Below are 71,841 nucleotides of genomic sequence, written 5' to 3'. Positions count from 1 at the left end.
AAATGTGGTACATATATACAATGGAGTTTACTCAGACATGAAAAACCACCACTGAAATGAAATTAGGCCAACGGTCCCCAAAGGACGGATCTTGGAGGAAAATACACTAAGTGAAGTCAAAAGCAGAGGAAGAAAATAGCAGATGGTATTCCTTGAGAGTGAAGTTGAAGAGAGATACAGAGGGAGTAATTTACAACATAAAAAGAGACTTTGAGATTCAAATACAAAGAATCTCCCCCACCAAAAAAAAAAAATAGGAAAGTGCCAGGAATGAATTAGGAGGTTGCTACTACCTTAAACACAGAAATCTATATCTGTAACAGATAATCCACATGGATTATCTCCTCCCTTCCACGTATGTACTGAAATGTGTATGTCTAACGTTGTTGCTGTATGTTCGCTAGGTTGTGTATAACGCTTTGCAAACCCCATGGACTGTAGCCCCCCAGGCTCCTCTGCCCATGGCATCTCCCAGGCAAGTATACTGGAGTGGGTTGCCATTTCCTTCTCCAGGATCTCTAACATAACCACAGAAACATGTATCTGTATTAGCTAATCCACAAGGATTATCTTCCACCTTCTGTCCTTCATTTCTTCCTTCCAATCATGTATCCAGAGAAATATTTATCTTTAACATATACAAAGATATCTATAGCTGTAATAGATAATCCACAAGAACTATCTCCTTCTTCGTTTCTTGCACATGTACAAAAAAAACTGTACCTCTAATAAATGTCCCACAGGGATCTGATGTTCAGCACAGAGAACTTTACTCAACCTTGGCAAAAGAATAAATAAAAATACTATGGCAAAAGAATAAATAAAAATACTAAAGCCTGTAATGCGTATGTCATAGCTGGATCAGTCCATTGTACACTGCAGACAAGGACAAAATTGAAAACCAACTAGACTTCAACATAGCATCGGCATGAAATTAAAGGAAAGAAAAGCAATGCCTAGTTTATTCCCTGTGACCTGCTTGACTTAGGATGCTATCCAAATCCTGGCACCTGAGTAGGCTTGGGTTCCAGGGCTGGACTGGGGTGGGGTCGAGACAGCTGAGCAGGGTGCCCATCTTAGATAACCCCCTTAAACCTGTACTGTCTGGTTTGCCCTGGCTGGGGCCACAATCCCGAGTGAACCCAAATCCTAATGGACTGATGCTCTGACTTGGAGGAACATGGAAAATCACCCAGACCCCAAGTCTCCTGGTGCTGGGGTCCCCAGCTTAAGACTCCTTCCTGAGAGAGCAGCCTCCTGGGCACCTCAACAGAGAGCAGTGCCCCAGGTTGGCATGAGGCTAGAGGGGAGGGGTGAAGCTTCAGAGAAAAGAAATAGTGAGATACGAGCTGTTGGGTGTTTGCTCAGGCATATTCCACCCTAATTCACAACCCAGGAAGCCAGCTTTCCCTAAGGCTCTGGTTGCAGGTGGAACCAGAGTTGGACATGAAAAAGTGCTGCTCCCTTGTGGACATTTCCTGTAACTACAACTTAAACACTGGCGCGTACTAGCCCTCCAGTTCACAGTATCTGTGGGCTGTTAATGACAGCTGCCCTCAGGAAAGGTCCTGAGATGGTTACTGCAGAAATAAATTCCAAACACAACCAACTTTCAAGAAGTCCATTGCAACAGGTAAACTTTCCTCACACCCTTTACAGAAAAGAAAAATCCCCAAACGGCCACAGGACAAGATGCTCAACATTCCTAATTATTCCAGGAGGAATGCCAATCTAAAAGACACCAAGAAATCAATCCTTCCCTGTCAGAATGGTCATCCTCACAAGTCTACAAACAATAAACAGGGGAGAGAGTCAGGTGGACAGGAAACCCCTCTACGCGGTCAGAATGGACACTGGAAACAGCCCCGAGAAAGGACAGTCTCCTCAGGGCAGAAACTAAACTTCAAAAGGGCTCAGCCCATGGCCTGACATACCCACACCTGGGCCAGTATCCTGAGAAAACTGCCAGCGAAAAAGACACAGGCACCCCATCATTCACTACAGAGCCAGGACACAGAACCAGCCAGATGTCACCCAATGGATCAAAGGTTAAAGAAGATGTGTACATACACACAATGGACTATTACTCAGTCATGAAAAGTGGCCACTGAAATTATGCCACTAATTGTCACAAGGATCGACCTTGGAGGATCATAGACTAAGCAAAATCAGTCAGATGGAGAAAGACAATAGCATATGATGTCCCTTGTAGGCAAAATACAAAAAGAGATACAAAGGAACAAATTTACAACACAAAAAGTGACTCTGAGAATTCGACACAATCAGAAGTTTCCAAGAAAAAGTGATGTCAGGACGTCAGGGCTAACATATACACGGTAATCTGTATCTGTAATATACAATCCAGAAGGATTATCTCTTTCCTTCCTTCCTTCTTGCCAAATATACACCGAAATCTGTATCTGTAATAGATACTCAGGAAGGACCTCATGGTCAGCACAGGGTACTTTGCTCAACCTTCTGCAATAACCTCTATGGCAATAGAATCCATAAAAGGTCAGGTAAGCTGTATGTATATATCATAAGCGAATCAGCTGAAGACAAGCACAAAACTGCAAATTGACTCTATTCCAAGACAGCACAGGCACGAGACTAAAGAAAAGGAATAGAAAAGCAGTGCCTAGTTTATTCCCCACGACCTCCCTGAGTTGGGCTGCTCTCCCATTGCTGGAGCCTGAGCAGGCTTGAGTCTCGTGTCTGGACTGGGCTGGAGTCGAGACAGCCAGGTTGAGACAACCAAAATTTTAATAGAGACACGTAACCCGCGATTTCGGCCCCACTAGGTACAACAGCCAAGACAGGAAAGCAAGCTAATTGTAGAAGCACAGACAAATGGATTCAGACAAGTCCATGTACACAGCGGAATATTTCTCAACCATAAAGAGGCAGGAAATAATGCCAAGTCCAGCCTCAGGAAAGACAGTGGAGATGATCATTCCAAGTGAAGTGAGGGAGACGAGGAAAGACAAGTATCTTGTGATAACACTTCTAGCTATAAACTAAAGATGGATACAGATTAACTTATTGCCTGGAGACACAGGCTTACAAACCTAGAAAAGAAACTTCCGGTCACCAAGATATAAAGATGTGGGCCATGGAGAAATGAGCTGCTTCAGACTAAGATATGCACACTACTATTGATAAAGTAAGTGACCAGGACTCACTGTGTAACACAAGGAAACTTACTCCACACTCTGTATTAACCTGTAAAGAAAAAACCCAACAAATCATATATACACCTATGTAAAAGTGAAACAATTTGGGGTAGAAAGAAAATGAAAAAACAATACACCCACGAGATTGTAAGTCACTGTATACTCCAGTTCAAATGATGAAATGAAAACAGAAAAATAAAAAAAAGAAATTCTGATTCTATTCTCCTTAGGACATACAGAGCTGGGCTGGTGTCGCATCCTTGGAGCCTGGCTGGTTTGGGACCCAAGGCTGGAGTGTCCTGGGGCTGAGGGAGCTGGGAGCATGTAGCAGGCAGTGTGTCTCCAAAATGGACCTGGAGTGCCTGTTGCCCCCTGGAGAGACCCCAACCTCCAGAGATAGGCAGGAGAAATTAAGAGATTGGAATTAACATATACATATTAATATATATCAAATAGATGATTAAAAGTACCTACTGAATAGCTTAGGCAATTATTGAAACTGTAATCATCTATATGCAAAAAAGAACCTTAAAGAGAATAGACAAACGTTTATGTATAACTGAATCGAGTTCCTGCACACCTAAAACAAACACGACATCAGAAATCCACTCTAAGCCCATAGAAAATAACAAGGAATTTAGAGGAGAAAAAAATGTGGCATGAGGTAGTGCTGCCGCCTTGTGGCCATTCTATGTAACAACACCACTAAGAGCTGTGTCCCGGGAATTTAACATTCACAAGGATCCAGGGGCTTTAAGTAAAAAACACCCGTACTCCAGGACTGTCCTTGGGTTGTCATCGAAAAAGAATCCAAAACAAGGCAGGTGTTAAAGAAGCCAATTTCAAGATGTAAGTTTAAGTCACACTCTAAAAGAATCACATGAAAAGATGTCGACATCACTAAACATTAGAGAAATGCAATTCTAAACTACAATGAGGTATCACACCACACCAGGAGGAATGGCCGTTGCCAGACACTCTGCAAACAGGCAGTGCTGGAGAAGATGTGCAGACAAGGGAGCCCTCCTCCACTGATGCTTGGGATGTACATGGGTAACAGCCACTCCGGAGGACACCGTGAGGATTCCCTCAACCGTGAAAATGAGAATGAAATTAGAAAACATCCCAACACCAAACACAAAATAAACGGCAGAGAGCATAAATATCTAAACGTAATGACGGATACTATGAAATTCTTGAGAAAAATATAAACAGGACACAATCTGACATAAAATGCAGCAAGTTCTTTATGGGTCCACCTCACAAATCAGAGAGTGGGACTGAATTAACCTTAAAAGCATTTGCATTCCTAAAGGAATCCCTCAAGGAAAGACAAGGACAATCCTCAGAATAGGAAAAAATATTTGGCAAAGGAGATACCCACAAGGGATTCATCTCCAAAACATACAAACAGCTTGTACAACTTCATATCAACAATACGTATAACCAAGAACAAAATCGGCCAAAGATTAAAACGGTTAATTCTCTCAGGAAGGTCTATAGATTGCACTTAGGCACATGAACATATGCTCAGAATCACTCATTATTAGGAAAACACAAATCCAAATCCAATGAGCTAGGCACTTACATTGGTCACAACGGTCATCTTAAAACATCTTAAAGAATAAATGCTAGGACTTCCCTGGTGGTGCAGTGTTAAGAATGTGCCTGCCAATGCAGGAGACACAGTTTGGAACCATGGTCTCAGAAGATTCCACATCAGTGGGGCCACTAAGCCCCCATGTGCCACAACTGCGGAGCCTGTGCTCTGCTGCTGCTGCTGCTGTTGCTGCTAAGTCGCTTCAGTTGTGTCCGATTCTGTGCGACCCCATAGACGGCAGCCCACGAGGCTCCCTGTCCCTGGGATTCTCCAGGCAAGAACACCGGAGTGGGTTGCCATTGCCTTCTCCGGAGCCTGTGCTCTAGACCCCTGAACTACAACTACTGAGGCCTCCCGCCGCGACTCCTGAAGCCTGGGGCTCTAGAGCCCGCGTTCTGCAGCCAGAAGCCTCCACAATGAGTAGCCTCATTCTACAGTGAAACTAGAGAGGAGCCCCACTCACTGCAGATAGAGAGAGCTGGATTTCTGCAACCGAGGCCCAGTGCAACCAAAGACAAATGAATAAGTAAAATTACTTCAGTTCAGTTCAGTCGCTCAGTCGTGTCTAACTCTGCGACCCCATGAATCGCAGCACACCAGGCCTCCCTGTCCATCATCAACTCCCGGAGTTCACTCAGACTCACGTCCATCGAGTCGGTGATGCCATCCAGCCATCTCATCCTCGGTTGTCCCCTTCTCCTCCTGCCCCCAATCCCTCCCAGCATCAGAATCTTTTCCAATGAGTCAACTCTTTGCATGAGGTGGCCAAAGTACTGGAGTTTCAGCTTTCGCATCATTCCGTCCAAAGAAATCCCAGGGCTGATCTCCTTCAGAATGGACTGGTTGGATCTCCTTAGAAAATAATAAATGCTGGAGAGGGTGTAGAGACAAGGAAACCCTCCTGCACTATTGATCGCAATGAACATAGGTTCATCCAGTAGGGAGAATAATATGGAGGTTCATTTGAAAAATAACACAGAAGTATTTTAGGACCCAGGAATCCCATGCATGGGCATAAATCCAGAGAAAATTAAAAAATGTAAAATACACTCCTGCAATCATGGCCAAAGACGCAAGAGCCAAGTCTGGGAAGCAAGTTAATTGCAGAAATTTCAGATGAATGGACACACGATGGGGTACATACACACAATGGACTATTTCTCAACCAGAAAGAAGTAGGGAACAATGCCAAGTCCAGTCACAGAGAAGAAAGTTGAGATGACCATTGGAAGTGAAGTAAGGGAGACAGGGACAGACAGCATCATATGATATCACTTCTGGATGTAATCTAAACCGGATGAAAATGAACTTCTTTCTTAAAGAGACACAGCCTCACAGACTTAGAAAAGAAACAACTGCTTTCCAACATAGAAGGCTACGGATGAGGGAGAACCGAGCTGCTTCACACTCGTATATGCGCACTACTATTTAAAAAGTCGCCAGGACCTACTGTGTAACTCAGGTAAACATATGCAACGCTGTGTGATTATCTACACATAAAAAAACCCGAAAAATAATGTATATACTCTATGTAGACGTGAATCAAGTTATCCTGGATTGAAAAGGAAGAAAAAAAATAATGACCCACATGATTGTAATTCATCTATATACTCCAGTTCAAATTACAGGTTAAAAACATCAAAAGAAAAAATAAAAAGAAACGCTGACTCTCTTCCCCTCAGGTCATAGTGACCCAAGCTGTGGTCAAATCCCCGGAGCCTGACTGGCTTGGGTCCCAAGGCTGGACCGTCCCAGGTCTGAGGGAGCTCCGAGCATGTGGCAGGCAGTGTGCCTCCACAATGGACCTGGAGTGCCTTTGCCTTCTGCAGCGCCCCCAGATACAGGTGTGAGAAACTAGGAGTTTAGAATTAATATATACACAGTAATATATATCAAAGAGTTGATCTCAAAAGGAACTACTGGAAAGCAGAGGGAAGTTTATTGAACACACTGTAATCACCTATATGCAAAAAGGAACCTGAAAGAGGATAGAGAAACGTCTATATATAACTAAATTGAATTCCTGGACACTGGAAACAAATACCACATCAGAAATCAACTCTATTCCAATATAAAATAGCAAGTAAATTACAGTAAAAAAAAAAAACAAAAAAAGAAAAAAAAAGACCCCCTAAAACCCGTGTGATGTAAGGAAGTGCTGCCACCTTGTGACCATGTTCTGTAATTACATGATGAAGAGTTGTGCCGCCGCTGCTGCTGCTGCTAAGTTGCTTCAGTCGTGTCCGACTCTGTGCAACCCCATAGGCGGCAGCCCACCAGGCTCCCCCGTCCCTGGGATTCTCCAGGCAAGAACACTGGAGTGGGTTGCCATTTCCTTCTCCAAAGTCACCTATACACCAATACAAAATACAAATTACCAAGAGTGAATGTCAACTCTGTTCCCCTCAGGCCTTGGTGTCACATCCCTGAAGCCTGGGGCAGACTTGGTTCCCAAGGATGGACTGTCACGGGGCTGACGGAGCTGGGGAGGGCGTGCCAGCCAATGAGCCCTGCCCCATGGACCTGGCGAGCCTCTTCCCCTCTGCATCAGCCCACAGCCTCAAGATGCAGGCACGTCCTCTTGCAGTGAAACTATGCCACTGCTTCCAAAGGATGTGTGACCTCTGGGCTGGAAGAGCTCTGAAAAGCCCTGTGGGCCCCATGTCTCCTGGTGTTGGAGTTTCCCCCTCCAGCCTCCTTCCTTAGGGTCGCCCCACCTATGGATGAAATCACCCTCCCCAGAGTGGTGTTGCAAGAATTGGGATTTGTCCAGGTGTCAGGGGTAGGGAAGGAAGAAGGAATGGGCCACAAGCTTTAAGTGGTTTTTCTGGCACATTCCACTCTAACTGACAGTCCAGGAACAGGATTTTCACAAGGCTCTGGTGGTTCCCCCAGTAACCAGAATTGGACATAAAGACATGCTGCCGCCTTGTGGCCATTTTTCATAACAACAACTTTGAAACCATTGCTCACGGGGACTTCACATTCACAAGGCCCAAGGGGCTGTAAGTAAAAATATACCTGCCCTCAAGAAACGTCCTAGGGGAGGTCATTGGAAAAATACTAAAGCAAGGAAATCATTCAAGAAGCCAGTTTGAGTAAGTTTAACTTACACTGTTTTAAAAAATCACATACAAAGATGCTAACATCACTAAATATGAGAGAAGTGCAAATCAAAACTTCAATAAGGTATCACCTCACACCAGTCACAATGGCCATAAGCAGAAACTCTGCTGCTACTGCTGCTGCTGCTAAGTTGCTTCAGTCGTGTCTGACTCTGTGCGACTCCATAGATGGCAGCCCACCAGGCTCCCCTGTCCCTGGGATTCTCCAGGCAAGAACACTGGAGTGGGTTGCTATTTCCTTCTCCAATGCATGAAAGTGAAAGTGAAGTCACTCAGTCGCGTCCGACTCTTAGCGACCCCATGGACTGCAGCCCACCAGGCTCCTCCATCCATGGGATTTTCCAGGCAAGAGTACTGGAGTGGGGAGGCATTGCCTTCTCTGGAGCAGAAACTCTAGAAGCAGTAAATCCTGGAGCGGGTGTAGAGCACAGGGAGCCCTCCTGCTCTGTGCTGGGGATGGAAACTGGGAGCAGCCACTGTGGAGGGAGGACGCCAGGCAGCTTCCTCAGCATGAGAAGGAGGGTGAGATCAGATGGTCTCCTAACACCACACACAAAAACAAACTGCAAGTCGATCAAAGGTCCAAACAGAAGGACAGATACAGGGGAACTCTTGAGGGAAAAAAGCAGGACACACTTTAACATAAAATGCAGGAAGATCTTCTGTGATCCACCTCTAGGAATCAGGACATAAAAAACACGAAAATAAACAAATGGGACATAATAGATGTTAAAAGCATTTGCACAACAAAGGAAACCATCAGTGAAAGAAAAAAAGACAACCAAGAATGGAAAAAATTCGTTTAAATGAAGATAGCCACAGGGAATTTCTCTCTACACATACAAACAACTTGTACAGCTCAATATCAAAAAACAAACAATCCAATAAAAAACTGGCCAAAGATCTAAATCCACATTTCTCCACAGAAGTCATGGAGATGGCCGTAGAGTACAAGACAAGATTCTAGCATCGCTCGCTCTTTGAGAAAGGCAGGGCAGTTGTCTAATGAGGTACCACTTCACATCGATCAGAATGATCATCTCAAAAAATCTACAACAATAAATCCTGCAGAAGGTGTGGAGAGAAGAAAACCCTACCACCATTAGTGGGAATACAAATGGGTACATCCACTACGGAGAACATTATGGAGGTTCTCCATAATAACATAACATAACAAAACAAAATACAACAATATAACATAACAAAACATAACATAACGTAACAAAACATAACATAATGTAACAAAACAAAACAATATGGAGGTTCTCCAACTAAACATAAAAACTAAACAGAGAAGTACCAAGTGACCCAGCAACTCCATACCTAGGCATAGATCCAGAGAAAACCAAAATTTTAAAAGACACCTGCACTCTAACGATCACAGCAGCACTAGGTACAATAGCAGAGACAGGGAAGCAACTTAAGTGTACAAGGACAGCTGAATGGATCCAGAAGGTGGGCTACATATACACAATGCAATAATACTCAGAAAGAAAGAGGGATGAGATAATGCCGTTTCCAGGTACAGGGAAGAAACTAGAGATGGTCATACTAAGTGAACTACGTGAGACAAGGAAAGACAGGTGTGGTGGAATCTGAAAATGGACACAAATGAACTTTCTACAGGAGAATCAGCCTCAGAGACTTAGAAAAGAAACTATGGTTACCAAAGAAGAAAGTTTCAGGGGGCAGAGAGCCATTAGCTGGTTCAGATTAATATATATACCATAAAAAATGTGCTGATGGGATCTTAATAGTCACAAGTCTGACAGGGCTGTAAATGACACCCGCCCTCAAGAAATGTCCTGGGGTAAATTGTCAGAAAAGAATTCCATACAGGGCCAACTTTCAGGAAAGCAGATTCAAGAAGTAAATTGTACTCACAAGGTGTACAATAACAAATAACAAAAGCACATAACAAAAAAATTACAAAAACACGTGAAAACATACTCCACATCAGTAATTATTAAGTCAATGCCAATCACAACTGCAGTGAAGCATCTCCTCACACGGGTCACAACGGCCATCGTGGAGAAGATCGACAAAGAATGAACGCTGCAGAGGACGTACAGAAAGGGGTCCTGGAGAGGGGGTCGTGCAGCCGTGGTGGGAATGTAGCTGGTGAAACCACTGTGGAGAACAGCAAGAGTTTCCTTGCACACTAAACATGCAGGTAGCATATGATCCTGAACCCCCACTCCCAGGTTTAGATCTGGAGAAATTCTCATTCAGAATGACACGTGCTCCCCAATTTTCAGGCCAGCACTATTTACAACAGCCAAGACATAGAATCCACCAAAAGGTCCACTGACAGAGAAATGAAGACTGCACGGCATGTCTATACGTCGGACTACTACTCAGCCATCAAAGAGAATGAAATGAAGATATTGGCAGCAGCATGGATGGACTGAGAAATTTTCAAACCAAGTGAGGAAAGTCAGAGAGAAACAGACAAACATCCTAAGATATCACACTCAGGTGAGATCTATAAATTCATACCAATGAACTAATGTACAAAACAGAAACAGACTCACAGATTGAGAAAAATAAATTCTGATTATCAAAACAAAATTAGAAGGGAGGGATAAATTAAGAATTTTCATTAATATATAAACACTAATATTTATCAAATTGATAATCAAATAGAACCTACTAAATAGTAGAACAGGGAACTCAACTGAAAAAACTGTAGTAACCTATATGAGGAAAAAAAACAGGAAAAGAATAGATATACTTCTATGTAAAAATCAAATCAAATTTCTGTACGCCGAAAACCAATGAAACAATGGAAATCAATTTCTACTTCACTATAAAATAAAGATTAAATTACAAATTAAATGACCTGAGCTTGGTCTTGGGGAAACCAGAGAGTGGTGACCCCATGAATTAGCATGTGATATACTCAGAGTTCGGGGTGTAAGTATTTTTAGCTTCCTGGACGCCACAGGGTCTCGAGCGACTCCTGAACTAGCTATATTGTCTTGACACAAAGTTATGCATAGATTTTCTGTAAATGAACAGATGTTCTGAAACATCTGCATGTTCCAGATAGCTTTATTTACAAAGAACCTCGGTGCTGGATGTGGGCCACGGGCCATGGCATCCTGACCACACAGCGGAAAGCTCAGGGTGGACTGCTCGGTCAGAGTGTGGCCTGGAGAGGTCACCAGACCCACTTCCCTGACTGGGGGGTGATGAGGCGCTGGCAGGCCCCACTGCACACCTGGGCGGGCTGGACGTGTGGCAGGTGTTGACACTGACCGTGCCGTGTGCCTGAAGCCTGCCATCTGTGTTCCAGTGTGTGCCCTGATTCCTGGGTCACGTGCTTTGACAGTGTCCCACCTGAAGAGGGTGATCACTGACAGCAGTCTTCCTGGAAGTGGGCTCACGAGTCGTTGGCAGGCTGCTGGCTCTGTGGTTCTGGTTGGGGGCTGGCCTCCTGTTTCTTCAAGCCCAGGCACCTCAGAAGGCCCCCTATGGCTGGGGTTCTTGGGAGACTTCCGGGGAGCCTGGTGTGGAAAGGGTTCAGGAACACCTGACTGGGGGGCCCTGGAGTTGCGATGCCCCCTGGAGATACCTCCCTCTGGGCCGGCTTCCACGTTGAGTGACTTTGTTTGCAACACCCACACTGAGCAGAAGTGCAGGCTGCCTCAGGGTCAGGCGGGGTCGTGGGGGCGCGTCCAGTGTGGCAATGCTGGTGGGTGTCTGATGTTTCACTTTTGCCCCTGTTCCAGTCAGCTGTCGGCCACGAGTATCAGTCAAAGCTCTCCAAGCACTGCTTGCAGGTTGATTCTGTCTGGGGGTTTGGAGGCAAGTTTGGTGTCCAGCGGGACAGAGTGGACCAGGTGAGTGAAGCGTTGCGAGCAGACAAGAATTGGGCTAGTGGTTTCCCCTTGGGGGTCAGGAAGGGGGCTACCTGGGTGCTGGCCACGTGCAAGTGAAGCTCCCACAAGATGGTTTTAAGACCTCAGGAGAGGGCAGTACTGGAACCCACCCCTGCTTCAAGCTACCTCGGCATTCTCGCCAACCACATAATCCCACCATGGAATTATCTGTGACATGGCTTCTGTCTACACGGGGTATCCTGTGTTGAGCTTGCCACCAAACCCTATAGGATAGATGTCAGGCAGCTTCTGGGGTCTTCTCCTGCAGAGGTCCGTAGAAAAGCCTTGGTCAGAGACCTGCTTCTCAGGAACAACACCAGTCTCAGAAACCCAAACTCACTCTTGATCAAGCAAAGAGTTGGCATACATTTTAAGGAGGGTATCCAGTAAACTAAGAGGTCTATGCTAGTGGGATCTTAGAGCGGAGACAACTGTGCCAGAACCTTAAGTCCATGAAAGAGAACAAGTTGACATGGATGAACTCACCACCCAGAGCCACCACAAGAAGTATATTAGTTAGCTTGCACTGTGTAACAAACAACCTCAGAACCTAGTGGCTTAAAATACTGTGTATTTATTATTTCAGGTTCTTTCGGTGGGGTCAGAAATTCAGAAATGGCTTAGCTGTGCGATTCTGGCTTGGGAGTCCCTCATGAGGTTATCGTCAAGATGTCATGTAGGGCTGCAGGTATCTGAAGGTGGTTCTGGGGCTGGAAGGTCAGCCTGCAAGATGGCACACTCACAGGGCTGTTGGTGGAGCCTCAGCTCCTCACCACATGGACCTCTGCTGCTTGAGCATCCTCACAACATGGAGGCTGGCTTCACCCAGGGCAGGAAGTCCAAGAAAGTGAGGAAGAGTCTGAAATGCCTCTGACGGCCCTCTTTTCAGTAGTTACATGCTGTCATTTCTACCTTATGCTATTCATTAGAAGTGAGTCACTAGGCTCGGTCCATACTTAAGGGGAGGGAGATTGGGTTCCTTTCTGAGCACAGGAATACCCCCAAACTTGAGGGCACCATTTAAAACCACCACAGCAAAACCCCAGGGACAGCAGTATTCTGGGAGCTTCTTTCAGCTTAGACTTTGCGACCAACTACGGGATGGTATCAACTGTCGCTAGCCCCCCTCCCACCTCCCCAGTCAGAAAGTGGCCTCAGCTGGCTGTGTCTACGGGGCCTAAGACCTCTGGGTGTCGGCCACCGTATCCTCACTCTGGAGATCACACTCATTCTCCTCTAAGCATCGCACACCCGGAACCCAGCATCCTGGGCAACCCAGGGACCACACCCCATCCTCTCCCACAAGTTGACTCCAGCACCAGTGTTTAAACACTTGTTTACTGGACCCTGCTGGGTCTTAGCTGCATCGTGCTGGATCTTTCAGTCACAGCACATGGGATCTTTAGTCGTGGCCCGTGGGATCTAATTCCCTGAGCAGGGGTCAAACCCAGGCCCTCTGCATTGGGCGCATGGGGTCTTAGCCACCAGAGCATCAGGGAAATCCCAGTAGCAGCATTTTTTGAAGCAATAAGACAAAATGAGCCTTCGATTTTATAAAGTCTCAGCCAATTCTGATAAAGAGTGCCTGGTCACATTCGCTGAGTTTTTGGCAACTCGGCAGCATGTCAAAAAATTGGGCCCAATCGCACATACAGGCTCATTCTATGATTTCCAGGACACAACAGTAAACATCAGTTCATGTTCAGCAGGCCAAAAGAGAACAGCCATTGTATGATTATCTACTGTTGCACAGTGAACCACCCAGAACTTAGTGGCTGCAAACAGCCACCCATTATCTCTCATCAGGCTGTGGGTCGGGGAGCTGACTGGGGCCAGATGTGTGGTCGATCTCCAGTGGGGACAGTCCTGCATCTACAGTCAGCTGGTGGGTCAGCTGAGCTTGGCCGCTCAAGGGTAGCCATGGTTCACGATGGACAAGCTGGCTGTTGGCAGGGGTGATGATGGGAGTCTTGTCCTCCAGCAGGCTGGCCTGGGCTTGTTCACAGGGGAGTGGCCAGAGAGTAAAGCTCTCAAGCCCCTGTGAAGCTTGTCACTTTGCCTCTTTCTGTCGGCCAAGCCAAGTCACAAGGCCAGCCCAGAAGCTGCAGAAATACGCTGTGCCTCTTAACGGGAAATGTTGCAATGTAGTGTGGCAAACGGGGCAGTTACAGGCCAGGGCAGGAGAATCATGGCCTCCTACAATCTACTCCACCATGAACTACAGCACCCCAGGCCTCCCTGTCCTCCACTGTCTCCTGGAGTTTGCTCAAACTCACGTCCATTGAGTCTGTGATGCCACCTGACCATCTCATCCTCTGTCGCCCACTTCATTGGATAGAACTGAACATCTTCCTGCTAAAAACTCTTTAAAAACATCTATTTCAAGCCAAGGGCCAAAGTCACACTGAATAGTGATGTGTCACAAGTGGTCTCATCAAAGTCAGGGACAAGTCAAGGATGCTGTGATCACCTCTGTGAATTATCAATGCTCTGCAAGTTCTAGAATGTGCTATCAGGCAAGAAAAGTCAATAATAATTGTGGTTACTGAAAGAGGGAAATAAAATAGCCACTGATTAAAGATGATATGATGGCCTACCTGGAAAACCAAAAAGTATCAGCTGAAACCTGGTGATAATAGAAGAGCTCTGTCAGGGAGTCAGATGCTAACAACTCTCCAGAGTTACTGTTGGCAAAAGAATCATGTAACTGCTGGAAATTGCAGTGGAGAAAGGATGCAATCCAAAAGAGCAAGGTGGTGGGGGAATAGAAATACCCTGTGATTAAACTTAAGAGGAATAAAATACCAATCTGCACGAAAATGTAAAGATCTACTGAGGAGCCAAGGATGGAAGGAAGGGGTCGGGGGAGGGAGGAAGGAAGTTTGTATAGATGGGTGGATGGATGGATGGATTAATGAGTGGATGGGTGGATGGGTGGATGGGTGGATGGATGGATGGGTGCTTGGATAGATGCGTGGACAGATGGGCGGTTGGATAGATGGATGGATTGATAGATGGAGGATGGATGGATGGGTGGATAAATGGATTAGTGAGTAGATAGATGGATGGACAGATGACTGGCTGACTGGGTGGACAGGTGGATGGATGGATGGGTGGAGGGATGAATTAGTGAGTGGACGGATGGATGAACAGATGGCTGGCTGGCTGGATGGGTGGGTGGATGAAGAGAGGATGGAATGAATAAAGCAGATGTTTACACTCCATCCTAGAAACATATTCTACGAAACTGAGTAGGAGCTGGGCAATGATTGTTTTCTCCAGAACAGTGGCAATTGTTTGGAAAGGGCCTAAGTGCTCATCAGTGAGGGGTGAGGTACAATCTGTGGACACCCCACAAGGAAGAGACCTCCCCCTCCTTCCTGCCACCTTCCCCATCCCCAGGAGTTCATCAGGGGTTCTGCCGATGTCCCGTCCCCAAGCCCATCCTCACGGTCGGAGGGGGGATGCTGCTTGAGTTCACCACCCATTAAACTCAATTCATAAGATGCTCCCTTTACTGAGATACTTTAATAAAACCTCCGGGGAACCCTCAGCACCTTCATTTCTAAAAAGGTGGCTCTAGTGAACCCTCTGGGGCACAGAGAGCAGAGCAGATACGCTGAGAACAATTGCATCAGTGCGGGGTGAGTTATCCACCCTCACGCTCACCCTTAGAAACAAGGAAGACAAACGGACGAGAAAGCCTTCACGCTTTTTGTGTAAAATAACCATGAGCCTGAGTCAGGCTCCACCTGCTCCTCAGGGCAGGTACATCTGGGAGGTCACGTCTCCTCACCAGGGTTCCTCTCCAGAGTGGACACACCGAGCGTGGGGACTGAGCTGTGTCCTGAGTCTGCACTCGAGAAATGAGGAGCTGGCCGGCCCTCATCTCCTGGCAACAATCCACATTTCCACCAGATTCGTTTTAATTTTTCCAACTAGGAGGACCCTCTTACAGGACTTTCAAGGCCTTCCCACGTGGAGGATACTTGGATGAGCACGATACGACTTGGTGTGACCTAGCGGATGTTTGGACTCTTAAAACCCTGAGAGCCCAGGGTCTACAGCTCCCGAAAAGGGAACTGCCCAAGAGGACAGGCCGGACAAGGTAAATAAGGGAAAAACAATGCAGCCTGGGGGCTAAGCCTTTTCTCTTTCACTTTCTTGACATTTATATTTACGTTTCTTTTAATACATTTTCAAAAACTTCCTTTTTTTTTTTTTTTTACAATTTTCACATTTTCAAAAGTCCCTTTTTTATGTTTTCAAAAACTCCCATTTCTCTATTCACAATGCCACCGCAGCCCTTCTGTTACAAAAATAATCAGTCTGAAGTATTCAATCATCTATCTTTTAACAACACTACTGCTGCAAATGAAAAGCTGTCATGGTTTTGAATGCTAGAACTTTAAGCTGGAACAGTGGCTGTGTGTATAGAGATCCCTGGAAGCGACACAAACCGGGCGCGAACTCTCCCTAGGGAAGGAGGGAGGCATACCGTTCTGGACGGGGCGGAGCGGCCGGTCAGGGACATGCTCTCCTGGATCGCCAGCCGCAGCTTCAGCTGGTGCAGCGGGTTGCTGATGCCGATCTCACCCTGGATCTCTGTGTCCAACAGGGCGACAGGGTGGACATGATGGCACCGCTCCTCACGTTGGCTGGCAAGCAGCCACCTACCAGGCCGGGATCCCGACCCAGCGCTGGGGACAGGAGACAGGAGGCAGGAGGTTATGCGTGGCTGTGGAGGGACTGACACACCCAGGCCAGGACGGGGGTGCGGGTGCGGGTGGGGGTGGGGCGCCTACACACCTCCAGCCAGACCACAACAGTTGGCCCGTCCCACTGTGCCAAGGCACGCCTTGTCTCCCGGGTTCCTCCAGCAACTCATGCCTGCAAGTAACGAAACATTCAAAATTCAAGAATCACTACTACACACGGGTATAAAACAAGTTAACCTAAGTATTTATTTTCTTTATAAATTTGAAAAGTGAAAGAGTATGTATCTCACCATTTTCCTTTAATCTTCTAAACCATCTACTTAATGAGAGTTCAGACATATGACAAAGAACCCCTGAGTCATGAAATGCTGACTGAGTCCCCGCAATTCCTTACAGAATCACCTCCTTCCCGATGAAAGAATTATTGCCAGCCTTAAAGGATTCAGAAGTCTGCACATCCAAGGGAGGAGGGTAGTCAAGGAAAAACATCCACTCTTCCCTTTCTAAACAGTGAGGACAGATACGTAGAAGAGGAAACCACACCGAGATCTGAGCAGAGGCATCTGTCCCTGAGAGAGCTTCAGGAATGCACACCATTTCACAACAGACGCACAAAGAGCAACACAGACTTTCAACACAGAACGCTATAACACAGCAAGCAAGGAGAGGGCTGGATGGGGGCTGTTTTTCTCCTGCACTGCTGTTCAGCTAACTAGCTCTGTGCTAAATTAAGATACTGGTTATTCTTTTTTGACTAGGCCACTGTGTGGCTTGCAGGACCCTAGTTCTCCAACCAGGAATCAAACCCCAGGCCTCCTGCAGTGGAAGTGCAGAGTTCTAGCTACTCGACTGCTAGGGAATTCCCTGAAGATACACAGTGGCTTTTCAATACACTCAAATAGCATCAGACTTTACTTCAGACTGTGAAGTCTATGTATGGTTAAAGCTCGAAATGCTTAACATCAAATGTCAAGTAACTGTTCCTTTACTTCAACCTTAGGTTTCCTAGAAGAGTAAATACTCTATTTTCTGGGAATAATTATACCAGAAAACACAACATGTATCTTAATAGCTCAAAAAGTGAAAGGGGAAGTGTTTTCGCTCAGTCGTGTCCAACTTTTGGCGACCCCATGGACTGTAGCCTAGCAGGCTCCTCCCTCCGTGGAATTTTCCAGGCAAGAGTACTAGAGTGGGTTACCGTTTCCTTCTCCAGGGGATCTTGGATCTCCCAGGGATCAAACCCAGATTTCCCACATTGCAGGCATATGCTTTACCATCTGAGCTACCAGGGAAGCCCCTTAATAGCTCAAAGAGAGTTTTGAAAAAAGGCAAACTTTTAAAATTCCCGTATCCCAGGGGAACGAGCATGTACCACATGCCTGGAGTTTGCGTCCCAACCACAACCACCATCCAGAAGCAAATGGAAGACTCGCCTGGCTTCTGCTGGGGTTTATTTCCTTCCTCGGCTACAAGATATCGCATCACTCTGCTGTCAACGGCTCACTCTCAGCTGAAACCTCTCTTTACAGAGACAGCTTCAGAGACGAGCCTGGGGGGCTGCCTGTTCTGCTGCAATGACCCTGCTCAGCCCGCCCTGCGGGGCTGCTTAGCTAGGACCGCCTCTGCCCCCTCGAGGATGAAATTGGAGTCCCCAAGTGCAATTCATTAAAACACTTGCTTAGCAGTAAACTGACGTGGCATGCTTCCTCGCCTTAAAATTAGAGTCACAGGAGAAAGACATTCGGAAATACAGTGAACTCTATGGGGAACAGATACGCCCAAGAGAAAGCCACACCCTCTGTGGCTGACAACGGGCACTTTAAAGCAGGATATGAGCGCCACGGTCAAGCTGTCTTTCCTAACAAGATGGCTGTGTGAGTTTCTTCCCATCAAATGCTACACACGTGGCACCACCCAGACAACAGGTGTGGCCTTGTTTCCTGAGACTGACCGTCCGCACAGCCCAGCACCTCCTACGAGGGGTCGCTGGGCTTCCCTTCACCAACACCGTGCCCTACTCCTGCAGCGCTGCTCAGCTCAGAGCCTGGAGCTGGGGACGAGCCCCACGGGGAGGCTTCAGGACGCACACAGCTCAGCAGACCTGCTGACTCGGCTTCCCCTGCGAGCTGGCGCACGACAGTGTCCACCAAGGGGAAGAGGAAAGACAGCATTTAGAGCAGGAGGTACACGATGCCCGAGGGGAGTCCCCGCACGCCCAGGACACTGCGGTGACCAACAGGGACACGGCGGCCTTGGCCTCCACTCCTCATGGAGCACGTCCAGCACCTGGTGAGCCCGCACTGCTCTCCCTGGGAGTTTCCACAGAACGTGAAAATCTGAGATTCACCAACCCTCAAAAATTCTCTGAAAGTGGATGCATTGGCTGCGTAAATTTAGCAATTAAAAGAATACCTTTGAGACAAATTGGGGCTTAATAGAAAGAAAATAGTTTTGAGAAACAAACTGATTCTCACATCTATAATGCCATAAATGTTAAACTATAAAGTGATATTTTTTCTGGAATACTAAAATATTTTTTCACGTTTTATAGATAAGGCATTTTCCCTGTAGTCAATGTTGTCTCTGGTTGACTGACAGAGCTGAGATTACCCACTGTGGTCAGAAAATCCTCGTACTTTGAATTGTTCTCTGGGAAGCCACCAGAGCATCCTAGAATTTGCCATGGTGTAGCAACAGAGCAAAGAAAAACCCACTTGTGCACGCCCACACTCGAACACACACACACAGAGTAAGACGTCTACCTTAACGCCAGATCTAGAGAAACCTGCCTACCAGAAAACACACACACACACACACACACACACACACACATCCCTAAACACAGGCACCGAATTCACTGGGATTCCTTTAAAATTATCCTTCCATCACTTTCAAGACAAGAGGCACAGGGGTCCTGAAACTGACGACAAGGCGCGCAGGCTCCTCACTTGTGGGTGTCCCTCATGTCCTCGTGGCTGGCTGTGCGCAGCGCCCCATCTGCAGCCGGTCCAGCCGAAGGGACCGCAGAGAGGTGGGGCTCGAGGTTTCACTTTTGATGGTGGTCTTGTCATCTCGTACCTCTTCCCGTAAAGCTGGCAGCTGAGGGAATGAGGTAAGTGTAAAACTGGGTGACAATAGACTGTGTTGAATATGTGATCTGGAGCTCTGTGAATAGCTGAGTAGCTGTGGAGTAGCTGTCCCCATGTCGGCGTTTCTGTCATTGAATGTGCCATTGATGCTCCAGTGTGACCGTCCCGCCCCCACTCCGGGTGGCAGGGACCCCCACGTGGGAGCCCCCAGGCTTGCTCTCTCCAGCTCATCCACCCTCTAGAAGTTTCCCCACCCTCAGTAGGCGTGGGCGCTGCAGGTGTGTGTGTGTCCTCGTGCCCCGTGTGATATTGCATGACTAACCACAGTTTGTGTTTGCACGCTTCCTCCTGTGCTCTTGGGACCAAGCAGTGTGGCGGGAACACAGAGGCTGGATTGTGCTACAGTCAGGACTTACTCCTGCTGAGCTTTGCGGTGAGTACACGCCGGCCTGGTCCCGCGGGGGCACGGAGGCCACTCCCTAGGAGTGGAGGGTCAGCAGGTCTCCAGAGGTCGCGCCGGGAGAGGAGCCCTCAGCAGCAGAGAACGTGACCTTGACGCTCGCCTGCCACCTGAGTGGTCAGAACATGGCCCGAGTCTCCCTGGCGTCCGTGCACACGGGTGTCCCTCCCACAGCAGCAGTGCTGCTGGCCATGCCCTGCGTGCACGTTCTCGGAGGGAACAGGGCCCAGAGCATCAGGGTTCACAGGGCTGCCCTGCCCTGGGCCTCTTCATCCAGAGGCCAGTGTTTAACACAGAAGCGCCCTGGCATCTGGGGGTCAGCCACCGCTGAGGGGCCACCCTCCCTTGCAGGTGCTGCTCTGGGCGGTCCTCTGGTGGGTCCAGCCCGGGAGCCCAGCCCTGCTCGAGCCACTCTGAGAGCAGGAGGCTGTCTGCTCTGTCCTGTTCACGTCTCAGCTAGAAAGCTGGATTGGGCTTTAAGTTTTTTACCAGCAGCTTTTAGCTATATGTCAGAATAAAGTCAGCCACAGAGTTCTCTCCTTGATCTGCTTGGTCCTTCACATTTCTCTGAATTCTCAAAGCAGCTGAAGCCCAGAATGGGGTGGGGCGGGGTGTCTGGAGAGGAGGGGCTCGGGCACCAGCTGCCGTCCCAGGACTGACTCGTCTATGTGTTTGTTTCCAGTTTACCCGCACTACTTCTGTAGGTGATTATACAGCGTCCAGAATACGACAAAGGCTACATTTTGAACTTGATGCAATCTTTAATCTGTCAATACTTGTTATATGGACCAGAAGTTATTTTATTACAGAGTTTTTAATTAGTGAAAAATTCATGAATACCATAGAGAAAATATTTTAAAATTTAATGTTCCTTATATTTATGTAAACTTATGACTTCATTTATATTCTTCCTTTTTCTTGTCTATCCAGGCTATGAATATCCTTTCAGATCAGTTCATGTTCTGATACTTGATTTTAGTCTTTCAAACGATTGTACTGTAATACTTGTCTGTATAAATCCTATCAAGAAATACAGGGCTTTTGCAAGAGATGCATTTATTGTCATTATTCTTGTTTAATTTTTAAATGTTAAGCCATGAGAGAAGGGGTTTTATTGCGATTGTAAAATCATCATGACACAGTGTGCATTATCCTTCCAGAATGTAACCAAGCTCTCCAACAATCACTCTGAAATGAGCGAACTTAATTTCAACCAATTGTTGTATTTTAACGACTGACCTGAACTGTACTTTGTTTCTGGGGAGAAATGCTTTTTGTCTGCAGCGTGAAGCCATTTAAAAGTACTGGGTGTTAAATGTGAGCTTCTAATGGAATTTGGGCTGAAAGGATAACTAGAAGACGACTATGAAAATCTCTCCTGTAACCCAGTCTCTGTGGACCCAGATCCCGCCTCTCCGGTGGGACTCTTCGAGGACCAATCGCGATGCCCTGCACCCGCTGCGGAGCCATCGAGCTGGACAGTGAGGGCACCACATCCCCGACAGACAGACAGCATAGTGCAGCTCTGACAAAGGCCTTATTTTTCTGACGTAAATCATCTTTTTACATCTGTTTGTAAACATGTTTAAAGAATGGACCTAGGCATACATTTTTAGATTTTGATGACATAGCCATTTTGGATAGTATAAGTAGCAAATGTAACTTTTACTTTTTCAGCAGCACATTAAAGCAGCCAGCAAGAGATGCATTCAGGTCATGGTGCCTTTATGCAGCTGATATCTCAGCAGACACAGACGGCATGTCTCTTTACATGTGTGTTCTGCCTTTCCTTGTACAATTCATTGTTAACATTCTAATTTTCTATCTTTTGTGAACTTCCTGAATATGTGACAAAGTATGTACAGTCTACTTTTGAACTATTTGTTATCACAGTATTATTTATTGCTTTCTTTCAATAAAGTACTGAAGCAAAATTTCCCACTGCCAATAAAGAGTGCCGAGGGTAAGCTGTATTCTCAATGAGAACAGACCAGAGCTGGTAATGGGAGCGCGTCATCACAGGGACATTCTGTTAAGAGAAACGGATGGATACAATGGAAAGGCTAGAAGGCGGAAGTATAGGTGTCCCCAAAGAACAACCAACCTGGTATTCATGTCCTTGGATCCGGAGACAAGGGACTCCATCACTTCAGCACCTGCGGGGACAGGGCCCCTCTGCTGCTGAGGCGTGGGCAGCGGGCCGAGGGTGGGAACAAAGTGCAGGTGTCGAGGCTCACCGTGGATCCCAGGGTGGGGTGGCCGAGGGCAACCCTGACGTGGACCCGAATGATGCACTAGGGAGTGTACGTGTGCACACTTGTGTGTGGGAGCTTTTCATGTTATTTTGGTCACCAGTCTTTGTTATTCATATATCCATAGAAACAAGAATGTAGCAGGGGGAGGTGCGAGGGAGATTCAAGAGGGAGGGGACACACGTACACCTATGGCTAATTCATGTTGCTGTACGGCAGAAATCAAACCGATATTGCACAGCAATTATGCTTCAGAAAAAAAGAACATAGCAAGGTGGTCAGGAAAGTATGAAAAAAAGATTTCTCATAGAGATTTATAATCACAACTCTGTGTACATCTGGGAGGAGGCTGCCCACCACCATCAGACCTTCCCACCAGCATCAGACGTTTAACCCCCAGCATCAGGCCTTAGTCGAGCATCAGGACCTCCCCCAGCTCAGGTCCTAGTCCAGAGTCAGATGTTCCGCCCCCAGCAACAGGCCCTCCCCCAGCATCAGGCCCTCCCCCAGTATCAAGCCCTCCCCCAGCATCAGGCCCTCCCCCAGCATCAGGCGTTAGTCCAGCATCAGGACCTCCCCCAGCTCAGGCCCTAGTCCAGAGTCAGATGTCCCGCCTCCAGCATCAGGGCCCTGCCCCAGCATCAGGCCCTCCCCCAGCATCAGGCCCTCCCCCAGTATCAAGCCCTCCCCCAGCATCAGGCCCTCCCCCAGCATCAAGCCCTCCCCCAGCATCAGGCGTTAGTCCAGCATCAGGACCTCCCCCAGCATCAGGCCCTCCCCCAGCATCAGGCCCTCCCCCAGCATCAGACCCTAGTCCAGCATCAGATGTTCCCGCCCCAGCATCAGGCCCTCCCCCAGCAACAGGCCCTCCCCCAGCATCAGGCCCTCCCCCAGCATCAGACCCTGGTCCAGCATCAGACCTTCCCCCAGCATCAGGCTCTCCCCCAACATCAGGCCCTCCCCCAGCATCAGGCGTGGCAGCCCCACTTGTCTGACGCTCCTGAGCACACTTAGGCAGCCCCAGAGCAGCAGGACAATAGCTCTTGCAGGATGTGCATCTTTAGGAATCACCTGCGGAGCAGCAGCAGCTGGGGTCTGTTTCAGGCCAAGGAGAGGCAAAGAAGAGGCACTTGTGCCAGAGGCAGCGGTGGGTGTGGGCACGTTCCCCAGCTCTGCTTCCTCCCCGAGGGGGCTTTGCTCTCCTGCTCTTCTCACATGCTCACTCCAGGGCCCCAGGGCTGTGTCCTTCCAGATTCACGGTCTCCTTGATATCTCAAGCCCAAGTCCTGAGTTGCGTCCCAGTCTGGCGTGGCAGAGGGCTGGGAACACCCAAGCTCAAGGGCTGAAAGGATCCTAGGGGGACAGCCGGGCCCCAGCGTGGTAGAGCAGGCGATGAGGGTGGCCGCCCACAGAGAGCCCCCCAGCAGCACTGGAAGGAGAGCAGGGATGCCTTAGCTCACTTGGGGACGTTGCCTGGCCTCAGCACTCAGATGTCACCCCCAGCAGCTCTGGGGACACAGGAAGCCGGTGAGTGACACCACGCCACTCCGGCCATGTGGGTGGGCACTGCTGACCATGGCCTCGGTTTTCATTCCGGTTCCGACTGTCCCTCCAAGGGCTGGCGGGCTCCTCCTCCGAATGGCACAGATATTTTCTTTGTGGGTGAACACATCCCGGCTTGTTTCTGTCGGCACTGTTGTTGCTCTTCGTGTGTTTTCCTCTTTTCAACCTGTGCTTGCTGCTCTTCCAGTTTAACTTAGGAGCAGCCCCCTGATTTTCTGCATTTCCTAGTTGTCAGCGTTCCCTGGGGCTTTCCAGGTGCCGCTAGTGGTAAACATCCTGCCTTCCACTGCAAGAGATAACGAGAGATGTGGGGTCGATCCCTGGGTTGAGAAGATGCCCTGGAGAAGGGCATGGCAACCCACTCCAGTATTCTTGCCTGGAGAATCCCACGGACAGAGGAGCTACTGGGCTACAGTCCCTGGGGTCACAAAGAGTCAGACATGACTGAAGCAGTTAGGCACACACTCAGGTTTTAGTTCAGTCACTCAGTTGTGTCCAACTCTTTGCCACTCCGTGGACTGCAGCACTCCAGGCTTTGCTGTAATTCACTCTCCTGGAGTTTGCTCAAACTCATGTCCATCGAATCAGTGATGCCATAGAACCATCTCATTCCTGCTGCATCCACCAGAGAGGTGGCTGGGGCTCGGCAAAGTGCATAGTCCCACTGCGTGGATGTGAACCTGCCCTCACCACTGCCTCACCGTGTGACCATCACTGTCTCCTCCCCTGTAAATCGGGAGGTGGCAGCACCTGCTTGGTAAGGGGCACACACAGCATCTGGTATACAATCAATGCACCATCCAGCTCAGTGTTGTATTCACTAACAAGAGGGATAGCACTGAACAATCTGCTCCTTTTTCTCTCTTCTCCCTTCACTGTGCTCCAGACCACATCTGTTTTACTCACCCTGTAAATCCCACACCCAGCAAAAGGAAGACACTCAACAAATATCTGGCTGAAGAGGCAGGAACATACCCTGTCCTTAAGGAGATGAAGCCGAGCGAGACGGGGGCCTGATGATAACACTGTGTGATGAGGAGACCCCAGGAGGACCTGCGTGGCTGTGGGCTGGGCGGGGGGCATGGGCAGAACCCCTCATGAGCTCCTGGGGATGGGGAAAGTGGCAGGAAGGAGGGGATGCTGTTCCTTGTGGGGTGCCCACAGATTGTACCTCACTCCTCTCTGATGAGCACTTAGGCCATTTCCAAACACTTGTCACTGTTCTGGAGGAAACAGTCATCGCCCGGCTCCTACTCAACCCGTTTCGTAGAATACGTTTCTCAGCGGAGTAAGCATCTGCTTTACTCATTCCATGCTCCGTTCACCCACCCAGCCAGCCAACCATCTGTTCATCCACCCATCCACCCATCCACTCATCAACTGATCTGATCATCTCGGACCCTAGAGAAGACAGACGCCTCCTCCGCTCCTCCCAGGAGGACACCCAGCGTGAGTGACAGGAGCCTCGTGGGGACAGTGGGGGAGACACAGAAGGGACATACACGCAGACCCTCCTCCCTCTGAACGGTGAAGCACCCACCTGGTCCTAACGCCTCCTTGCTGGTGTGTCCAGGCCGGCCCTTTTCCTTCTTGCCAAACCAATGACCGATGGAAGACTTGATGCCCTTCTTCTTTGGGGCTTTCTGCAGCGAGTCCTGGCTGCTGTTGCTGTTGCTGGGGTTGCCCCCGAGACCGTCCTGAGAGCCTGTCGTGCTTCGGGGAGAGAAAATGACCTTTAACTGGCACCCTTGTGCAAACACACACCCCTCCATAAGACCTACTGATAGAACCGGACACCTAGCAACACCCACGCCTCAACCTCGCAGCAGATAGTGGATTCTCCTTCACCAACCACACTCCACACGAGCGATGCAGGCTTCCAGCCACAACCAATGGCCCCAGGAAGCTGAGATTCTCTGACTGGAGCCCTCCCCCAAGGAGGGAGGTCTTCACTCCAGACGAGCTGGTGCAGAGGGCGCCCCGACCCTCCCTCAGGGTCACTGCTCGGCAGGTGACAACGCTCCCAGAGAAGGCGAGCTCCCCAGTTCTGGGCAGTTCCCCCCGCCTCCTGCAGGGTGACCGTCCTCGGCCGTGGCAGGAGAGCGACGGTCACTGTGCAGGGCTGCTGGGCAGGTGACCACATGTGCCCTCCATCAAGTGCTGCCTGGCTCACGACGGGAGCTCAGCAGGTTGGGCTCTGAATGAGGACAGTGTCAGTCACAGGAGGGGACAGACAGTCTCCTGAGAGGAGACCCCTGAGGAAAAGGGAGGGACCCTCAAGAGCAAAGCCGAGAGGCATGGAGCCGTAACCATCAGGAACGCGCCCCAGGCCTGGCAGACCTCTAGCTAGAGCAGGAAGAGACCTCCCACAGGAGTCAACACGTAGAGACAGATGTTTTCTAAAATCACTGAGGTCACTGAGCTCTTCTACCCCGGCACCTGAAGTTCACCACTAAACACAGGCACCGAATCCAGTGGGATTCCTTTACAACCATCCTTGCAACTCTTTCAAGACAAGAGCCACGGGGCTCCTGAAACTGACGATGAGGCGAGCAGGCCCCTTACTTGCGGGCGTCCCTGATGTCCTCATCGCTGGCTGTGCGCAGTGAGCCCGTGAGCCGGTCCAGCCGAAAGGACCGCAGCGAGGCGGAGGTCGAGGTTTCACATTTGATGGTGTCATCTTCTACCTCTTCCTGTATGGCTGGCAGCTGAGGGAGTGAGGTAAGTGTAAAATTGGCTAACAATAGACTGTGTCGAAAAAGGCAATCACACAGGCTTTACATTATAACCAGAAACTTACTTGAAAATATATCAGCTATGCTATCCGCCAAGTACAAAAAATGCCTTGTTCTAGCTTAATGCCATCTTAAAGGACTGTTTGTTCAAGAGAAGCGGGGCCGTGGAGCAGCGAGAGCACCCCACTGACTGCAGAGACCCCGGACGGGAGCCTCCCTGCAGCCGGGCTCTGCACTCCCTGAAATCCAGCGAACAGATGGCCCTGCCAGGCAGGACAGCAGAGCCACGCCAGCACCGAGAACCCTGCATGGCATGAACTGCCCTGATGAAAGGACTGTGCTCATCGCCAGATGCTGCTCAGAAGCACCACTAGCAAGAGTAAGAAACCTCTCAGCAAAGCCGTCCAGACCTTTCGATTTGAAGGAGGAAAGGAAACAGCTTGTACCACCACCCGAGATCATCTGTAGTGATGATGCAGGTTACTGAGCCCAGGACAACAAGTGAAACACAGAAAAGGTACCTAAGCCCTCCATGCGAACACCATGTGTCTGGCTTGTATTTCTCAGTAACATACAGACCGGGGGCTACACACTGAAGTGCTTACACCCAGTTTGAGTGTCATTTGCTCCCTGGGGTTTACATAAAGCTCTCCTAGGTCTTCACTAAGAAATAATCTTGTATCAACCTAGAGGGGTGGGATAGGGAGGGAGATGGGAGGGAGGTTCGAAAGGGAAGGGATGTATGTGTACCTATGGATGGTTCATGTTGAGGTTTGACAGAAAAGAACAAAATTCTGTAAAGCAATTATCCTTCCATTAAAAAGTAAACTAATTAAGAAAAAGAAAAAGATGATCTCGCCTGGACTCCCAGCTCTTCCGCTAGTCCTGGGTCTGAAGCTAGGAAAGACACTGGTGGCAACAGCGTGGGGAACAGATGAACCCCTCGGGGTCCAGACAGGTCTCACGTATACATTTGGGTGTGTGGTTAAGCAGGGGAGGTTTGAGGAAACATGCATGGCAAGTATTTTTATAAACAATGAGTGCGTTGTTTTAACCAACTAACCAGTCCTTTTTTAATGGGATTCTGTAAAGAATACTGGTCCCGTGCAGCCCCACAGGAGCTTGGTGACAACAAAGTGACTTAGTGCAAAATACAGCTGGACTCATTTAACAGCAGCTGGATAAACTGGGCACCCTCCCCTGACCTCTACCAAGAAACCTCAGACAACAGAAGGCTACAAAGGCTAGAAATTATCCACATGGAACTGAACAGGGATCAATCTCAAATTCAAGTTAAAATAAGCACTTCTAAAAATCAGAAAACAACAAAGAACAGAGCAGGGAAGTGACACACCTGGGTTGACTATGGACTCAGTGGAGACAAACACCTGCCTTAGAGTCAGGGACCACGGCCAGCCCCTTCCCCCGGGCCTCCTCCTAAGGAAGGCTCTGGGTCCGCAGCCTGGCCGCCCTCCCCCAGGGTGGGAGCCGCCCCACTGCTGCCCACGTGACTAGGATGGGCAGTGCCGTGTCCTCACTTACCAGGAGGGCAAAGCAGGCCACAGAGCGGGCGAGCGGCACACCCAGGGCACCAACCCCAGGGTGATGACGCTGCTCTGCTGTGCCCAGCAGAAGGGCTCCCGGGCACTGAGCTGCCTGAACTGGAGCACGGCTGCCCGAGTCCTGCAGGAAGGCCCCAGGAGTGCTCCATCAGCGGGCTGGGAGTGGGAGAGGGACAAGGAAGGCCAGCCCTCGGGGCACTGGACTCCAACAACAGGGGCTCAACCAAGTGACCAAACGGGAGAGGCAGCGAGCTCCCTCCTGATGCTCCCTCCATCAGGGATGCTGTGATGGACACGAGAGCCTCTGGAGCAAAGCGGGCTGGACGGCACCACAGGAAGTGTCCAGGCTCTGATCAGACCAGTCCGAACCACACTGCTGGGTGTGGGAGCCTGGGCACGGTGCTCGGCCTCTCTAAGCCTCAGTGTCCCTGTCTGCTGAATGGGGATAACAGCAGCCTGGACCTCACCTGGCGTCTGCGGGATTAGATGACAGACTCGGAAAGCACTCGACAAGGTGCCTGGCGCACAGAGTCTCCTGCACACTGCTACCCACCGTCATTAAATCGCCTTCCCCCAAATCTAACTTCTATGGCTCTGATTCAGTCATTTGTTTAAAAAAATACTCTAAGCGGAAATTCCACGGTGGTCCAGATGTTAGGACTTGCCACTTTCACTGCCAGGACACTGGTATGATCCCTGGTTGCGGAACTAAGATCCTATAAGCTGTGCAGCATGGCCAAAAATATAAGTAAAGACAAATTTTAAAATAATAAATAATACTATGTCTATTATAAATAAGCATGAGATGATTAGAAGGCAAACACGTGGGAGATGGGCAAACTGTTACAATTGTCCCATCAAATGACCTATTTCCAACAGAACCATCAGCATACTTTAAGTGGTGGGTGAGTTTCATTACTTCCATTTAAATGTCAATTATTCACCAGTACACAACCACACAGTGTTCATTCGTGTAAAATGATAAGGACTCTCTAATACTTCACAGAGAAACAGAGGCATGCTAAATTACTAAATAGTTTACCTTTTGACAATGCTTCCTTAAATCACTAGGCTGATAGATGCATGCAAAGAAATGAAGAGAAACCAGATTTCTTGCGACTTTGAAGCTAAAAATTCAAGAATCAGTACAGACAAACACAGTATAGCAAAAGTGATGGCAAACTTACAAGTGAGATGAAGACTTAGCGAACATGTAACTGGAAACAGAACATTTCTTTTGACCACAGAAATTAAATAAGCTATTCAAGTTTTACTAGAGAAACACTATAAATTATTACTCAGGAAGATACAATTCTATTACAACATCATGATTTATTAAAGCACAGCATTCTGTACAATAAAGGCCCTTAACAGTTGTCTATTCTCAGCCAAACTTCTCTATAAGTTAGTTTCTCTTCATAAAAAACATGTTATACTTTAAAATAGTAATTTAACTGATGAGGAAGTTACCATTAATACCTATTTGAACACTGAACAAATCGAACCACCTATTGGACATTAACATAAAATGCTTACCTAGAATTTGATTTAAAAGTTCTCAAAATAAATGTATTAAAGCAGGTTCCCTGTGAAAATATGTAAGAAAGCAAGCTAGCATAATAGCAGGTGCAGTCTTTCCATTTTATTAACCATAGAAGATGCTTTTTAAAGAGTCTAGTAGAGACATTCACTGTGCAAAAGCTGATGAGATTTATAGTCTTAAAAACAAGCACCGACACAGAAAGGATATTGTGTCAAAAGTCCATTAATTCTACACTTAAGATCATTTCTTTAGGTAAGGATAATCTCATTTATGAATGACACATGATATGCGGTTTAGGATCCATCTACATTATGCTTGTAACTGCATAGTGATATGTTAATTCAAACTTACTGCTATGGGGAAAAACACCATTTGATGAGACATGAAGACAAAGCACAAACCCGACTAAGGGGACGCCTGCTGTGGACCACAGCACTGCTATGACCAGAGCAGGTGGGAGGACGGGGAAGGGGAGATGGATGGATCAACTGCAGCCTCGGGGGCGAGGCGGGGCAGTGGTGGGAAGCTGGGGTCTGGACTGACAACCACTGAGCAGACAACAGGATGAGCCAGGAAATCACAACCAATGATGAAAGCAGACACACCATCAGAGAACTCCAACAGCAGGACAGAATATACAGAACTGTTCTTTTACAAACACTCGGAAAGAAATCAATCGTGAAACTACAGAGAAATCGTCAAAGAATTTTAAATATCAACTAATTAGCCAACGATGCAAATTATAAAAACAGTGTCTCCAAAGACCACAAAATGGACTAGTTACCACTTCACATGCCGCTAAATGATTCACAGTTAATTTAATGATATGCCGACTAACAATGCAGCTAACATGAAACGGGTGGTAACCAAAAAAAAAGTGAAAATACAAGTGCAGTTGTAAACACGAGTTCATGGGGTAAACAGCAATGCACTCGCAAAACCTAAGCTAAACATGGAAGAAAGCTGGAACATGTGCTTTAGAGCCGCACACTCTGTCACCAAAAGCCCTAGGTCGTCAGACCGTTTTCAGACTCGGAAGAGTGAGGAAGCCAGACTTCTTCACTAGGGCCCTGGGGCACCGGGCTTTGAACCTGGTTTCACACGCAGAGCTGGCCTGAGCGCGCGGCCAGGCGCATCAGTGAGCAGACCAGTTGAGATTCCTAAGCCAGGGGTCCAAATATCAAGACTAATTTGTCGCTGTGTGATTGTGGAATGATTTCGCTCAGTCGCGTCCGACTCTTTGTGGCCCCATGGACAGTGGCCTACCAGGCTTCGCGGTCCATGGGATTTTCCAGGCAAGAATACTGGAGTGGGCTGCCATTTCTTTCTCCAGAGGATCTTCCCAACCCAGGGATCGAACCCGGGTCTCCTGCATTGCACACAGACGCTTTACCGTCTGAGGCACCAGGGAAGCCCGATTCAAGACTAGGCAGTTTTAAAAATCTTAGACCTCTGAGCGTAGCAAACGTACCTGATTTTCTTCTGGGTAAAAAGAGAAAAAACAAACAAACAAAAGAAAACCAGTGTGCTCGGGGAGGGACGCGGCAGGGAGGAGGCAGACACATACCAGCGTCGTGAAGCCCAGCTTGTCTTCTTCTGGCTCAGGGCTGGGCTGCCTCCTTTTGGGCATGGAGCGCCCTCCGCTGGGCGGGAAGGAGTTGGCATACCAGGAGGCGAGATCCAGGTTGAGGGAGTTGGAGCATTTAAAGCGCCGAAGGTTGCTGAAGCTCCCACTGCCCACCCTGCTCTCAATCCCCTCCGCCCGCTGATTCGTGTTCTCTTTGTCTTTTGGGATGAACCTAAAACAGAATAAAATCATCACCTGCCTTTGTCAGCAGAGGAACATGTCTGGACAGCAAATTTGGGCTTGCATTCTGTGTCACCATTAGCAAATTCCAGGAAGAGGTGCTCAATTAACATCTCAGCAAAAAGGTTCAGCTTTCCCTCTTTGGAATATTCTCAAACTTACAATAACTTATCATTGAGTCTTACAAAGTGTCCCCTCATCATTCACGTTTGATTTTATTTACTCTAACATTCTGATGGGGCCTGTGTGGTGACTCTCCCTGTGAGGAGATACCTGAAGCTGACCACCTTTACCTTCCCTGCTCTCAGGGCAGAGATGCACGTCAGTGCCTCAGATCTTTTCCACTGGGAATCCGGAACTCCGTATAACCAAAACAGCGATTCACGAGCAAGCTGGAGTTTCTAAACACGTCTCCAGACCAGATGAAGTGCTGAGTTGAACTTTTCATTTTGTTTTAAGCGTGTGTATGTGCAAACGCATCACTTGATGAAATTCTCCACCAGCTTTGTGTGAGTTTCTGGATTCAGGTCAATGTGCTGCATTAACCTAGAATTCACAGTTACTGCTCTTCTCCCCTAATGTGTCATGGATGATTTTATATACAGATTACATGCATGATTATGCAAGTAAAATGATTTTCCCATTAAAATACAAGATCCTTACAGGTAGTAAACTCTCCAGTTTCACTTCTACTTATACATCTTGAAAGTTTTTCACTGTTGACAAGTTGATGGACAGAATTTACCATTTACATCAAGTCAACTTGTTGCATAAGGAAAAATCATTTTTACCTGACAACTTGCTCTAAAAATAAAAATATTAATACAGAAGTGTTCCCAATTTCCTACGGGGATGAGGAAAGACAATCTTTCTGAGCTTGTCTGTGCTCAAACACGGCCCACAAAGCAGTCTGTCTCAGCGTCAAAAGTACAGGTGGCACCATCTGCGTTTTCTGGTTGTGCCATTCACCCCTGCCTTTTCCCCGAGCTCCCCGCACTCGACCGGCGGGAACGGGCACCTCGGCCAGGGGTGACAGGATGAGAACAATCTGAGCAGCAGCTCTGCCAGGTCCTGTGCAGGGTCCCCGGCCTGCGGCCACTCTGAACGTAGACTCGGGACAGGAGGCACAGCTGTGCGGGTGTGGCACCAGGCAGGCCTCGGGGCCCCAGCCACCCGGCTGCCCCCAGACCCAGGGCCCCCTGCTCACCACGAGGCGGGCCTTTGGGTTCTATCCTGTTTTGTAAACTGTTCTAACTGCCAAGACTGGGTCTAAAGAAAACATTTTAAATATACTGATGAGATGAGAAAAACTCAAACACAGGTCCATGGATCACTGTCTTACAACAAGCCAATCTTCACAATGTATTAAGCTAAAAAGGAAAATGCAGATCTGAGTGGGAATTTGCCAAGCCCAGAACCCCAGCTTTTCTGTTCCAGGTGGCTTTTCACCAGAATGTAGAAGGCTCCGAGGGACACACGAGGGCGAACCCTCAGTGCTGGAGGGTGCACGGGCCACAGGGGACACTGCCTCGGGACCTCACCCACCTTGGGGCCCAGAGCTGAGGGGGGGACACCCCACAATGCCCCCCCACAGAGTGCTGACACCACACTGTGGACAGAATGCCCTGGCTGACTGAGCTCTATAATCGAGGGCAATCTTAGAACTGAAAATTCCTGAAGCAGACCTGAAGTCAGTTTTCTCACTATGGAACACTCAGACTTCTCTAAGCAGAAGACAGCTCCTCAGAGAAGCCGAGTCTCCGGGGAGCTGGGCTCAGGCGCACCCACCAGATCTCTTCATTGATCTTGTCCAGCTGCTCCTGAATCCTCATGGCCAGAGTCTCGGCATCGGCCTGGCCGCTGGGCGACAGCAGAGCAGGCGAGCTGAAGACGGTGACCCGGTCGCCCTCGCCGTCTGACACGCCCTCGTCCCTCTCCAACACCTGGCCCACGTTGGCCAGCATGCTGGCTTGCTTCCCGCGCTCTTGGTCCTGATCTTTCAGGGGCTGCGCCTGGGGCACGAGAGGACCACATCTCGTCAGCAACATTCTGGGCACCTCAAGTCTATCAGGAACTGAACACAATTTTACATGGAAGCCCTGACTTTGGACAAATGGGCCATGCTTATGAGACACTGCCATCTCTTAAGCGAGCAGTACTGAAGAAACGGGCAGGAGGAGAATCCAGTTCCTAGATGGCCTGGTGACATTCAGGTCTCAGCGTGGACGGAAGGCAATCCTATGAGGTTATTCACAAGGGTGGGCTGATGGAGTCAGAGACAAAAACCGAAAATTGCAAATATATATCCTTGCTTCCATCAGCCAGGCTGAAGGAAAATTAGAAAAAAAAACCCTTCAGCTCCGCAGCCGCTGGGTCCACCCCACCGGTCATCACTGGTACTAGTTCGCCGAGGAGTGCCGTCCTCGCGGGTTCCCAGCCCTCCGTTTTCCAGGCTGGTCTGAACACGCACAGACAGGAGTGAGCAGGGGCAGCCAGGGGATGGGAGGGCCAGCCTCCCGTGGCTCTCCTCTCAGGGCACAGGCCCTCGGGCTGTTCTGGGGATGGCCCCGCACACCTCAAGGGCGCCTCTGTCATCTGAGACGCATGCAAGAGTGCCTGCTGGGCCCCGTGCCGCCCTCCCGCTCTCCTCACACCTCACTCCCTTCTCTCCGCAAATCTCCCCCTGCCCCACTCTCACCCAGGTCCTGCCTTGTTTTCCCAGACATGACCTCAAAGCAACGGAGGGGCAGCCTCGAGCTGCTGGCTTGCCGGCTCCCTGTCCCCCGTGGCCAGTACCTTCGCTTTCTGTCTTCATCACGACCCCTCCCCAGGGCTGGGCCACCCCTTTTCCTGGCTCCAGGACCACCTGCCATCATTCCTGCTCCGCTCCGGCAAACTAGCTGCCTATGGGTTCACCCCCATCAGCCTGATGAGCACATCCTCTCCATTCTCTCGCCTTAAAATCGCACATTTTTGAACACTTAATTCTGAGAAATTGTACTCTAAGTGTTCCATCGCAAAGAGAAACACTCAGAACAATACTAACCCTTATAAACCATAATGAATTAGAAGTCACATCTCAGGTGTAGAAAAGCTTCTGGAGGAAACATGGCCAGCCATTGACGACAACGAAGTCTATGGAGAGAAGCTGGACTTGGGGTCGGGGGTCGGGTGGTGGGGGACAGGACTCACTCTATTGCCCTCGCTCCTCCCATTGCTTTAGACTGTCTCCATGGACCTCACATTCATTCCTGGGCATCGCTCACATTCATTCCTCTACACCCCACTTCACTCCCTCACGGGGCAAAACGAGTCAAACGGCCAAGTTTCCGAGTCACTCGACTCAACCTGGCAGCTCTGTGCTGTCGGCCACGGCAGTCACTCGCCTTGTGCAGCACACTGAGGATGTGACGCAGGCCGGTGCAAAGCTCGATGTGGAAATCACACAGATTTCAAGACTCGCAGTGAAAAAAGCATGAAAAGCAGCCCGCTCATTTTTAGGAAATTTTAGATTGTGTATGTGGCTCATATTATCTTTCTGACGGACAGCACTGTCCACGTGAAAGGCTCATGCTTTGTCTCAGCTTTCGGGTGAACCCAGAAAGGACTACTTAGAATTCTGAACCACACACAACGGCCACACACTCTCAATCCACCTATAATGCAAATCACATTCAATGTTCAAAACCAGAAAACGCTATACACGTTACAGCAGTGGACTAGCCATAAGGAAAATGTAACTCCACTTCCGCGAAGCGTCTGCAGTAACTGTAACAGTGAACCCAGGTCAGTTCAGCTCTTAACACATTTCTAAAGGATTTAGAGATTTAAGGACCTTGTCGTTTTGCATTTCTTCTAAATGCTTTTTTGCATTTTCAACTTCCCATAGGAGAGAATTCTGAAAAAGATACATACAGTGCTTTCGAGTCAATTCTTAACAGACGTTGCGTGGACTGCGGGATGGCTACTCTCCTGTCTGAAAGCATAAAGCACCTTGGGATGAGGGGCGGACCTCGCGCCCAGAGCGAAGTGTCGGCACGAAGCCGGATGACAACTGTTAACACTAACTTGTACACAGAAAAACTCCTCCTTCCCCGACTGATCTTCTAGATCCAAGGAGGCCAGGTCCCTGGGGTAAGTGAAACTGCTTTATACTTGCTTTCAGCTTTTGCAGTTCAGTGGTCACTCAGGAAACTGGAGCAGGTTTCACATGTAAAATTCAAACCTGAGACAAAACTCTCCCCACCTCAGGGCCAGCCCACAGGTCAGGGTGAAGTGAGCTCTCTAGTGAGGTGTGGGTATCATCTTGGGTTTTGTGGGGGAAAAATGTGCCGCAGAACTTGTAGTGACCATGGGTCTCTCTCAGACAAGCCTTGCCCAAGCGCCGACCTCGGTGAAGGTTCTGGGCCTCGTCTTTAGGGCACTGGTGCAGCTGGGACAGGTTTTCACCGAACCTCAACCAGACTGTTGCCCACTGAGCTGCTCTGATAGAGGTTCTCAGACATTTTCCAAAGCAAATAAAAAGAGAGATGGCTGGAGTTGGAATATGAGAATGCTTGCTTTTACTTGCTTCAATCTTTTCTATCACATTATATAAAAGATCCTGAACTAAACTTATTGATTTGGCTGCATCGGGCCTTAGCTGCATCATGCGCGATTCCTTTGATGTGATTGCCGCGTGGCACGTGGAATCTTAGCTCACCAACCAGGGATCGAACCTGCGTCCCTGACCTTGCAAGGCAGGCTCCCAGCCACTGGACTGCCAGCAAAGCCCCAGAAATAAACTTCTAAGAAAGAAACGAAGGGGTGAGGGTGGACCTAGAAGAATGTTCTAGCACAGCGGCTGGTAACATCGGGGCCACTGGTGATTCCGCCTCACTGAGGCTTTCTGGAAGGGTTGCGGGCACACATCTACGTCTGTTCCTTTACACACTGCCTGTGGATGCTGTCACGCTTATTGACTAGCGTGAAATGCTGCTACTCCAACCAGCAAAGACATTCACTCTGGGGCCCTCTATGGGAGTTTCCCAACCCCTGTCCTGGAGATTCCCCCGCCCCCCCCCCCCCCCCCCCCCGCCGCCACACACAGACGGTGCCGAGCCAGGCCAGGCCACATGCGCCTCTTGTAAAGGGGCCATGAAGCTGGCTCACCTTATCCTCCAGAGCAGCCATTCTCTCCTTCAGATGAAGCTGAAGCCTCTCCTCTGAAACAGACAGAAGCTTATCCACGGTATCCGATGAGTGTTCGTTGTGTTCTTCATTCATTTTTTCTCTTTGCCTTGCCTAAAACAGGAAAAACAAAAACTCATAAACTTCAAAAGCAAGCATAGTCGTTCTTTTAAAAGCACCAGGGAGCCGCGACGTGAGCGGCCTGTGCCCTGGTTCCCGAGGCGGTCCCCTCCCACGGCCACCTCTGGTGGGCTCTTGAGCATCCCCAGAGCAGACGGGCGGGTGCAGAGGGAGGCAGGGACTTCACTGGTCAAAGGTCACTCCCAACACTTCTCTTTGGCAGAGCACCTGGGGGACCTTAGTGTCACCAGCCATTTCCTGTGGAAGCGGCTCGAGGAGCAAGCAGAGTTACACTCAGAAACAAGTACACTTGAAAGGGGATCGGCTTACACACACGTCGGTGGAGGAATTTCCCAGTATATAAATAGAAGCTTGATTCTGGGTTAAGGGTGTAAAATGAATTCAATTTATAAAGCAAAAAGTGAGAAAATTCATTTTGGAAAAAAAGCCAGTGGAGATAGACTTTCACATATTTTCCTTTACATGAAACATCACTTGAATTCTTTGTAATGATTGCTCTTGTTCAGTCCCTCAGTCGTGTCTGATTCTTTGTGACCCCATGGACTATAGCACGCCAGGCTTCCCTGTCCTTCACTGTCTCCCAGAAGTTGCTCAAACTCACGTCCTTCGAGTCAGTGATGACATCCAACCATCTCGTCCTCTGTTGCACCTTCTCCTCCTGTCTTCAGTCTTTCCCAGCATCAGGGTCTTTTCCAGTGAGTCAGTTCTTCACATCAGGTGGCCAAAGTATTGAAGCTTCAGCCTCAGCATCAGTCCCTCCAATGAATAGTCAGGACTGATTTCCCTTAGGACTCATTGGTTTGATCTCCTTGCAGTCCAGTGGACTCTCAAGAGTCTTCTCCAACACCTCAGTTCAAAAGCATCCATTCTTTGGTGCTCAGCCTTCTTTACGGTCCAACTCTCACATCCAGACATGACTACTGGAAAAACCATAGCTTTAACTAAGTGTTCCTTTGATGGCAAAGTAATATCTCTGCTTTTTAATATGCTGTCTAGGTTGGTCATAGCTTTTCTTCCAATGATAATTCATATTCAGTTCAGTTCAGTTGCTCAGTCATGTTTGACTCTAGGACCCCCATGGACTGCAGCATGCCAGGCTTCCCTGCCCATCACCAACTCCCAGAACTGCCACCCAACCATCTCATCCTCTGTCATCCATTCTCTTCTTGCCTTCAATCTTTCCCAACATCAGGGTCTTTTCCAAGATGAAAATTCATATTAAAAAACTGGAAATAATTACCTCAAGCAATTTTTAATTGTAATAACAAAGTTGGAAAGTCTGTGATTTATAAAATGAGCATCAATTTCATGGTTTAAAAAGCTGTTTTAGGACCTACTGTATAAAAAAGAATGGAGAGAAGACAAAAGAATGCTAGATTTGAGATTGGCCCCGTGTTAGAAATTGCTGAGGCCAATTGATTGGTCATGGGCATTTATTATACTACTCCGTCCACTTTTGTGCATGTTTGAAATATCCCATCATAAAAAATCAAAAAACAGGTTGCTGCTGCTGCTGCTGCTAAGTCGCTTCAGTCGTGTCCGACTCTGTGCGACCCCACAGATGGCAGCCCACCAGGCTCCGCCGTCCCTGGGATTCTCCAGGCAAGAACACTGGAGTGGGTTGCCATTTCCTTCTCCAATGCATGAAAGTGAAAAGTGAAAGTGAAGTCACTCAGTAGTGTCCCACTCTTCACGACCCCATGGACTGCAGCCCACCAGGCTCCTCCGTCCATGGGATTTTCCGGGTAAGAGTACTGGAGTGGGTTGACAGGTTATTTTCTGCTAAATATTTTCTGTTAAAACAGTGTCTTCTCCAGCAACACAATTCAAAAGCATCAGTTCTTCAGTGTTCAGCCTTCTTTACGGTCCAACTCTCACATCCATACGTGACTACTGGAAAAACGATAGCTTTGACTATATGGACCTTTGTCGGCAAAGCAATGTCTCTACAATATGCTGTCCAGGTTTGTCGTAGCTTTCCAAGGAGCAAGCATTTTTTAATCTCATGGCTGCAGCCACCGTCTGCAGTGATTTTTGAGCCCAAGGAAATAAAACCTGTCACAGCTTTCCCAATAAGGCATCGGCATTCAAATATTTTTAAAGCAAACCAAAAGTTTACTTTGAATTGGCTCAGTCATAAACAGCACCCCAATCTCAACAGCCTCTGAGCAGCAGTTCTGAAAGTAAGGAAGTGCACCCCTGATCGGGAGACATTGAGCTCTCTGCTTAAGCAGAGAGGGAGCCTCACCGAGGTCTCATGATGGGAGTTCAGAACCACAGCCCCCTGGGAGCCCACATGTGAGGCTCTGCAGTCCAGGCCCAAGAACACAGCTATGGTGGGGATAGTACTGACCCCTGAGGCTGGACCTGGGATCCCCACTCCATTTCCTGGATGGTCGGTACCGCTGTGTGGCCAACCCTTCCGGGAAACCTCTCTCAGGGCTCTCTGATGCGAGCCTCCACCATCGCCCTTTCCTGGAGCGCCTTCTGTCGCAGCGCAACTACGGTTCTCCTCCTGTCTAGGAGCAGCCATCCTACACACACACCCCACGTCTGGACCGGCAGCTTGGCATGTGGGACTCCAGCGCCACGTCCGAGGCAAGCACCTCCACACCTGGGCACCATGCCTTCCGTTTCACGGGCCTCGGGCTGGCTCCCTCAGGTTTGAGGGCCACTCGTAAGGTCCAACTGTATGCTGAGCAGCTCCCCGGCCTGGCTGGTCAGAGCAACACGCGTCCTCCTTGAACGTGGGGACCCCCTGGCCCCTGCCCACCACCTACGGGCGACCACATCTGGCCCTGCTCCCGAGGTTGGGTGCCTGGATCAGCAGACAGGGGCACACACGCACACTGGACGCCAGAGACAGGAGCGGCGGAGAAAGGCAGCGCCGGCCCCGCCCAGCCGCGTCTCCGGCCCACACGCCCCTCTCCTCCATGCTGCTGTGTCTCTCTCCCGCCTGTCGGCCAAGAACAGCGTCAGCTCCGCTCGCAACGACCCTGTCCTGACGGCACGCGGGCTGTGACCGCAGGGGCGGCAAGCGGGCCATGCTCTGTGCGGACCACTGGCCCCGGGTTCGCGGGGGGCACACCCGCACACCTGCTCACGCAGCCGGCGCGGCTTCGTGTGTGACACGTGGGTGACGGAGGGTGCTGGTGACCGGCTCGTGAGAGGAGAGGTGCTCCCCCTGGCCCCAGACCCCCTCCTCAGACTGCCTGGGGCGAGCCAGCGCGGGCAGCAGGCAGTGGCAAGCACGGGACACACGAGGGCACACGTTCCTCCTTCCTAAGCTGGGAGGTAAGTTCGAACAGTTTCGCCTCCTTAGTGGCAGAGCTTCCGGAAGACAAAAGTTCAGACTACAAGGCCGACCGGGGACAGACAGCAAAGATGCCAGGGGAGAGAAGAAACCAGCCCTTGAGGGGAAGATCACAGGCAGAAGGGCGCCCCCTGGCGGCTGTTAGTGACCCTGCTCGGGGAGGGTTTGCGAGCACAGGACACCACCCGCCTCCGGGAAACCGCCGGCCCCTCAGGTGCTCCCTGAGCTCCAGGCAATGCTCCAACAGCCAGGCCAGCACAGGCCCGGCCTGCCTCTCCATGCCCAGCCAGTGCCCACCAGCAGTGCGGGGCAACACCTTTCCCACCAGAAGGATGGGGTGGCTAGCTGGCTGTGGGCACCATATCCCTAGCAGCGCCACGTCTCCTGGACGCGGCCTCTCACCCGTGGGCTCCCGGGGACTGCAAGCTGGGAGTGGGGCCCTGGGTCTGCACCGTGCCCCGCTGTGACTTATTCAACAATGTATGAATAAAGACTTAAAACTGTGCTCATGACAGAGCTATTTTGGCCATCTCTTAACGAGAATGGGATTTTTCTCGTTCTGTATCCTGCTAGGCTTTGAGTTGCTGACTGAACTCTGAGCAGCAGTGACTCGGAGCTGAAGCATCCTGCGGACACACAGAGCACAGGACAAAACTGCAGGGAAGTTAACGTAGGGATGACATGGGAGCGGGGACTGTCTGACACTCAGGGAGCGCTCCCATCGCAGACGGGCAGCAGGACCCCCGCGTCTGCGCTCCTTTGTGGACTGAGCAGCACCGGGAGTGACACGGTGGGACAGCAAGGGAACAGGCCCTCCCCGCGCCCGCCCCCCGGGGACCAAGAGAAGCACCTTGGAGAGCGCAGCCACCCCCTGAGCCAGCTCAGCCTCCACTTCTGTCAGCATCTGCTGCAGCTTCTGCTCTGCCGGCTCCAGGCACAGCTGCAGCTGTCGGTCTTTATCCTCCTTCTACAAAGGGAAAGCAGAACATCAAAACGGGCCAAGTGGTGCAGCCTCTGCCATTGTTAGTAAGCTGAGACAAAACCTAAATGCATGTGTCTACAGGATTAGTTCTGTTTCGGAAGCCGCGTCACGGTAATTTTTCTCTCAGTGCTCCTGGGCTTGGTCTCAGTAGGCAGAACACCTTCTGCCAGAGTATTTGCTTTTTCTAAACGTCTCCAAAGAAGTCTTTAAAAAAAAAAAAAGTTCTTATATATTAAAGAAGATCAGGTTTCTATAGAAGCTTATTCATTCTTATTGACAAGTTAAGGGTCAGTACTGACCCTTCTTAAAACATCACCAGAATCATTATTTGAAGGGAACCCTACCGACCGCAGACGGCCATGGGCTTGTAAGCCAAATATGGCTTTCATCTCCTCTGAAATACAAACCTGACCAGAGTGTGCCTGGGGAAATGTCAGTCAACTAACATTTGTAAATGCATGATTATTCTTTTAATAGATCTTCTTACTCTGAAAACTTTCAGTGTAGAACATTTAGACAGATTCTTTTTTGAAAAAGAAAAAAAATGAAATGATCTATACGCTCGGGTTCCTGAGAGGTTAGCATTTATTTCTAAGCAGCTTTCTTATTTTTTCTGTGTGTGTATTACTCTATGTACGTACATAAACAATAAGATGTGCTTTAAAACCCTCAGAAAACAACAGCATATGGTACGTAGTATTTTCTGATCTGCCTTTTACAGCCATTATTTTGTATATCAGAATGCTCTTAATTAGCATTCCACATCATACATTTCAATGGCTTTCTAGTATTTTATTTTTGTAGTGGGGCCAATGATATACTTTGTCACACACCAGACTGACTCACTTTGTTTTGGAGAAGCCAGATTTGGTTTTCCTGATTAAGTCCTGATTATGTGAGACCACACAGGAACAGGAGCAAGTAAAGCTCACCAAACCACAGGAAGTACAAATCCTAATCAGACTGGAGCTCTAACCCTGCCTTTTGTCACAGTGACCCAAGTTCCTAACAGGCAGCCAGCTGCTGTGAAGTTCCCTGCTGCTCTCTGCTCTTTCAGGAAAAATGCTAACAAGCCAATAGATTCAAGTCAAGTGAAACAAGAGTCAGGAGTGGAATTCCACAAAATGGTTAACCCAAATCCCAAATAATTCAAACCTCTAAGTTGCAGTCACCCTCAATTTTTTAAAAAAGTATTTCCTTTCAGTACAGCTGATTGATCATGATGTACATCCACACTTTTGAACGCAGTATTTTAGGGTCATAAGAACTTTACACTGGGACTTGATTTCCAACATGGGAGTCACATGAAAAGGTCTTTACCTTCCTTCCTCAGTATTCACTACTACAGAAGTCAGACACAGTTCAGGAAAAGCCATTACCTGTCGATGCATAGAATCCTTATTTGCGATTTCATTTTCAAGTTTATCATCGAGGTTGTGCACAGAGATGGCTTTGTGCTGTGCAGCGAGGCAGCGTTTCTCAAGTGTAGTGATTCTCTTCTCCATGTCCTCCTTCTGGGCCATAGCCTACAACCAGGCATTGCAGAGGAGAAAAGGTAAGTCATTATCATAGAATACTGCGATACAATTAAGAGTAAAAAAGCTGGACTAAATCCTAAGTTTCAAATCAAACATAAAATTAGTGTCCTCAAAAATAAAGTCCTAGACATGGCAGTTTTCTGAGATGTGAGCAAAAACGCGCCTACCTCAAATGTCACATTTGCCACAATGGAACCCATCTGTCTTAACGTCTGTCTGGCCACTCGATTTACCAAGCTTCTTTTCTACATCATAAACCCGACCAGCAAACAAAAAGTACACTAAACTACTCTGTCATTGCAAGAATTCCAGGAGGGAAGGTATCTGGCATGAAATGAGGATCTCTATCTCCTACACCATACAGGCGGGCTTGACCCAGAACAGGGAGGGACCTTCAACAGATCCTCCCGGGAGCTCTGAGGCTCATTTCCTCAGGTAAAAGTTGGAAAAATCTCATGCAATTTCCTCAAAATTACATAAGAATATTAATGAGTAGAAACAGAAGTCACAGTGTTACACAACTGGGAGCAGCCTTCTCCAGCCGAGTCCTCCTCAAGCAGTTACACCACATGGAGGAAACGCCCAAACCAGGAGCAGAGCTTGCTGCCGATGCGACTCCTGTCCGCCGGCTCAAAATCCATTTCAGGTCCCTCCGTGCTCACTAAGTAACCGATGTTGTCCTAACATTAAAAGTGAAAGGTCTTAAAAACGCTTTTTCCAGAATTCTCTGTGTATTAATCTCTGCCACCTAATCTCCTCCTGTTGCCAAAGAGTAGTGTGAACACGTTATACAAACATGTGCAAATATTTCTGTTTTGAGTTCTCACACTGAGCTACTAAACAAGTACACCTGCTGTACCACATGTTGGAGGGGTGCCCTCTGAGACAGTCTCATGGGGGAGGGGTGGGGCAGAGTGGGCGCTGTCTCTCTGTGCAGAGAGGAGAGGCGAGGCTCATAGGAGGAGGCCTGAGCCCCCAGCTCTCTTCTGTTTTCACAGTGACCGTTAGGGAGCTTCTCATAAATCACGACACCCGCAGACATGACCGCCAGAAACATCCTGATTCTGCCTTGGTTACACAGCACAGGCCTGAGGATCTGAGGGTGAGCAAAAGCCACTCGACTTGTCTGACCGCTGGTATCACTGTCACACATCCTTTCAAGGAGCGGAACCTCAGAAAACTAGAGAAGATGGCCAGGCAAGCTGCCTCAGCAGAGCCCACACAGCATGTTCCCATCTCTCTGGGAGAGCAGGCTCCACAGATGTTCAGACTCACCTGAGTGAATCAGAAGGAAATTTCAGCATCATCGGGAATATATTCAGCAGGCAGGTAGGGGGATGAACTGGGAGACTGGGGTTGACATATACACACTACTGATACTATGCATCAAGTCAGCAACGAGTGAGGACCTACTGAACAGCACAGGGCACTCTATCAGTGCTCTGTGGTGAGGTTAATGGGTAGGAAACCTAAAACACAGGGAGATTTGTGTGTGTGTGTGTGTGTGTGTGTGTATATATATATATATATATATATATATATATATATATGATTGGTTCACATTGCTGTACAGCAGAAACTGACACAGCAGGGTAAATCAACTCCAATAAATGAATGAGTGGATGAATGAATTTTTTAAAAAGGAACACACTGGGCCCCCTAGAACTTGTGGAAATGAGGAGTCCACACCCAGGGTGCAGCACAGCCATCTTGGTCCACTGCCAACGGGCCGCCTGGACCAGGCCTCTTCTACCCCAGAGACCTCGATGCAGAGGCGGGAAGGCAGCCAGTGGCGGTCTCGCCAGTGCTCTGCTCTTGCTCACGCAGCCGTGCCAAGGCTGAGATCACGGGGAGAACAAGGGACCCACATTCCGCCTCAGGACAACAGACACGTCCACTGTCACTCACTTCACGGACGTCCTGCTGTAATTTCACATTCACTTCCTTGGACTTGAGGAGGTCCTTCCTGGCCGTGTCCAGGTCGTTCTCCAGCTCTGTTACGTGGGCAGAGAGGGCTGCCAGGCGGTCCTTTATCTCTCTCTGCTCCCGTGACTTCTTCTCGATGATTTCCTGGAGCTCGGGCCCCTGAGCCAGGTCTTCGTCGCGGGTTCTCTAAGGGGGAAAGGAAACCTTAGACAGCCTTGTTTTGGGAGGGAGGGAACACAGCACTTCCGGAAAATCGGTGAAGTCAAAACTGCCTTCTGCGCTCTGGAGCTCACACGACCCTCACGGCCACTCAGACCTACATGATGCATTGGTGAAAGGTCTCAGCAGCCCCGCACAGACTGGATAGTAAGACGAGAACCAGACAGAGAGTGAGACCGAGGACATGCCTTTCCATTGGCGCTTGGCATGTTTTCTTGCTTGTGATTTACATCAAGCACCCCGTCCATTAGTATCTTTTTCGGGTTATTCTTCTCTTTAAGAATCATCAGTGAAAACCAAAAAATTGAATCAGAATAAAGAAATAAGTAAAGACAGCAAAACTCCATTTGGAAAAACTCAACTCAAAACTGAAAATACAGCATAAAAAGAAAATACATGGTGATGTTATCCATCCCGAATAGAAACAGGTGATTCGAGTCAGAATTTGTCTCCTACTAGACAAAGGGGTGCTTAAGAGATCCTGCAGCTCTGAGCCACAAGTCTAGTTTACTAGTCATTAAAATAACCCAGGTGGGCTGGTCCTCAATCAGAAAGATAAAGAACATCTGATGTCCACCACTACAGCCTTCACACTTTTTTAAAATGAAAGGATACAAATGACAAACCCTTGGACTGCAAGGAGATCCAACCAGTCCATTCTGAAGGAGATCAGCCCTGGGATTTCTTTGGAAGGAATGATGCGAAAGCTGAAACTCCAGTACTTTGGCCACCTCATGCGAAGACTCGACTCATTGGAAAAGACTGATGCTGGGAGGGATTGGGGGCAGGAGGAGAAGGGGACGACCGAGGATGAGATGGCTGGATGGCATCACCGACTCGATGGACGTGAGTTTGAGTGAACTCCGGGAGATGGTGATGCACAGGGAGGCCTGGCGTGCTGCGATTCATGGGGTCGCAAAGAGTCGGACACGACTGAGTGACTGAACTGAACTGAACTGAACTAACTGAAATTACACGATGAATGATCCAACTTACCTTGTTATGTGTGGCAGCTAATTCTTCTAACAAACTACACCTTTCAAGTGCTCCTCCTGTGTTGATGTGTGTATATACGTGAGTGCACTTCTTAGCGTATGCTGCTGCTGCTGCTGCTGCTAAGTCGCTCCAGTCGTGTCTGACTCTGTGCGACCCCATAGATGGCAGCCCACCAGGCTTCCCTGTCCCTGGGATTCTCCAGGCAAGAACACTGGAGTGGGTTGCCATTTCCTTCTCCAGTGCATGAAAGGGAAAAGTGAAAGTGAAGTTGCTCAGCAGTGTCCGACTCTTTGCGACCCCACGGACGGAAGCCTACCAGGCTCCTCCACCCATGAGATTTTCCAGGCAGGAGTACTGGAGTGGGTTGCCATTGTATACTCACCCTAATACGCGGCTACTATAACAGAATACATTTAATGTATCTCATTGATCTTAACATCAAAAAATCTGCTTATTAACAGCTTTAAATTCTAAGTTTGAGAGGAAAAAAAATGTTTCCTAAAATAACTCTATTACTTAGTTTTTAATGCAAATTGATATACAGAACATAATAAATCTTGAGACATTTATACCAACTAATACTTTTTAACTGGCGGCTTCCCAGGTGGACCAATGGTAAAGAATCCACCTGCCAATGCAAGAGGGCAGGTTCAATCCTTGGGTCGGGAAGATCCCCTGGAGTAGAAGATGGCCACCAACTCCAGTATTCTTGCCTGGGAAGTCCCAGGAAAAGAGGAGCATGGTGGGCTACAGTCCACAGGGTCGCAAAGACTCGGACATGACTGAGCATGTATGCAGGCAACACTTTTTAACCACATAAAACTCTGACTTCTTACAGAAAAAAAGTATTTACAAGAATTCAAGAAGCTCAAAAGTCAACTAGTTACATAAATACGTGCATCATCCACCTAACAAGGCTGCAAGTGTACAAATCCAGGATGGCCGGGTGGCTGGTACCTTCTTGTCCAGGGCCTTGTGGTGCTCATAGAGTGACTTCAGCGCCTGGAGCACCTCCAGCTCGATGGTCATGCCCTCTGGGGTCTGCGCCTGCCACTTGCCCGCCGTCGTCTGGAGGGACGGTATATACTGGGAAACCAGGCGCTCCAGGTGCTCCAGCAGCAGCTGCAGGGCAGGGCCAAAGGAGCACCGTCAACCTCATGCTTGAATTGAGGGCCGACAACCCCTCTCAGCCTCATGCTACAGCCGGAAACATGCTGAGGCAAGTCAGAATCCCGCCACTTCAGTCTAAAGTTAGAGTGGACTTCCCCAGTGGCCCGGTAGTTAAGACTCCACACTTCTGCAGGGGTCATGGGTTTTAATCCCTGGTCAGGGAACTAAGACCCCACACAAACTGTAGCATGGACAAAATTGTAGGTTAAGAGAACTCCCCCCTCCAATGTACTAAAATTATAGTAGCTCTCATCATAAATTTGAAGCAAAGTATGAGAACCCCAAACTGATCCACCCTGGTCTGCTCAGTGGGAAGATGTGAAAAATGACTTGAAAACCAGACAGAGTTTAAAGACAGCAACACGGAGCCCAGCGGTGACCCCGCGGGGCAAATGTCAACATGTGAGAATTCCCCTACTGACCATGATGTTATTCCTCTCTGCTATCAGCAGAGCTATTTCTTCTTCTCTTGCAAGAAGCTGTTCCCAGCATATATTGAGTTCTTCCGTAGATGTTGCCAACTCCTAGAAAACAGTGAAATGAGTAAGTAACTAAATGCAAACACAAATTAAAAAGAGAGCGAGACTCTGAAGACTGACCCTGTCAAGTCTCTCCAGGCTCCACACAAAGGGTCTCCCTGCCCCTCCAGAGAAGAGGGGGTCCACTGACCCCAAGACCACACAGACCACCACAACTCAGACCGGCCTTCAGCCTCCACCTCGACCTGGCAGGCACGTGGCAGGGGAGAACCCGGAATCCAAGCCTGCCTTCTCAAGACCCAGGGACGTCTGAGAAACTTCCCTAAACATAAACCTAACAACAAAGTGGATAAAGAGATTCTTAAACGACACACAGACAAGTGACCTAGAACCGCTGGGGAGAGTGAGGAAGAAAGGTAAGATCTACAAGGCCATCAGGCTTTGGAGTGTTCCTCTGGGAAAAAGGCTGATGGCACCCCAAGGCCATCTGTTAGCCTGACTCCACTGAAGTCACCCAGTCATTCAATAAACTGGAGAAAATGTTAAATTCATGTTTTATGTATTTTATCACAATTTTCACGCACGCGGTGCCGTCCACATGGTGAACTTGCTCACACTGAACCACATGGAGTCTTTCATTCTTCTAGTTTTCTTTACACAAATAAAAAAATCCTGGGCTACATATCCCCTACTACATACTGAGTATTCAGCACCTAGAACACTGCCCAACACTTGTTCCGAGGCATGTAGTAGACATGTGAAGCTACGAGGGTGTATGTTATACACATGAGCAGTAGATACCCGTCATTAAGATACTGGACACTCTGTTCTGTGCTCTGTAAGATGGGAGAGGTTAAGGGGCTTAGCCTTTCTGCTTCAAGGACTGACTCTATAGCTCAATCCACGTGCCCCAGGACTCCTCCAGACAGTGTTTCCCTTCTTGTGGGGCCCCTGCCCGTCCTCCACACAGCACCTGCACAACCACTTACAAGGTCAACCTGCTGGGGTCGATCTTGCCCAGAAGGCCAAAACGCCCTGGCCGGCAGGGCCTACAACCACGCTAACAAAATGAAACACAGCTCCAACGCTTCGCTGGGTGAAGGCCAATCCGACGGGCCCAGCCCCCGGCTGCTCTCACCTCAGGCCGCTCTGCTTCCAGGACTTGGGCTGAGGCCAAGTTCTTCCTTGTCTTGGCCTTTGCCTTGGGGATGCAGCACTGGAAAAGTGCCCATAGGCGGGCCCTTCTGCGACCCATCCTCGCGGATGGGGGCAGCCCCCCACTCAGGGGCAACTGCTGTTTCACGGTTAGATACCTCAGCACCCGAGCTATCACCACCGATCTCACACTACGACCACCACTATTCACACTACGACCACCGCTCTCACACACACCGCTCTCACACACCACTCTCACACACTACTCTCACACACGACACTCTCACACACCACTCTCAGACACACTGCTCTCACACTAGGACCACCGCTCTCACACCACGACCATCAGCGCTGCTGTCTCTAGAAGAAATGGCACGAAGGCTCTGCCTCCAGCACGTCTCCCAGGAGCCTGGCACCTGGAACCCACTCAGTCATAAGGGGCTCCGTGGTAACAGGGGGGCTGGGCTCAGGCCCACCACCAAGGGTGCAGAGAGGGGGGAGGGGCTGCCCAAAAGATGACAGATGAGTGTGGGGTGCAGGAGAAGGAAGGCTGTGCCCACAGCTCAGGCCCACCATCAGACTTGACCCTGCAAGGATGCTGGTTCACAGTCGAACCAAATAGTAGAAACTGCTTCAGAAACCACCACCACTAGGAATGAGCACGTCTTCTAAGTGGGCTTCTGCCTCCTCTAGCCCCCAAACAAGCCTCCAGGGAGGCTACTGAAAGGGCACCACTGAACTCAAGGGTGTCCCTAGAACCCACCTGGGTGACAAGGACTCACCGCACTAGCTGCCCCTCACTCACCCTGAGCTCCGTCCTCCCTGACTGACTCCCTCACTTGACTTCAGCAAGGGCTTGACCAACCTCGCTCTAGGCACTTAAAATGAATTCACAGTGGGTACGGGGCTTCGGTCAATCTGCTGCGAACTCGCCCTCTTCACTTTGACCCTGGGCTGCCAGACAACTCTGCCCCGTGGGGGCTGCACGGTGGAGGTTCAGGGGTGTCCCTGCCTTGAACCGTGACAGCCAGCGCCTCCCAGACCCCGCCAGGTGCTGCCCCTCCCTCCACGCCCAAGTCTCCCACCCCCTCTCCTGGCCCCACTCCCAGCCTCGTGGCTCTCCACTCGCCAGGGCACAGGCCATACTGCTCCTGGCTCAGCCAGGGCCTCTGCTGTCACTTGAGGACCTCGGTCCCCAGGGTGCTTGAGGCCCTATATCCACCCATCTCAGCAGTTACAGACTCTGGGAGACACAGAGTACAGTTTGGGGTCCCGCCCGCTGTTCACGCTGAACACATTCTCTTATTTTCGCTTTATCTGCTGGAGTTCTCTGAGATGTCTTTTGAAAACCTCAACTGTTGCTTTCAAAAAGACTGTAAAATCACTGTGCTCAACTTTAAGAATAAAATCTTCATTTTCAACCTTCAAGTGAAACTGGAGAGAAGAGTCAAAGCAGTCATTTTTTCACACTGAAAAAGAAAACCCGCACGTGACCACATCACAGAATACAGTTCACGCAACCCCTTCCTCCTCAGCCTTCTCCTCCACTACCAGCCGCCTGTCATCACAAGGCCTGCTCTGGGCCGGCAGGGGCAAGGGAAGAGGGCAGACTGGCTCCTCTGTCCCCAGGCCGCATGGGCTGCTTGCCCCTCCTTCTTCCCAAGTTCAAGTGGCACTGAAACAGCCCAGGCAAGCTGGGGATTCTGATCAGAAACACAACCGTGGGTAATAAGCAAGGGCCCCTGGTTCTTATTTACCCCAGTACCAAAGATGATCAATATAATTACTGTGAATTTTACATGTGGCTTCAGATGAGAGACGACACCCGGGGCTTCCCCACTTCCACTTATAGATGCAAGCAGCTTGTGGGTCAGCCTACCAAGAGCTAGAGAAGCTAAATACATTTCAAAAGAGGTCCTTAGGCAGCCACAATCCAAGATTTCAAACAAAAGCCCAGTGAGGGAGCTGGAGACTGAGAGGGCCGCTCCTTCCCTCGGGGCATCAGAACAAAGCTGACTCTGGGAAGAAAAGGCAGGGAAACAGTCAAGCAGAGGGGACTGGCTAACAGCTCTGGACACTTCCTTGGGCTGGGAAGACAAAAATTCAACCGCAGGCCTGACTAGTCAGTCCGGATGGTAGAGACTAAGCTCCCCAAGAAAAGGGAGGCACAGAAAATATACCCAGCACTCTGCCCAAACCGGCTGAGCGCTGAGTATCAATCACCTTGTGGTGCTCGGGAGACAGACGGTGGGCTTCAGGACCGGCCGAGAAGGGAGGGGCCATGGGAGGCACCCCAGGCTTCCAGATGGAGACGCTGGAGGGCTCCTCCCTGGGGTCAGCGGGGGAAGGTGGGTGAAGGCTGCTGAGACTCAGCTTACAAAGACACCCCAGCCTCAAGTCACTCAGACCCTGAGTGAACAGACAGCTCTGTCCTCACTAGAGGTCTGCATCAGAGGAACCTCTGGAGAAGACAGCATCACCAGAAACTCTAGGGTTTCCGTAGATAACGTCCACCATGCAACCAAAAAAGCAAATAAGGGTGTAACGACAAATAAGACCAAGAGAAAAAGAACGGAAACAGGTCCAGAGGAATCTGATGTATATCAGCATATCAGAGGTATGCTAGAGGAATCAGATGCAAACTTCACCAGTTCAAAAATATACTTGACAAAAGGAAAACTTTCTGAGACTCAAAACCGATTCTAGAACTTTCAAATAACAGTGACTGAATTTAAGAACTCAGGCTCTGGGCTTCACATCAAGTTGGGTGTAGCTGAAGAGAGGATCAGTGAACTGAGGAATGGATCGGTTAAAAAAATATATATGAGGGAAAAAAGTACAGAATATAGCGAAGGAACCCGTTGTTAAACTACATTGTTAGAAACTATAAATGGGGCCCCTCATGGTGGAGAAAAGACAGTCAGGGGAATAAGAAATGCCTCCAGGGGCTGAAACTAAAGAGCCTCTAAATGAAAGTGAAAGGGGAGAGTGAAAAGGCTGGCATAAAACTCAACATTCAAACAATGAAGATCATGGCATCCGGCCCCATCACTTCATGGCAAATAAATGGGGAAACAACGGAAACAGTGACAGTCTTTAATTTCTTGGGCTCCAAAATTTCTGAAGAGGGTGAAATGAAAAGACGCTTGCTCCTTGGAAGGAAAGCTATGACAAACCTAGACAGCACATTAAAAAGCAGAGACATTACTTTGCTGACAAAGGTTCATTCAGTCAAAGCTATGGTTTTTTCAGTAGTCATGTATGGATGTGAGAGTTGGCACATGAAGAAGGCTGAACGCCAAAGAATCGATGCTTCTGAACTGTGGTGTTGGAAAAGACTCTTGAGAGCCCCGTGGACTGCAAGGAGATCCAACCAGTCAATCCTAAAGCAAATCAGTCCTGAATATTCATTGGAAAGACTGATGCTGAAGCTCCAATACTTTGGCCACCTGACACGAAGAACTGCCTCTTTGGAAAAGAACCTGATGCTGGGGAAGACTGAAGGCAGGAGGAGAAGGGGAAGACAGAGGATGAGATCCTTGGATGGCATCACCGACTCGATGGACATGAGCTTGAGCAAGCTCCGGGAATCGATGACGGACAGAGAAGCCTGGCGGGCTGCAGTCCATGGGGTCACAGTGGGTTAGACATTGAGCAACTGAACTGACTGACAGGGACAGTGGCAAGAGTTGGTTCAAGAATCAGAGCATTGACTCAAAAATGAAAACCACACATTGGTTTCAGCAGCTCTGCAGGTGCCTAAGGCAAGAAGAAAATGTTCAAGCTCTCAGAGGAAAAAAGGTGTGGCTTTTAATGGCACAGCAACACTGAGAGCTGACTTTTCAAGAAAAAGAAAGTCAGAAGATAATGGACTGGCATCTGTAAAATGCTGATAAACAAATAACCACCAACCTAGAATTCGATACCCAACAAAAACACTCTTCGAAAGTGCAAGCAAAATAAAGACTTGTAGGGCAAATGGAAATGAGACAATTCATCACCCACAGACATGAACTAAAAAAATATTAAGGCAGTGCTTTGGGAGAAAGAAAAGTCGTCTCTGACTGAAATATAAAAAACAAGTAAAGACCAACAATGAGGTAACTGTCAGGGTAAATATTAATGCTACAGTGATGATAACGCCGACAATATGTCTAAAATTTTAAAGGATAACAGTGACAAGGAGGAAACAGTCGTGTCAGGGAGGCAGTAAATGTACTAAGTTAGACTTCAATGTAAAACACAGGCTGTGTCTGCGAATGTGCACCCACCAACCTGGCAGAGGAGCACAGAACTAGAGAAACACCTCATCCTTCTAAAAGAAGGCAAGAGAAAAGAACACGGAACAGGTGGGACAAACAGAAAACACACAGCAACACGGTATCTACAGACGGAAACATCAAAGTTATAAACAGAGCAAATGTCCTCATTAAAAGATAAAAGCATCACCCTGATTAAGATTAGAGCCACACACTGTTCCCAGAGGCACATGTTATGATGGAAGACCACAGACAGGTGAGAGTAAAAGATGCCCAGGCGAACAAGGGCAGAAACCTGACGCGGCAACATCACTGTCAGAGAGAGTCTAAGGTAAGAAGCATCACTAGCGATAAAGAGGAGCATCTCATGCTCACACAAGTTCAGTCTACCAAGACGATGAGGATTCTAAATCTGAATGTCCCTAATAACATAACCTCAAAACATCAATACATACAAACTGACAGAAATAGAAGAGCAGTCACAGCCAAGTTCATAATTGCAGTGGGAGACGTTAAAGACACATCTCTCGGGGAACTGGGCTTCCTGGGACGTCGTCACCTGCAGCCACGAAGTACCTGAAATGCGGCTGGCTCTACAATGAGATGTGCTTCAAGCCTGAAACACACACTGGATTTTAAAGACTTAGCATGAGAAAACGAACGTAAAATATTTCATTAGGTTTTATCAGGTTGATTACACACTGAAATGATAATATTTTGGGAATGTTAAAATAAAATATATTACAGATAACTTCACCTACTTCTGCTTTACTCAACGTGGCTACCGAAATCTGAATTATGATTGACAAATCTGATCTAAGTGATACGCACGTAACACTGCATTCCCACTGATAGATATTATTTTTAAGAGCCCAAGGAACATATAACAAAATGAATATATATTGGGTCCTTAGGAAAGCTCAAATTATTTCAGAGGACTGAGATAATGCAGGGTATACTTACGGATTGCAATCGGCTGATGGCTTATGTGTCCTCAAACTTCACCCTGCACGTGGTGATGATGCTAGGAGGCAGGGACTCTGGGAGAGCTCAGGTCAGGAGGGAATGGGCTCCCGTGCTGCCAGGACAGGGAGAAGAAGCAGGCAGTCTAGGAACCAGGAAACAGGCCTCACCAGACGCGGCACCTGCTGGTGATCTTGGGACTTCCCAGGCTCCGGTACTATAAGAAGCAACTTTCTGTTGTTTATCAGCTGGTCTACGGTATTTATAACAGTAGCCCCAAAAGACCGAGACGGGGCTCCTCATGGAATTAACAGAGATCAAAAAAGGGTCACCAGAAAAACCTCCCCAAACATTGGGAAGATAAATCACATACTTCTTGTAGACTTTCATGAATAATAATTTTAAAAAGCACAATGTAAATTAGAAAATACTTTTACATAAAAGATAATGAAAATTTGGCTTATTCAAACTTGTGGGACCCAGCCAACTGTGTTTAGATGATAACGTAAAGCCTTAAACACATATACTGGAAAGGAAGAAAGGCCAAAATCAATTGAGCCTCCACCCAAAAAACCAGACAGAAAGCACAGCGAGTGGAGCACAAGGTGGATGGAGAAAAAGGAGCAGGAAATAAGGAAACATAGAGCAAATATAAATTGTTTTAAAACAAGCCAAAAGTTGGCTCTTTGAAAGGACTGATAAACCTGATAAACCCCTAGAGAGACTGATTGAGAAAAAGAGACAAATCACAAATCACCAGTATCAAGGATTTTTAAAAGGGGGGATAACACATCTTACAGAAAAGAAAGATATTATGAACCACAGTTAACTTACTCATAGGAGAGTCTACGGGCCTAGCAAGGGGGAAATGCTTTTCCTAAACATACCCAAGAAGACATACAAAATCAGAAAATGTTATTTGCATGAAAAAAGCTAAATCTGAAATTGAAAGCCTCCCCACAATGAAACCAACTGGTTTTGTCAATCAATTCTTCCAAAAATCTAGGGAAGAAAACAGCAATCTCACAGGAACTCTCAGGGTAAACAAGGAACACTCTCCACCTTGTTTTTGAAGACTAGCATACTGCTACTGCTGCTAAGTCACTTCAGTCGTGTCCGACTCTGTGTGACCCCACAGACGGCAGCCCACCAGGCTCCCCTGTCCCTGGGATTCTCCAGGCAAGAACACTGGAGTGGGATGCCATTTCCGTCTCCAATGCATGAAAGTGAAAAGTGAAAGGGAAGTCGATCAGTCCTGTCACACTCTTAGCCATCCCATGCAGTGCAGCCCACCAGGCTCCTCTGTCCATGGGAGTTTCCCGGCAAGAGTACTGGAGTGGGTTGCCATTGCCTTCTCCGTAGGGTTCTAAAATCAGGGCCTGGCACCTTATAGCTGGCAGGTGTGGGAACTCGGGTTCATGTGCAGGCTGTACACTCTCTTAATCACATGTGAGACCTGAAGCAACCAAGCCACTCTCCATTTTTCTTTTTCTGTTTTCCTCTGTTCCCCTTGCCATTTGTGTTTAACAGATTCCCAGCATTGAGTGAGAAGCATCAATGCAGCAAGAATGTTTCCCCATTTAAGACAGGAGCATGTAACACCAGCAGACTTCCCCATCACCCCTGGGTGCTGCATCACACAGAAAAGCAAAGAAACTCGACATTCCCGAGACAGAGCTGCCCGACGGCAGTGGGGACTATGGTCCCCCAGGTGTCCCAAGGGGACCCCCAGGGGCTAGGAGCCCACGCTGGGGCCCCCAGCTTGAGGCCACACTTGCCTTTCCACCATTCTGAAGGTCCTGGCAGAAGAAAGCCAGGCCATGGAAGGGGGATGGTGTGGGACTCAGGGCAGGACTGACTCGGGTCTGTGCTGGGCTCCACACCCAGTCACCACCCTTGGAGAGTACAAAGTTCTTGGGGTCATTCTGGGTTTCTGGCAAAAAGCAATGGAGCCAAAGTCACTTGGGATGGTTTTTAAGGAAAAAACCTCACTGAAGATTCACTCAGCGCCAGCCTCGGCCCCTACTGAGATGCAGACTCCTGGTCATCCAAGGCTGTGCCCGCAGCCCACCAGGGCAAGGGGAGCCTCCCGGACACAGGGTGACACATGGCATTCTTCCCCCACTTTGAATGAAAGGCTGCACCCCCGTGGATGAACCCAGCTCACCCCTCCACTGCTGATGCTGAGGCCCCCGTGACTCCCACAACCAGAGGATCCAGCCTCTCCCGGGGCCTCCATGTCACGGCACAGGCCTTGTCCACGTGGCCCCAGCAGGCAGGGTGAGTCCTGTGCGGAGCCTCCCAGCTCGTTGGCCTTGCTGCTCACATCAGGGCTGTGCAGGAGCACTGTGGGTCCACTGAATGAGTGGATGAGGGCGCCTAACAATGACAGTGATGACGACGAGGAGGAAGAGGTGAAGGGGGCGGAGGTCCAAGTGTCAGTCCCTGATTCAGGCATCTGTGCGTATTAACTCATTTAACCTCATGACAAGGTTGTGTGTCTGTGTGTGGGGGGCAGGGGCTGGTCCTGCCACTGTTCTCACCTTGGAGCCGGCAAGTTCACTCTCAGTGTCCAGGGGTGGCTGCAGCCACTGGCCACAGACTGGACAGCTTTAACACAAACTCATTCGCCCCCAGTTCTGGAGTCAGAAACCTGTGATCAAGGTGCGGGCAGGGCTCAGCTCCCTCTAGAGGCTCCAGGGGAGGGTCCCTCTGGCCTGGTCCAGCTCTTGGGGGACCCTAGGCCTCCCTGGGCTTGTGGCCACATCACCCCGACCTCTGTGTCCATGTGTCAAACCTTCTCCCCTGGGTGGCTCTGCGCTTCAGATCACTCCCTCTTCTCTTCCAAGCACACCTGCCATTGGATTTAGGGTCCACATGCATCCCGGGTGATTTGGTGCAGAGGTCAGTAAATTATTTCCATCTGCCGAGACCATTCATAGGAATAAGGTCACATTTGCAGGCTGTGGAAGGATGGATGGCTTTCGGGGCCACCATTCAGCCCACTATATTGGTCATGAGGCCACCGGGTAGAGCCTCACTGGGCTTGGTGCAGGGAGCTTTGAAGAAGCAGGGCTCCAGGACTTCAGTCCTAAGGCTGCCTCAAGAAGACAGTTAGCATCAGGACATTTGGGCACAGAGAACAGATGAGCAGGGCTCCAAGGTGTGCTGGTGGGCGTGGGGCTCTCCTGCAGGGAACCTGGAGCCTGACATGACAGCCCAGGGCCAGGGGACATAGCGCATGGGTTTGGGAATGGACACATCCCAGCACAGACGAGGGGAGGCAGGCATGGGCGCTCAGGCCGGGGAAGCCCAGATCTTCCTGCTGCCCTCAAGGGGCAGGTCAGATGGGCACTGGAGGGAGCCGCGGTTTAAACGACAGGGGTCGCAGTCCCGGTCTGCTGCTGTGTTGTCTCTGGCGAGTGACTCAGCCTCTCTGAGACCATCTATTGCTCCTCTGCAAATCTTTGCCATATGTGACTTGCTTCACAGTTGAGGGGAGATCTTGGTGCTCTCAGCATCCCCGCCCAACCCCGTGGCTGGGGCTATGCCATATCTCCACGACCTTGAAGCCACTAAGTCCACCCCTGCACAGACTCTCTTTGCAAAGAAGCTGGAAGCCGCTTCCCCTAACATAGGAAGCCCTGAGGCACCGAGACCCAAGAGGCAGCAACGCCTCTAGCCTGGGGGCTCCTGGGAGCGGGGTTGACCACATGGGGCAGTGGGAATGACCATAGATGGCCCCATATGGCCAATCCCGTCTTTCCTGTTACAGCTCCCGTTTATTTCTATGCATTCTGTTCAGCCACATGCAAAGACCCAAAATATATTCCTCCAAGTCCGTGGAGATTTCTCTTGACACTGGTCAAGAAGCAGTGCCCGGGCCACATCCCTGGGAAAACACGCCCCGCTGTTTATGTAAGCGACAGGATCCCTCCAAGAAAAACATCTGGCAGGATTGGGAAAGGGTCGTGGGACTCGGTGGATGTATGCGATGTCCTTGTTCTTACACATATAGGATGTTTTAAACCCTGGTGCCTGGCCTGACAGCAGTCTGCTCCCAGCAGGAAGAAACTATAAGATGCTGGTCCCCTCCACCAGCAGAACACCCCAGAGCGGTGGCTTCTGTCCGGACTGGCCCCTCGGGTGGGGAGTCTGGAGGCCACAGAACTGCAGGGGCCTTGAGCCTTGGCGTGGGCATGGGAAGGGCCAAGGGGCTCGGGGAGAGGACAGGGTCAGTGCCCTTGCAGTGGACTGCCGCCAAATGCTGGACAAAGACAAGAAATAACAAATGTCATACTTTAAAGTTCCTAAAGAGCCAAGAAGGCCCAGAAGAGTGACCAGGTCTGTGCCGTCCGAGGTGTGGGAGGGGAAGGGGAGGCTCGCCCAGCACAGACTGGACTGGTTTAAACCTCCACTCCCGGCTCAACTCACAGGAACAGCGACCTCACCATAGGTGTTCCCGGCACTTTCCTTTTAGAAGGAAGAAGGGAATCACAGAACAAGCAAAAACGTCCCCGTGGGGGATTCCTGGTGGTCGAGGATGCCAAGGGCCCCTATTCGTCCCCACGGCTGCCTGAGCCAGCGTGTTGGACGTCACAGTCACCCATCTCTGCTGAAGGGCAGCCTCCTAGGTTGTTGGAAGGTTGGCCTCAATGAGGCCAAGCCTGGGGTCCTTAGCTCCCCCCAGAGGGCTCCCGGGCAGCACACCTCCCCAGCCCACCCTGACCCCACAGCTGCCACCCACCCCAGAGGGCCCCGTCACTGCCATCAAGGAATTAGGGGTGCCACATCTCAGGCCTGAGGGTGGTGGGCGTGCCTCCACGCCATCTTGTGTGTGAACCCCAACTGGCTCATGGTCCAGCAGGAGCTGTGGGGAGAGTGTGTACGCAGCAGGGACACACAGGACGGCTTCTGAGCACCGCCGGGCCAGGAAGCCGCAGAGCCCCAGTGGGAAGCCTCGGTCGGACTTCTGACCACCACAGGGGACTGGTCAACCTCCCTGCTGTGCCCTCGGCTTCCTCAGCTCTAAGGATAATACCACCACTCGGAGGGCCTCTGATGCCAGGGCCGCTCTGTGGGAGAGGTCGTATTCTCGAATGTGTTCAAGGCACGTGATGGCTGGTCTGTCCCTAATGACCGGGTGCATTCTTGGCAGCCCTGGGTCCTGCCTGCTCTTCCTGTTGGCACCGGGGTCCCACGTGGGTGTGAGCTGAAAGGCTGGTTCCAGGCTGAGTCTCTCTGCTTAGGTGACAGACGTGCCCCCCGGGAGGGAAAGCATCTGGCATGGGGTGGGCCTCATCCCCTCCTTCTGATCAGCGCCAGGACCACCCTCCTCCCAGTTTCCGGAGTTGGAAGACAGGGGCCCTTTCTGGGTCACCTGAACGTGTCATCTCACAGGAGCCTTGGTTGAGGATATTTGCTGAGTGATCCATGGGGCTGGGGGCACAGTCCTGCTGAGTTCCTACTGTGTGCTGGCTGACGATGCTCCTGAGGTCCTTCTCCAACCTCTGGCAGCAAAGAGAAAACAGTGGGGAACTGCCAGCTTGCCTAGCTTCCCTGATAGAGCAAAGCAATGGGCACAAAACTGTTAGAGAGAAGAAAGCAGAGAGGACAGTGATGTGTATTGCAACTCTCTGAGTGTCTGGTGTTATACGAGGAGCATTCCTATTTAACCTTCCAAAAATCCTCTGGGTAAGTGTTTTTAGAATCCGCCCCCACCCCGCCCCCCGCCACCTCTTTTTTTAATACAGCTTAGAAAGCTTAAATAGGTTGCTGGACAGCACACAGCTGATTGATTGGTCCCTCCACTTACTGGAGGGGCAGTGATGCGGTTCAGGGACATGGAGGAGGAGGGTGTGGAGTGCAGAAATGGAGGGGTAAGACTGGGTGGGAAAGAAAGGCCCTGATGCTGGGAAAGATGGAGGGCCGGAGGAGAAGGGGGCGACAGAAGATGAGATGGCTGGATGGCATCATCGACTCAATGAATGTGAGTTTGAGCAAACTGGGAGATGGTGAAGGACAGAGGAGCCTGGTGTGCTGCAGTCCATGGAGTCGCAGCGTCTATAAGTCACAGCTTACAGACTGAACAACAAGGCTGGGGGGGGCTTGCCCCCACCTCTGTCCCATGCTCTCTGAACCCAGCCAACCTGAGGCCTGGGACCCCTACCGCTTTGCTCTACCGCCACCCCCACTCCTACCCAGCCATGGTCCCTGGGCAAACCCTGTCTGAGGGTTGGTATAATCCCAGCGCCCTGTGGGACCGGCCCTCCCTTTTCTGGCAAAGTGAGCCAAGCTGTGACTAAAGCCAGCGAAGCCTGTCCAGGCCTGCCTTATCAGGACCACACAGAGCCCACAAACCCTTCCTTCAAGTCCTATGGAAATGGCCTGGAACACTGGGTCATTCACTTTCGTGAGAACCCAAGGACAAAAGGAAGGTCCCCAGGGGAGCCAGCCCAGGCACCTCAGGGAAACCTGTCAAGAGATGGGACTGAAGCGGGTGAGGGGCCTCTGGAGCCACTGAGCAAAGTGGAAACTCCTAAGATCAAACTCCTTGGAAGCCAGTTCCGCTGCTCACAGACCCCGGCAGGCCTCACCCTGACGACGAGCGAGCCGTCAGCCTCAGGGTAGCCCAAGGCCGGATAGCCTGGCTTCTGAGGAAGGAGCACACATTCCCCTCCCTGCTCTTGGAGGCGGGCTTCCCAAGTGGCTCAGTGGTAAAGAATCCACCTGCCAATGCAGGAGACGTGGGTTCAATCCCTGGGTCGGGAAGATACCCTGGAGCAGGAAATTACAACTCATTCCAGTATTCTTGCCTGGGAAATCCCATGGACAGAGGAGCCTGGCGGGCTACAGACTGGGGGGTCTCAAAAGAGTCAGACATGACTTAGTGACTAAACAACTCTTGGAGAGCCTTGTAGAGGCTCAGGGAAACTGTGAGGTCTGGGATGGGCAGCTAGAAGTAACGCAAACCCCAGACAATTTACAGGGTGGACAGGACTGCAGCCTAATGGAGCCATGGCCAGAGCAGAGGGGAGGGCTGGAGCTAATCAAGGGGCCTGTCCCCTTAGGGATCCATCCACCCACTCTTCTGCTTAGAAGGGTGGGGCTGCATTTGCACAGCCCCAGGCTGGGCTAAGCCAGCGAGTCCTGAACCAGCTAATAGCAGCGACGAGGGGAGAGATTTCTATCACACCTTCATCTCGGGGCTGCCAGGTCGTTTGCAAGTGAAGGGCTGGGGAGCCTGCTTTTAATTCATTCTTTTTTTTTTTTTTAATATGGGATCTTAGTTCCCCAACCAGGGATCGAACCTGTTCCCCCTGCATTGGAAGTGTGGAGTCTTAACCACTGGAAGACTGCAGGGAAGTCCCTAATTTATTCTTAAATAAATAAATATTCAAATAGGTAAAGCCTAAGATCAGATAAAAGTATTTTAATAAGAGGAAACTGATTTGGGATGATGAACTCATTCTGGGGATGGATGGTGGTGATGGTTGTACAACCAAGTGAATGATCTTAATACTACTGAACTATCCTTTTAACTGGCTAAAATAGTAGATTTTATGTTGTATGTATTTTACTCCAGGCAAGAATACTGGAGTGGGTAGCCATTCCTTTCTCCAGGGATCCAACCCAGGTCTCCTGCATTGCAGGCAGATTCTTTACCATCTGAGCCACCAGGGAAGCCCTTATTACAGTTAAGCAACAACTACAGGAGGTGAAACTGTGTTTAGTTTAGAAAACACATCAGATCAGAAAGCACCAGTCTCATCTGAGGTTGAAGAGAGGTTTCCAGAAGCACCTGCAGGTTCCAGGGAAGGCATTGTCTTTCCCACAAGGCTGGAAATGACCTGCCCATGAGTTTAGAAAGGGATTCCTTTTTTTCTTAATTTTTATTTATTTAGTTAGTTAGTTTTGACTGTGCTGGGTCTTTGTTGCTGTGCACAGGCTTCCTCTATTTGCCAGGATCAGAGGCTACTCTCCAGTTGTGCGCAGGCGTCTCCTTGCAGTGGCTTCTCTTGGGGAGCACGGGTTCTAGGGCACGTGAGCTCAGTAGTTGTGATGCGTGGGCTTAGTTGCCCCACGGCATGTGTGATCATGCCAGGTCAGTTATCGAACCCATGTCCCCTACATTGGCAGGCAGATTCTTAACCAGTGGACTGCCAGGGAAGTCCCTAGAAATGGATTCTTAAAAACCTGACAGAGGTGCTTCCCTTCTCACTCATTCTGGCTGTCCTTAGATCCTTGAGATGGGATTGTCTCCTTTCCAGTAATATGTGGGGGTGAATGTGAGAGCTGAGCCAATGAGCCAGGCCCTGGCATTTCTATAGCCTGCTTGAGGACTGCTGAACCATTTTACAGAATCTCAGCTGGTGTGAGAGTGTGAAGTTTGCAGTGGGGAACACAGGCTGTGTTTAAGCTGAAAGAGCCAGATAACGATACAGCAGAAGGTACAGTCTCAGCTGAGATCCCGTGCGCCCCAGGTAGCCGTCTATTGCAATGTGGAGCACAGGCGGAGAAGGCAATGGCACCTCATTCCGGTACTCTCGCCTGGAGAATTCCAGGGACGGGGGAGCCTGGTGGGCTGCCGTCTGTGGGGTTGCACAGAGGGGGACACGACTGAAGCGACTGAGCAGCAGCAGCAGCAGGAGCACAGGAGGCCTCGGGGAAGAAGGGACTTACCTGCCTGGAGTTTTACTTAAAAATTCACAAGAGTGGATCTTATTATGTTTTTACTTAAAACACATATAACATCACTTTGACAGCCCATATGCTGGGTTGGCCAAATGGTCATTCAGGTTTTTTCATAAGATGTTACAGAAATGACTTTTTGGCGAGCCTAATACCAAAACGTGGGCTTCCGTGGTGGCTCAGATGGTAAGGCATCTGCCTGCAATGTGGGAGACCCAGGTTCAGTCCCTGGGTGGGGAAGATCCCCTGGAGAAGAAATGGCAATGCACTCCAGTACTCTTGCCTGAAAAATTTCATGGGTGAAGGAGCCTGGTAGGTTACAGTCCATGGGGTCGCAAATAGTCGGACATGACTAAGCAACTTCACTCACTCACTTACTCAGTACCAAAACTATAATAACAGAAGATTAACCTAGTCCTTGTAGAAGGATGATGTGCAAATTTGTGAAGCAGTCCATATTTTTTGTTGTTTTCATCACTCAGTTGCGTCCAACTCTTTGCAACCCCATGGGCTGTAACCCATCAGGCTCCTCTGTCCATAAGACTTTTCAGGCAAGAATAATGGAGTGAGTTGCCCTTTCCTACACCAGGGGATCTTCCTGACCCAGGGATCAAACCTGCTTCTCCTGCATTGGCAGGCAGATTCTTTACTGCTGAGCCAGCAGGGAAGCCCCTCCATATTTTTTAGCAGTAGATAATTGAAAAAGCAATCCAGTTTACAGCAACAACAAAACAGAAAATACTTAAGGCTAAATTTAACAAATGTTAAGTCTTGCACATCGTTAGACTGAAAACCACAGGTCACTGCGGCACCATCCTGCTCCCTGGCCTGCTGGCTTTACTACTAGATTGGGTGACTGCTCAGTTGACCTAGGAACAATGGCACCAGCCTGGGTAGTTCTTGCCAGAACTGGCAGGGGTTAGAGTCGGGTAGGAATAGCTGGGAAAGGCCCTCTTTTGGGGAAGGGCCAGATGATCTAAAGGCTCTCGAAGACAAAGATGACTTGACTCTTTCAGCTAAGTGCCTATGGCATCCTTCCTGGTCACCCCATCCTGCCCATCCCACCCTGTGATTAGTGTGGTAGCTGTGAGTGATGAGGATGACAGTGAATACTGCAAGCATCAGGGCTGATGAATAGGTGTGTAACATCTTTGCAAGTACCTACAGGCCTGGTATTCTCCTGTCTAAGTAGTTCTGACTTTAAAGGCATGGTCCTGGGTCAGTGCAGTTCTTGCTTTCTTTACTAGTAGGGCTACTCTTTGAGTGTCCTTGTGAATTTATCCTGATTTCTTTCCTTAAATATTATTTCTTATTAAAAAGTGATATTTGCTTATCATAGAAGATTTAGATAAACAAATTGAATAAATTGAAATAATCACTCAAAGACAACCTCTTGGAAGCCTGTGATTTGGTTCCTGACAATGCAGTCCATTAGGAACCAGTAGTTCCTGTTTCAGGATCACCAAATAGTTCAAGCTGATTAAGAAAATTCTTATTTACAGAAGAACATGCTGTGTACTTAGTCGCTCAATTGTGTCGGACTCTTTGTGACCCCATGGACTGCAACCCGCCAAGCTCCTCTGTCCATGTTCTCCAGGCAAGAACACTGGAGTAGGTTGCCATGCCCTCCTTCAGGGGATCTTCCCAACCCAGGGATCGAACCCAGGTCTGCCACATTTCAGGTGGATTCCTTACTCACTGAGCCACTGGGAAAGCCCAAGAGTACTGGAGTGGGTAGCCTATCCATTCTCCAGGGGATCAATCCCAACCCAGGAATTGAACCGGGGTCTCCTGCATTGCAGGCAGATTCTTTACCAGCTGAGCTACCAGGAATCCCAGCTAATAAATTTCGAAGAAATTATAGCACTAGAAAAACACCCTCTTGCAATCCCTACTGAAATAATTAATTCAGGAAAGGAGAGTCAGTGAATGCTAAAATCATTAGGTAAAAGCTTTCTTGGGGAAATGATTTTTCTAAGGAAGAAAATTTAGTTACAACAGCAGGGGTCTTCTAAACCTAGTCCTTCATCTAGCATCACTGTTACTGAAAGAGTGTGTGGGGCTGGCTGCTTGCCACTTGAAAGCCAATGAACAGGCCAGGTTGGTGGAAAAGAAAGTTTGCTTTATCTCAGATGCCACCAACTTGGGAGGGCAGATATCTGTCCAAAGGCCAATTCCCCCACACGCAATGGCAACCAGGGGGGCAAGAGCTTTTATAGACAGAAGGAGGGGGCTGCATATAAAAACAGCATAGTCAGCCCTGACAGTCATCTTCAGACTGGTCATCAGTGATCTGACCAACGCCATCTTGATTGTTTTAGGTACAGTTAATCTTCAGTTCTAGGGTCAGTTTGTTTCCATTTCTTTGAAGCCAATTTTCAGAATCGTGGCAGCTCAAGTCGTGGGTACAGTCTGGCCATCACGTAGTTAACTTTTTCCACCTGGTGTTTTAGTATTTATAAGACAGCTCACAGGATATGGCTCAGAATATTATCTATAGCCCTTGAGAAAGAACAAAAGGGCTTGACTATGCTTAATGACTACATTACTATTATTTAGTCTCCTTTGCCTGTTTTCCTTTGTTTCCACATGTCTCATTTCTCTGATTAAACTTCTTCTTTGACTGAAGTTTTTCACAGACAAAAGGCAGACAGAGGTCATGGTTGGGGCAGGGGGCGGCGGGGTGGGGGTGGTGGCAAGGACCAGAAGGTCTTATTCCATTTCATCACTACTTAGGAGGACATTGTCCCCTGCTCTCTGAGGTGATGAAGTAGGCAGAGTCAGCATCACCTGGATATATTCTTGCCAAATTTAATCAAGCCTTTAGCTCTAACTTTCAGTTTTCAGAAAATGCAAGGATTAAGGAAACAAAGTGACAGCCATCACAAGGAAGCACACGTATATCTAGACAGGCAACAAGACACTGGCGTGGCTTCTTCAAATCCTTGTCAGTAGAAACGCACAAAAACAGCAAAACAAACAGCCCAGGGTTTCTTCTAGATTAAAGATACTTAAGACCCAGAACAACCAAATTCAATTCTTAGTCTTCTATTGGATTCTGGCTTGAACAATCCATCTAAAGTCATCTTGGGGAGTGAAAGAAATTCGAATAAACAAGGAAGTGGCAATTCTTTCAGTTCCACTCCTGCCGGCTCCCTGCCCTTCCCACTGCTCACTTCACCCATTTATTTACCTGCCTGGCCCTTGAAGGCATCTGAGTTTGCCTAAAAAGGCCCAACCAACCATAAAAACAGCAAGGATTAAACCATTGCTCCTGAGATACACAGGGAAGAAGGCCCCAGGTGAGGAGGGGCATCCACCCATATGCTGTGGACTCCTGGAGCAGGGCAAGAATTTGAGGGCGTGCAGGGTGGGTTCACACCCACAAAGCAGATCAGGGCTCAAAGATCTCTCTCAAAGCAGTATGGTTACCTCTGAAGGATTCTTAGTCTTGTGAATTTTAAAGTTCCTGATTATATGTGAATGTTCGTCATTCTTCCTGCATCCCCAAACACTCTTCTTTTGTAGAAAGTCCGCCCCCCTTTCACTCTTCACCTCCACTGAAGTAGAAACCCCAGTCGCACTTTCCCAGCTTCCTTTGCAGTTAGGGCCCACACATGTGACGTGGTGTCCACCAATCAGATGCAACCTCAGAGCCTACCTGTTTGGGAATTGAGTCCCACCCAGTTTGGCATGGGTGGTCTGAAAGTGTCCTGCTTCCAGAGGTGGCAGCAGCAGAGTGTGAGCCCAGCATCAGTCCTGCCAGGGATTGCACCTGGCCCACACTCAGTCAAGGTAGCAATGGTATCTCCTTACAGCAGCTCTGCCTTCTCACAGCTGCCAAACATAGCCTCATGCCTTCACAGAGATTGTTGAAAGTGAAAGGCACTCAGTCATGTCTGACTCTGTGATCCCATGGACTATACAGTCCATGGAATTCTCCAGGCTAGAATACTGGAGTGGGTAGCCGTATCCCTAACCCAGGGGTCGAACCCAGGTCTCCTGCATTGCAGGCAGATTCTTTACCAGCTGAGCCACCAGGGAAGCCCAAGAATACTGTAGCCTATCCCTTCTCCAGTGGATCTTCCTGACCCAGGAATTTAACTGGAGCCTCCTGCATTGCAGTCAGATTCTTTACAAGCTTAGCTATCAGAGAAGAGATTCTTAGAGGTATCTTAAGCCTTTTCTGCTTAAGCTGGCCAGAGTGGATTCTGTGGATTCTTCCCCCTGCGACTGCAGAGGGAAGGAGATAATATTGCTGGTATGCAGTCAGGGACTTCCCTGGTGGCTTTCGTGGTAAAGAACCTGCCTGCCAATGCAGGAGACGTAAGAGATTTGGGTTTGATCCCTGGGTCAGGACGATCCCCTGGAAGAGGGCATGGCAACCCACTCCAATATCCTTGCCTGGAGAATCCCATGGACAGAGGAGCCTGGCAGACTACAGTTCATGGGGTCACAGAGTCGGACACGACTGAAGTAACTTAGCATGCATGCATGGGATGTAGTCAGAGCCTTTTCATCCAAGTCTTCCAGTTCCCCAAACCCTGAGTCATTTTGGGAGACATCCCTGACCCTCAACCCCCACGCTCACCCCTGATGAGATGTGAAGTCCCAGGGTGCTGTGGAAGAATTAGCAAGAGAGGCGCTGCAGTGGTGGGGCATTGGGAGTGCGGGGGGTCGCTGTCCACTGCTGAAGTCTCCAAAAAGAGCGTTGTCCTACCTTGGCAACTAATTTCCTGTTTCTTGGCTTGGAAGAGTTAGTGTCACTAATCAGATGAGGCTAAACTTCTTCAAGCCAGCCTAGTAGATTTTCTCTTGGCCCTGTTTTACATGGAAGGATCTCCTATCATGAATACTTCTTTCAGATGCTCCCAGAGCTCAGTGAATAGTAAAAGAAAACCACAGTCATAAATTCAGAATATTGAGAGACAGTACATAGAATTATCCAGATCAGTTCACCAAATGATTGGTAGCAGCCACATTTAAACAATGCTCTCTGATTCAGCCCTCCTGGTACCATTGTGGGAACGGGACCCATGCACATCCTGGGCCCCAGCCATCACCCAGGGCTGCCCTCACTGCATACAGTGAGCTAAAGGGGAAGATTTCCACCACCTGATGACTTCCTGCCTTTTCAGTTCACCCAACCCAATCTCTTTGGTAACCTCCTGGGTCTGCCCACCTTCCTGCCTCCCTCTGGCCTTTGAGACAGGAACTTAACTCGGCAGGCACATGAGGAGACAATGAGGTGGCCAGCCACACCGAAACTCAGGTGGAGTGACTGGATGATTGGACTGCAGATATTAGTAATGTAATAACAGCCAACAGTTAGTGCTTACTAAGTGCCAAGCACCGTCCTGAGAACCACATACACATTAACATTTCATTTTCGCAACTCCATGAGGTAAGTGTCATTATACTCTCCATTTAAATGGGACACAGAGAGGTTAAGTGACTTGCCCGAAGGCACATCATCTCTGTCACAGACTCTCTACTGTTTACTCACAAGCGAAAGAAGCAGAGTGAGAAGTGAGTTTCTAGAAGTGTGCCCTAATTTCTGAGGCTGAGGCTGAGAGGCTGAGAATGTCTGGAGGATGACGCCATCTCTCTAGGCTTTCTGTGAACACACGAGGGATCACTTCTCATGATCCTCAGGGGTTTTCAGTGGCTCCCCTGGGTGGTCAGTTCCCCGGACAAGAACACCTAAGGAGCCAAAGGAGCGTGGCGTCTCAGTAGGACTGTGTGGCTCTCTTCTGACTACTGTGCAGTCTCATTTAACCTCTTTGAGCCTTCATGTCCTTATCTGTAAATTAGGACTACTACTACTACTCAGCTCATGGAGTTGCTGTGAGGATTAAATGAGATAATGCATGCAGAGTGCTTTTACAGATTAAATAGATGTTCACTGTGGTTATTAGATGTATTGTCTTCCTTATTCTCCATATCCACCCCCCAGAGTTACATTCAGTGTGATGAGTACAGGACAGGTGGAGAGACTCTGAGCTGCCTAACTCTTCCTATTCCCACAAAAGACTGGGAAACCACCAAAGACTGAGAGAAGGCAGGGACTTCCTTGGTGTTCCAGTGGCTAAGACGCTGAGCTCCCAATGCAGGGGGCCCAGGTTTAATTCCTGGTCAGGGAACTAGATCCCACATGCCTCAGTGAGGATCCACCACGCTGCAACTAAGACCTGGAGCTGCCAAATAAATAAATATTTAAAGGAGAAAAAAAAGACTAAGGGAGACAGAGGTCACCAGACAGAACTGAACTTGAACAAACACTTGCAGAATGTTGGCCTGCTGTTGGGAATCATAAAAGACAAGTGAAAAGTATGAGAGAAAGAGAAGCCAATAAGGAATGGGAGTGGGTAGGCAGTGGCCCCACCTGGACCATGGGATAAGGAACTATGGGGTCAGAGAGTAGAGAAGACACTGTCTCCATCTATGGAGACCAAAGTGGACAGGACAGCAAACGAGGCTGCATTTAAATTCTCCTCCAGTTTCAGACCTAGATGCTGAAGCAGGGCGCTCAGCATGGCTCACCCGCATGCTGGGGGTCCTTTGCAGAGTCTATTTTTAAACTGACTTTACAACTGCCTTCTCCTTTTTTCTTGAAAAAAAAAAATTATCGTTGTAATTATAATTATAAAATATTTAATATGTACAAAGTTTATTTAAAAATTGAACTATTTTAAAGAAAAATAATAGAATGAATATCTATATACTCACCACCCATCTGAAAAACAATGCATACCTAGCATTAGTTCAGTTCAGTTGCTCAGTCGTGTCCGACTCTTTGCGACCCCAAGAATCGCAGCACACCAGGCCTCCCTGTCTATCACCAACTCCCGGAGTTTACTCAAACTCATGTCCATCGAGTCGGTAATGCCATCCAGCCATCTCATCCTCTGTTGTCCCCTTCTCCTCCTGCGCCCAATCCCTCCCAGCATCAGAGTCTTTTCCAATGAGTCAACTCTTCACATGAGGTGGCCAAAGTATTGGAGTTTCAGCTTTAGCATCATTCCTTCCAAAGAACACCCAGGACTGATCTCCTTTAGGATGGACTGGTTGGATCTCCTTGCAGTTCAAGGGACTCTCAAGAGTCTTCTCCAGCACCACAGTTCAAAAGCATCAATTCTTTGGCGCTCAGCTTTCTTCACAGTCCAACTCACATCCATACATTACCGCTGGAAAAATGATAGCCTTGACTAGACAGACCTTTGTTGGCAAAGTAATGTCTCTGCTTTTGAATATGCTGTCTAGGTTGGTCATAACTTTCCTTCCAAGGAGTAGGCGTCTTTTAACTTCATGTTTGCAAAAAGCATCTGCAGTGATTTTCGAGCTCCCCAAAATAAAGTCTGACACTGTTTCCACTGTTTCCCCATCTATTTCCCATGAAGTGATGGGATTGGATGCCATGATCTTCATTTTCTGAATGTTGAGCTTTAAGCCAACTTTTTCACTCTCCTCTTTCACTTTCATCAAGAGGCCTTTTAGTTCCTCTTCACTTTCTGCCATAAGGGTGGTGTCATCTGCATATCTGAGGTTATTGATATTTCTCCCGGAAATCTTGATTCCAGCTTGTGCTTCTTCCAGCCCAGCGTTTCTCATGATGTACTCTGCATAGAAGTTAAATAAGCAGGGTGACAATATACAGCCTTGACGTACTCCTTTTCCTATTTGGAAACAGTCTGTTGTTCCATGTCCAGTTCTAACTGTTGCTTCCTGACATGCATATAGGTTTCTCAAGAGGCAGGTCAGGTGGTCTGGTATTCCCATCTCTTTCAGAATTTTCCACAGTTTATTGTGATCCACACAGTCAAAGGCTTTGGCATAGTCAATAAAGCAGAAATAGATGTTTTTCTGGAACTCTCTTGCTTTTTCCATGATCCAGCGGATGTTGGCAATTTGATCTCTGGTTCCTCTGACTTTTCTAAAACAAGCTAGAACATCTGAAAGTTCACAGTTCACGTATTGCTGAAGCCTGGCTTGGAGAATTTTGAGCATTACTTTACTAGCGTGTGAGATGAGTGCAATTGTGCGTTAGTTTGAACATTCTTTGGCATTGCCTTTCTTTGGGATTGGAATGAAAACTGACCTTTTCCAGTCCTGTGGCCACTGCTGAGTTTTCCAAATTTGCTGGTATATTGAATGCAGCACTTTCATAGCATCATCTTTCAGGATTTGAAACAGCTCAACTGGAATTCCATCACTTCCACTAGCTTTGTTCATAGTGATGCTTTCTAAGGCCCACTTGACTTCACATTCCAGGATGTCTGGCTCTAGGTGAGTGATCACACCATTGTAATTATCTGGGTCATGAAGATCTTTTTTGTACAGTTCTTCTGTGTATTCCTGCCACCTCTTAATATCTTCTGCATCTGTTAGGTCCATACCATTTCTGTCCTTTATCGAGCCCATCTTTGCATGAAATATTCCCTTGGTATCTCTAATTTTCTTGCAGAGATCTCTAGTCTTTCCCATTCTGTTGTTTTCCTCTATTTCTTTGCATTGATCACTGAGAAAGGCTTTCTTATCTCTCCTAGCTATTCTTTGGAACTCTGCATTCAGATGCTTATATCTTTCCTTTTCTCCTTTGCTTTTCACTTCTCTTCTTTTCACAGCTATTTGTAAGGCCTCCTCAGACATCCATTTTGCTTTTTTGCATTTCTTTTCCATGGGGATGGTCTTGATCCCCGTCTCCTGTACAATGTCATGAACCTCCGTCCATAGTTCATCAGGCACTCTATCAGATCTAGTCCCTTAAATCTATTTCTCACTTCCAGTGTATAACCATAAGGGATTTGATTTAGGTCATATCTGAATGGTCTAGCAGTTTTCCCTACTTTCTTCAATTTAAGTCTGAATTTGGCAATAAGGAGTTCATGATCTGAGCCACAGTCAGCTCCAGGTCTTGTTTTTGCTGACTGTATAGAGCTTCTCCATCTTTGGCTGCAAAGAATATAATCAATCTGATTTTGGTGTTGACCATCTGGTGATGTCCATGTGTAGAGTCTTCTCTTGTGTTGTTGGAAGAGGGTGTTTGCTATGACCAGTGCATTCTCTTGGCAAAACTCTATTAGCCTTTGCCCTGCTTCATTCCATATTCCAAGGCCAAATTTGCCTGTTACCCCAGGTGTTTCTTGACTTCTTACTTTTGCATTCCAGTCCCCTATAATGAAAAGGACATCTGTTTTGGGTGTTAGTTCTAAAAGGTCTTGTAGGTCTTCATAGAACCATTCAACTTCAGCTTCTTCAGCATTAGTGGTTGGGGCATAGGCTTGGATTACTGTGATATTGAATGGTTTGCCTTGGAAACGAACAGAGAT

The 71,841-nt window shown here is 48.9% G+C and overlaps 1 protein-coding gene across 1 annotated transcript; it reads right to left on the bottom strand.

Moving 5' to 3' along the window:
- Positions 1-13,574: 13,574 nt before the first annotated feature.
- LOC138094928 (liprin-alpha-1-like) lies at positions 13,575-48,699 on the bottom strand. The gene is made up of 19 exons (XM_068990944.1): positions 48,583-48,699; positions 47,388-47,489; positions 46,753-46,917; positions 46,174-46,189; positions 45,797-45,851; positions 44,988-45,090; positions 44,563-44,766; positions 42,496-42,642; positions 40,985-41,101; positions 40,093-40,174; positions 39,670-39,770; positions 36,663-36,794; positions 33,300-33,523; positions 31,272-31,503; positions 29,204-29,233; positions 26,430-26,572; positions 25,405-25,577; positions 16,281-16,387; positions 13,575-13,772 (listed from the first exon to the last, which is right to left on the bottom strand). The coding sequence occupies exons 1-19, from the start codon at positions 48,697-48,699 to the stop codon at positions 13,575-13,577; spliced, it is 2,448 nt and encodes an 815-aa protein (XP_068847045.1).
- Positions 48,700-71,841: the final 23,142 nt, after the last annotated feature.

The sequence above is a fragment of the Capricornis sumatraensis genome, chromosome 19 (genome assembly GCF_032405125.1).
Source record: "Capricornis sumatraensis isolate serow.1 chromosome 19, serow.2, whole genome shotgun sequence".
Taxonomy (NCBI): domain Eukaryota; kingdom Metazoa; phylum Chordata; class Mammalia; order Artiodactyla; family Bovidae; genus Capricornis; species Capricornis sumatraensis.
This window is presented reverse-complemented; position numbering and strand designations above follow the sequence as displayed.

What these genes read in the sequence shown, in the direction of transcription:
- LOC138094928 (XM_068990944.1), bottom strand. Translation starts at nt 48,699, where the DNA reads ATGGGTCGCAGAAGGGCCCGCCTATGGGCACTTTTCCAGTGCTGCATC. An exon ending in TTAGCTGCCACACATAACAA is followed by an intron (nt 45,091 to 45,796) that starts GGTAAGTTGGAT and finishes TTTTTGGTTTTC; the next exon opens with ACTGATGATTCTTAAAGAGA. An exon ending in TGGCTGCTCTGGAGGATAAG is followed by an intron (nt 33,524 to 36,662) that starts GTGAGCCAGCTT and finishes CTCGTGCCCCAG; the next exon opens with GCGCAGCCCCTGAAAGATCA.